At 44.0% G+C, this 72,089-nt stretch overlaps 1 protein-coding gene and 1 pseudogene across 1 annotated transcript; one reads left to right on the forward strand and one right to left on the reverse strand.

The window, feature by feature from the left end:
• Positions 1 to 4,722: 4,722 nt before the first annotated feature.
• LOC115115821 (voltage-dependent L-type calcium channel subunit beta-4-like) lies at positions 4,723 to 31,620 on the forward strand. Its single transcript, XM_065023154.1, has 14 exons — positions 4,723 to 4,869; positions 7,577 to 7,660; positions 17,107 to 17,289; positions 17,651 to 17,773; positions 20,049 to 20,176; positions 20,766 to 20,842; positions 21,635 to 21,654; positions 22,430 to 22,510; positions 24,342 to 24,400; positions 24,825 to 24,934; positions 25,420 to 25,571; positions 26,025 to 26,120; positions 27,870 to 28,055; positions 28,260 to 31,620. Exons 1-14 carry the CDS (start codon positions 4,804 to 4,806, stop codon positions 28,533 to 28,535), a joined length of 1,641 nt encoding a protein of 546 aa, XP_064879226.1. The 5' UTR covers positions 4,723 to 4,803; the 3' UTR covers positions 28,536 to 31,620.
• Positions 31,621 to 33,351: 1,731 nt separating this feature from the next.
• On the reverse strand, positions 33,352 to 46,552 carry LOC115126289 (ETS translocation variant 5-like; annotated as a pseudogene).
• Positions 46,553 to 72,089: the final 25,537 nt, after the last annotated feature.

The raw sequence follows: 72,089 nt of genomic DNA on the forward strand, positions 1-72,089 counted from the left end.
CCTAACACAACTTTATAGCCTACACATAACAACACAACTTTATAGCCTATACATAACAACACAACTTTATAGCCTACACATAACAACACAACTTTATAGCCTATACATAACAACACAACTTTATAGCCTACACATAACAACACAACTTTATAGCCTACACCTAACACAACTTTATAGCCTACACATAACAACACAACCTTATAGCCTATACATAACAACACAACTTTATAGCCTACACATAACAACACAACTTTATAGCCTATACATAACAACACAACTTTATAGCCTACACATAACAACACAACTTTATAGCCTACACATAACAACACAACTTTATAGCCTACACATAACAACACAACTTTATAGCCTACACATAACAACACAACTTTATAGCCTACACATAACAACACAACTTTATAGCCTACACCTAACACAACTTTATAGCCTACACATAACAACACAACCTTATAGCCTATACATAACAACACAACTTTATAGCCTACACATAACAACACAACTTTATAGCCTATACATAACAACACAACCTTATAGCCTACACATAACAACACAACTTTATAGCCTACACATAACAACACAACTTTATAGTCTACACATAACTCAATCCTCTTCCAATTCCGCTTTCTTTGACTATTTTCAACTGTCCCAGACAGTGAGAGCAGAATCAAACGTAGCTTCTTCTCAGAATTCATGTGAATAATACTGTCAAGACAAAAATGGCCCCTCTGAAACAAGCAGGAATTTTATAATAAAGTCAGTCTTTGTTGGGCCTTTTAGAGTAAGAGAGTCACTCTATGGAGTGCAGACATTGCACCAGCAGTCCATAGTGAAACCCCTCTCCCCAGTCAGTGAAAGGCAGACCAAGTTCAGCTACCGTCCCCCTCTGACAAACACCCAACTGTGTGAATATAAATACACACCCAGTCACCATCACACTAAATAAGACATGGACTAGACCTGTCATCTCTACTCACCCTGACACACTCTGTTAAAGGAACAATCTATGAATGCTACATCCATTTTTAGACTTGTAAATTATTTATATATTAGCCATGATTCTTCAGGAATATAACCTATAAACAAATTAGCTTTGTTCAACTGTCTAACCCCCCCAGAACCAAAAATATAAACATGTTTTACTCCTTTGTTTGTAAATAATTTAATTGTAAACAAGCACTGTATTTTTTTTTTTTACTATAACTTTGATATTATGGAGTCAGTCCTTGCATTCATAGCTCAAATCAAATCAAATGTATTGGTCACATACACATGGTTAGCAGATGTTAATGCGAGTGTAGCGAAATGCTTGTGCTTCTAGTTCCGACAATGCAGTAATAACCAACGAGTAATCTAACCTAACAATTCCACAAGTACTACCTTATACACACAAGTGTAAAGGGATAAAGAATATGTACATAAAGATATATGAATGAGTGATGGTAGGCAAGATGCAGTAGATGGTATTGAGTACAGTATATACATATGAGATGAGTAATGTAGGGTATATAAACATAAAGTGGCATAGTTTAAAGTGGCTAGTGATACATGTATTACATAAAGATGGCAAGATGCAGTAGATGATATAGAGTACAGTATATACATATACATATGAGATGAGTAATGTAGGGTATGTAAATATTATATTAAGTAGCTCTGTCTATGAATTTGAGAGTGGTTACATTTATCCAGCTCCATCCCTATGCTTTTTTCCCCCAAAATAGTGGCAGGGTGACGCTTTGTTATTGTTTGAATTGGAGATTGCCCCTTTGAAGGGACAATCAGATTCTCTAGCCCATCGCTCATCTTACCAAGCAAAGGGGTGGGGTAAGGCTGTTGAAATTGAAGATCTTGGTTATCACACCTCCTCTGATAAATGATTTAATTGTGTTCTTCTACAGAGAAAGAAAAGAGTCACCCTGTCAAAGGGGAGTGCATTGATCCTATTTCTATGGTGGCAGACTTAAGCCATAGGCTGGAAGTTCAGCCAGTCATATTACACTGTGATACATTGGCCTACTTTGCCAGCTTACCTGACAAAAGTTAATTCATCTCAAATCAAATCAAATGTTATTGGTCACATACATGTGTTTAGTAGATGTTATTGCGGGTATAGCAAAATGCTTGTATTTCTAGCTCCGACAGTGCAGTAATATCTAGCAAGTAATATCTTACCATTTCACAATAATACACACAATACGCACAAATCTAAAGTAAAGGAATGGAATTAAGAATATATAAATATTTAGACGAGCAATGTCAGAGCGGCATAGACTAAGATACAGTAGAATAGAATACAGTATATACATATGAGATGAGTAATGCAAAATATGTAAACATTAAGTGACTAGTGTTGCATTATTAAAGTGGCCAGTGAGTTCAAATCTATGTATATAGGGCAGCAGCCTCTAATGTGCTAGTGATGGCTATTTAACAGTCTGATGGCCTTCAGATAGAATATATTTTTCAGTCTCTCGGCCCTAGCTTTGATGCACCTGTACTGACCTCACCTTCTGGATGATAGCGGGGTGAACAGGCAGTGGCTCGGGTGGTGACGATGTACCTGTACTGACCTCACCTTCTGGATGATAGCGGGGTGAACAGGCAGTAGCTCGGGTAGTTGTTGTCCTTCATACATTTTTTGGCCTTACTGTGACATTGAGTGCTGTAGGTGTCCTGGAGGGCAGGTAGTTTGCCCCCCCGGTGATGCGTTGGACAGACCGCACCACCCTCTGGAGAGCCCTGCGGTGGCGGCAGTGCAGTTTCCGTACCAGGCTGTGTCGGGCTGACAGGATGCTCTCAATTGTGCATCTGTCAAAGTTCGTGAGGGTTTTAGGTGTCAAGCCAAAATGAGGTTGAAGAGGCTGAGCCTCCTGAGGTTGAAGAGGTGCTGTTGCGCTTTCTTCCCCACACTGTTTGTGTGGGTGGACCATTTCAGTTTGTCAGTGATGTGTACGCAGAGGAACTTGAAGCTTTCCACCTTCTCCACTGCTGCCCCGTCGATGTGGATACAGGGGTGCTCCCTCTGCTGTTTCCTGAAGTCCACCATCAGCTCCTTTGTTTTGTTGACGTCGGGTGAGAGGTTATTTTCCTGGCACCACACTTCCAGGGCACTCACCTTCTCCCTGTAGGCTGTTACATCAACTGCAAAGTTGCCTAGGAACTAAAATCACGGCTGCCCTACTTGTCGGCTCAATATTACTCCATCTTACTCCACCACTCCATTAATTACTCCATTACTGGCCAAAACAAAGATAAACCCATTTTCCTCAGATCTTAGTGTTTATAACAAACAGTCATTTTCAGCCTTGCAATAAACCAAGAGCATTATTAGATACTCTACTGCCATCTACTGAGTATGGTTCCCATTGTAACAGTCGTCAAACAATACATTTAGCATGTCATTTAATAGCTTTTGTAATACTGCCCTCTTCTGGCAAAAAGGTTTGGCCTAAATCGCCAATATTGGGGGAAAATTGAAGAAAGAAAACCTTCTCTCCAAACCTTCACAGCAACTGCCAAATAAGAAATAAGCTAACAGACTAAAAAAGGAAATCTCCCAGGGCAACGTCTCCCAGGGCAACGTCTCCCAGGGCAATGTCTCCCAGGGCAATGTCTCCCAGGGCAACATCTCCCAGGGCAATGTCTCCCAGGGCAACATCTCCCAGGGCAACGTCTCCCAGGGCAACATCTCCCAGGGCAACATCTCCCAGGGCAATGTCTCCCAGGGCAACATCTCCCAGGGCAATGTCTCCCAGGGCAAAGTCTCCCAGGGCAAACACCAGACTAGGCCCTGATCCAGTGCTCTGAGTCAATAGATGGATCAACATAGGAGTGAAATACATTGGATTCAAGGATATGATTTTGTAACAGGAAAAATAATTCAGGCATTACATTTCTACAATACCATTATAGACCTACATTTAACAAAAATATATGTTTAATAAATGCACAATCTGAACGATGTTCTATTGATATTGACATTGATTAAGAATTACATGGCTAATGATCTTAGTACAAGTAAGCTAAGGAGGCCTGCACCTACACTATCATAAACTATATATAAAATGTTATTATGAGTCTTTATGCCTATTGTTTGTTTGTCATCCTCAGACATTTGTAAACAATGTCTACTCAGGTTAATCTCGTTAACACTCCCATCTATAGATGCGCAATTAGCCAGGGGAACAGTTTAGGCTACTGATAGCCTATGTTTAAAACCATCATGTTGATCTCATGGATGGATGGACTGTCAGTCCTTGTATCCATACAACCTGTCTATGACTTTGAGCATGGTTAGGTTACAATTCCACAGCTCAATCTCTCAGCTTTATAGCAAGTGGCAGGGCCGCTTTGGGGCTGAAACAGACAAGGGATTGTCAATTGTTTAGGAAGATGCCTTCGGCAAACCGATAATAATTAGCCTAGTGACAAAATGTACAACTTTTTTCACAAGAATAAACCCACTGACGCGCACAATGGGATTAAATCCCAAAAGACGCTGCTAGCCATATTTTCTCCAGTGAAGATGTAAAGAAAAGTCATCTCCTCTCACTTCCGCTGTAGAGGCTCGAGCGAGTTGCAGTGGCGCGAAGCAGCAGCTGCAGCCAGTGCGCGCGCGCCGTGAGCACCTGTCACAAGGTGAAGAGCAGGACGAGTTGTTCGACTAGTACAATAGGATATTGCAGGGTCTTGAAGCTGGAGCAAGTACACCACACTCCACCACACTTCCACTGGGCTGGGCCAGAGAGGCAGCAACCACCCATTTGGACCGATGTTCTGGCCGAAATGCAGTCTCGACACATCTACATTCGGAATAAGATCGGCGAGGGCATCCAAGCGACCAGCTTTCAGGTAGGTCACACCAACGGGAGAAGACAGACAGTTACTATTCTCCTCAAACAGTTTTGTTTTCAAGCAAAACAACTTTGGCACTTTTTGAATTCCTTGTTTTACTACACACCGTGCCTCATGCTGTTTTGGAATGTTTGATCATATTTAGTGTCTAGGCTACTGAATGTTGTTTTAAATCAAAGAAGAGTATCCAAAATATCCTAGCTTCACCTAGTAATTACTAGACTAAGTAATACATGTGCTCGAAGTCACATTTGGTAAGATGTTGAACAGACAACATGCCCTATTTTATTTTCTGGTGTTATGAAACATGTAACGTGTTATTTCCTCCCCTAGCCTGTGTGATTTCTAACCAAGTGTTTCCACCTAATTATGGCCACACCGCAGCAAGATGCAATACAAGACAAAGGGACACCCAGTGACTAACGTGACCCAGTTAAGATGGCCCTATTTGGTGTAGATTCATGGGAAAAGTAGGTTCTGATATTTTTATAGTGACATTGCAACTAACTCTGGAGACTTAGCCATAAGTGGAGCAAATCACTGCTAGATAATTAACCTGCCCCTTAGAGGTTCAGGATGGGCCTATATTTGGCCCTTTTAGAGACTTGCTAATGAAAGTCGGAAACAGTGAAAGTCTTCATTATAGATCGGGTTGAACATTTCCCAAAATCTTCCCAAAATCCTCAGGGTTTTTGGATTTCTTGCATTTTCCCTCCTGATTCCAGGAATGTACCAACCAGGATTTTGGGGAAGTTGCCAGAATTTTGCAACCCTTATAGATCATTACGTTTCCTTGAATTTCAATGTTATCGTGGACATATTGCTAGCCTACATAACATTACTAGTACTACTACAGATCTACAGTAAATTACATCTCTCCTATGTTGGGATGACATTGGCTGGCTAGAGACAGAGTGGGGGGTTGTGATTGGGGAGTTGTGATTGGCCTGTAGGTGTCATGTTGCCGCCAGTGTCATGTCTGCCCTATGGGGGGCGATGTCACCGGGCTGCTCTGATAGTTCTCACACTGAGACTCCCCTGCCTCATGTGCACACACACACACACACACACACACACACACACACACAGTCTTCCATAGCCTGACAGGATCACAGAGGACAAATGCGACAGGAATCTCCTGACATCAATATATAGAATAGGTAGACTAATTGATACTCCCAGTTGGTATTAAATAGAACGTTGCGGCCCCGCCCACCAGTGGGGAAAACAACCCATGGTTACCTTGGTTACCCCATTGGTTCACAGGAAAAACTAGACTTATTCAAACACAATTATCTTGTTGTCTGCTTGTTTTAAACAATTACAAAACTACATTTAAAAAAAGTACAACATGTCTAATGATAACTTTTCAACATTGCCTGCTCCGAAGCATTCTCACTACTTAGAAAAACCTAATATTGTAGAACTTCCCTCATCAATCAATCAAATGTATTTATAAAGCCCTTTTTACGTCAGCAGATACATACAGAAACCCAGCCTAAAACCCCAAACAGCAAGCAATGCAGATGTAGAAGCAGGGTGGCTAGGAAAAACTCCCTAGAAAGGCAGGAACCTAGGAAGAAACCTAGAGAGGAACCAGGCTCTGAGGGGTGGCCAGTCCTCTTCTGGTTGTGCCGGGTAGCGATTATAACAGTACATGACCATTAAGGCAAGATTGTTCTCCAAGATGTTCAAACGTTCATAGATGACTAGCAGGGTCAAATAATAATCACAGTGGTTGTAGAGGGTGCAACAGGTCAGTAAATCAGGAGTAAATGTCACTTGGCTTTTCATAGCCGGGCATTCAGAGGTTGAAACAGCAGGTGCGGTAGAGCGAGAGAGTTGAAAACAGCAGGTCTGGGACAATGTAGCACGTTCGGTGAACAGGTCAGGGTTTCATAGCCACAGGCAGAACAGTTGCAGCAGCACGACCAGGTGGACTGGGGACAGCATGGAGTCATCAGGCCAGATAGTCCTGAGGCATCGTCCTATGTCGCTAACGTTAGCCATGTGACTGAGTGCCAGCTAGCTACCAACCAGAACATTAAGCTATCCAAGACCAACAACACAAAGAAATGGACTATAAATCTACAAATAGTGAGTGTAGATAAAAACGGACTACTAAACAAGTTAAATGTCTTACCTGTGATGAAATGTTATCCACACACACGTGTCGTCTACATGGACACTGGGTCTCCACAATTTCCCACTCTTCCACAGTGAATAGCCTGAAGCCACAGAGGTCTTCTCGCAGGCTTGTTTTCCATACATGGGAGCATTGCAAACCATAGGTCATGATTTTTGACCTGGTTACTTGTACATTGAACAACACAGCAGCTCTTCAGATTGTTTTGTTATTTCTGTATAACAAAAAAATGATGACTAAGTTGACTCTTTTACATTGGGGGTCAATGGGAAATAATGTTTTCACCAATTTGTGGTCATGTTTGAGGGGAGTTCATTCTTATGACATGAATACCGATTCGGAGTACACATACCAAGTTATAGAATAGAACAGAATATAATAAAATAGAACTATGGAATATAGGTAAGATGTAACACGGAAAGCAATTCCATCAGCAACTGCTGTCTACTGTACCATTATGTATTGCTGTTTATTTCTGTTCATGTCTGTGTTGTTCTTTAGCTTGATTCCCCTTGAGAAGGACTTGGTTGGTTGTGCTGTTTGTCTGATCCCACACAGGTGAACCGAGGGACCTACTCCAGGCGAAGCCGATTGAAGAGGTCTGATGGCAGCACCACCTCCACAAGCTTCATCCTCAGACAGGTAGGGCCCCTGGGGTTTCCCCTAGGTACAGATCTAGGATCCCCTCCCCCAATCCTAACCTTAACCATTAGTGGGGGAAATGGAAAACTGACTGAAGATCAGCGTAAAGGGGCAACTTCACCCTATACCACAGGTAGGCTGGGATGGGTTCAATTCCAGAAATATGATCCCTTCCCAATGTCCTCGACCTCTACCTCTTCACAGATCTGATAGGACTGGATAGGTGAAACTAGCTGGAGCTGTTGCTAGCTTACACCTAGCCATGTCTTCTCGGATCTGTAATGGGGAGTGACCAAGGGCATAGGGGAGTGGACAACGTTCTGGGATGAGAACCCACACTGACAAGAGAGACAGATTCAGTCACAAACAAACACACTCACACAAGGACACACTTCTTGGAAGCATCTGAGTAGTGCTTTTACATAGCCCAGTTGAATTGAACCATGAATTAGTCCTTGAGACATACTACAGCAGGCAGTTAACATCCAACCAGGATGACGGGACAGCCAGAGAACAGTCACTGGAAAACCAGTCAACCGTTCAGTCATCAATATGTTGCTGACCTGGGGAAACCAACCAAATCGTCTTCATTGTGCAGCCCCAGGATAGATCCTTCTAGAGCAGGGGTGGAAAACTCCAGTCCTCCAGGGCCTGATTGGTGTCACCCCTTTTCTCCTTCCCTATTAAACACAGCTGATTAATCAAATGAAGATCATGTTTAGGTGATTATTAGAGTCAGGTGTGTTAGCTGGGGCAAAACTGTGACACCAATCAGGCCCCCGAGGACTGGAGTTGCCCACCCCTGTTCTAGAGAGATAGAGAGCAACAGAGTATGCAGGTTGTTTCTCCAACGCCACTCTAACACAGCTGATTCAGCTAATCAAGGAGCTGATGAGCTGCTGATTAGTACATGTATGATGTTTCATCAAGGCTGGAGTAAAAGCTTACTGTACCTATCTCTCTAGGAGGAGGGTTGGCCAGCACTCATCATTTTGTTATTATTTCATGAACTTATTATGCAGATACACTTGCATATATTTTTATAATATAAATATTGTGCAAAATATATCTACAGGCCAATGTCTTTATTTCAACTATTTCTACTAGTGTGTCTTTCCAGAAGAAGGTCCAGTAGATTTATGAACCTGCTATTTTCTTATTTGTCTTTTGCCCCTTGTTTATTTTAGAAACGGATACACTTAAATAAGCATCAAAATGATAATGTGACTATCAGAATGAAAGCTTACAATTATAACATGCAATACATTGTGGTACAGCAAACCATTTTGGACTAAGTCAATTATATTCTGGTTATCCACTATACTCTATACAGCTCCTTTTGTTTTATATTCTGGTTATATCTGTGGTGCTTAGCCTATACACTGGAAGAGAGAGGGAGAGAGATGGATAGAAAGAAAGAAGGGAGAGAGAGAGATAAATGGATAGAGAGGAAGGGATAGAGATAGATGGATAGAGAGAAAGAGGGGAGAGAGAGAAAGATGAGGGGAGAGAGAAAGATGGATGATAGAGAGAAAGAGGGGAGAGAGGAAGATGGATGATAGAGAGAAAGAGGGGAGAGAGAGAAAGATGGATGATAGAGAGAAGAGGGGAGAGAGAGAAAGATGAGGGGAGAGAGAAGGGGAGAGAGATAGATAGATGGACAGAGAGAGAAAGAGAAGGGGACAGAGAGAAGAGGGGAGAAAGAGAGAGATCAAATCAAATTTATTTATATAGCCCTTCGTACATCAGCTGATATCTCAAAGTGCTGTACAGAAACCCAGCCTAAAACCCCAAACAGCAAGCAATGCAGGTGTAGAAGCAGGGTGGCTAGGAAAAACTCCCTAGAAAGGCCAAAACCTAGGAAGAAACCTAGAGAGGAACCAGGCTATGTGGGGTGGCCAGTCCTCTTCTGGCTGTGCCGGGTGGAGATTATAACAGAACATGGCCAAGATGTTCAAATGTTCATAAATGACCAGCATGGTCGAATAATAATAAGGCAGAACAGTTGAAACTGGAGCAGCAGCACAGTCAGGTGGACTGGGGACAGCAAGGAGTCATCATGTCAGTTAGTCCTGGGGCACGGTCCTAGGGCTCAGGTCCTCCGAGAGAGAGAAAGAAAGAGAGAATTAGAGAGAGCATATGTGGGGTGGCCAGTCCTCTTCTGGCTGTGCCGGGTGGAGATTATAACAGAACATGGCCAAGATGTTCAAATGTTCATAAATGACCAGCATGGTCGAATAATAGTAAGGCAGAACAGTTGAAACTGGAGCAGCAGCATGGCCAGGTGGACTGGGGACAGCAAGGAGTCATCATGTCAGGTAGTCCTGGGGCATGGTCCTAGGGCTCAGGTCAGTTGAAACTGGAACAGCAGCATGGCCAGGTGGACTGGGGACAGCAAGGAGTCATCATGTCAGGTAGTCCTGGGGCATGGTCCTAGGGCTCAGGTCCTCCGAGAGAGAGAAAGAAAGAGAGAATGAGAGAACGCACACTTAGATTCACACAGGACACCGAATAGGACAGGAGAAGTACTCCAGATATAACAAACTGACCCCAGCCCCCCGACACATAAACTACTGCAGCATAAATACTGGAGGCTGAGACAGGAGGGGTCAGGAGACACTGTGGCCCCATCCGAGGACACCCCCGGACAGGGCCAAACAGGAAGGATATAACCCCACCCACTTTGCCAAAGCACAGCCCCCACACCACTAGAGGGATATCTTCATGAGGGGAGAGAGAGAAAGATGGATGATAGAGAGAAAGAGGGGAGAGAGAAAGATAGATGGACAGAGAGAGAAAGAGAAGGGGACAGAGAGAGATGGATGGATAGAGAGGGAGAAATAGATGGATAGAGAGAAAGAGAGGAGGGGACAGAGAGATGGACAGAATGAAATAGATGGATAGAGAGAAAGAGGGGAGGGAGATAGAGAGAGAATGATGCTGCTGTCATCCCCCTCATCCTACACTCCCTCAGTCAAGGAGAGAGTGTGTGTGCGTCCAAGCTGAGTGGAGGGGAGCACAGCCAATCGGCTTGCTGCACAGCCAATCGACTTGCTGCACATTGGCTTTGTCATCGGGTGCTGATATTGAGGAAGGATTCTCTATGCTGCTCCGTTCGGTGTGTTTGGAAGGGCTGATGAAATGCCAGGATTGGGCTGCCTCTAGGGAGAGCCTCTCTGCTTTATAATGTGAGCCAGTAGCATCCAGGCTCGGGCTAACGCACAACCATCGACCAAGCAGGCCTAGGGGAAACCAAACAGGCCTAGGGGAAACCAAACAGGCTGGCTCTGCTACTGCTATTACCTCTTCTCCTCTTCCAGCCGAAAAAGGAGGGATTTATTTTTTACCGTCATCCCCCCATCCATCCTGTGTTCTGTGGTGGATCCCTCCTCCTGTTCCCCCTCCTCCACTACAGCCTCCTCCTCCGCTCTCTCATTTTTTTCCCCCTCTTCCTTTTATTCTTCTAGAGGTGCTTTTGGAAATAGCAGACCTCCATGTATGACAATTTGTACCTGCATGGATTTGAAGACTCGGAGGCGGTGAGTGGTGGGGGGGTTTAGCTTCAGATCGTGTGTGTTTGAGCGTGTGTGTTTGTCGATGGAGGTGGCTCAGCTGTGGTGCACACACAAACACAGGGCTTACTGTAGGTAAGCTGGCGGTCTCATGCTGTAGATGGAAGGATCGCGGTCTCCGCTGGGGGGGTGACTGGGGGTTCAATGTAAGGAGAAGACAGAGTCAGACGTGTGTGTGTGTGCGCGCACACAGTCGTGAGAGTGTAATTAGTGATGATGTGTATAAGAATAAGTAGCAATATGTGTCTGTCAGCATCAGCCCAATGCATCTGAATAGCTGCATCATATCATCAGCACATTTCAATGGCTGATGATAGCTATACAATGTACACTGTAGCCATCCATTTAATGCACAGCACACGTAGGAGCACAAAGATGGAGATAGCATTATATAGCGAGAGAAGAGCAGTGTGTAAATGCTATATCCTATCCCCCAGAGGGCCGTTTCGCTCCCTGCGTGAGGTTATGATTGTATAATGTATCCTCATATCACAGCCTCTCCAAATGTAGGGTATAGCCCTGCTGCATTTACTGCCTTTGTTTAAAGGGCCAAAGCTTCTATTTTTACACCCGGCAACAGCAGTGTGTTGTATTTCTGCTGCTGAGGACAGAGAGGACAGAGAGGAGCGTGCGTTGTGATGTCATATACTGGAGTCAGATAGACATGAGTCACGTCAGTGCTCCGTTGGAAGCCCGGCAGTCATACAATATGGCCGTGAAGAGATTCTGTACCCCAAAATGCACCCATCTAACTACCCATATACCCCGTTATCCATTTTGTATATATCGGCTGATCAGCAACCGGCTATAATTATTTATTAAGATATATAATGAATATATATAAAGGAACATAGTATTTGTTGAGGGGGGCGTGAGAATAAATGTTTACAAAAACACTAGAAGAGCTGGGTGGTAGTATGTGTGTGTGTGTGGTGTGTGTGTGTGTGTGTGTATGGTGTGTGTGTATGGTGTGTGTGTGTGTGTATGGTGTGTGGGTGTGTGTGGGGGGGGGGGGTTGTTCTAACAGGGTGTTCTTATAATATACTGTATGTCAGTTGGGTGCTTGTGAGTGCTTCACAAATAGCACACCGTTATAAGACAGAGTGTGAAAACAGGGAGCTTTTACTATTACTAACAGAAATACTTTGAACGAGCCGTGCAGGTTGATTTGTGTCGTGTGTTTGTGCCATAAAGGTTACACCCGGTAAAAAACATTTAAAGATTGTGATTAATTAATAATTAGGCTCATAGTACTTTTATCACAGAACCTTAATGTGATTATGAATTTATATCAACATCTGTTTCTTAATAGCGTTCACTCAAGATTTTTTTTTCCTTTTTTCAGAGCAATCACTTATTTTTCTAAATAAGCAAACCTCCTCGTTTTTTGTTTCCCAGACCTGGCATTTAGTGATTGGCCCACACAATTCAATAGAGCCCATGCTGAAGTAAGCCCAAGAAATAGCTTGTCTGTTGTAAAAAGTGCTATACTATGACTAGCGTCTGTGGATTTTAGCAGACTGCGAGACTTTCTACGTTCCTAAAGCGATATTGACACACATACACAGGCACTCAGGTACACACACACACACACACACTTGAGTTAATGTTGTTCCCCAATTGGATTATCTTTAGTAGATTCACTCTCTGTTCTTCTAAGGCCAAGGCTTGGGTCAATACTTTAACTCACGCTCTAGTCACAGCCAACCTTCGGGGACAGTTTGCCTTGTGGTTAGAACGTTGGGCCAGTAACCGAAAGGTTGCTGGATCGAATCCCAGAGCTGACAAGGTACAAATCTGTCGTTCTGCCCTTGAACAAGGCAGTTAACCCACTGTTCCCTTGGCGCCGAAAGATGTGGCTGTCGATTATGGCAGCCCCCCGCACCTCTCTGATTCAGAGGGGTTGGGTTAAATGCAGAACACACATTTGAATGCATTCAGTAGAACAACTGACTCCCCCTTTCCCTTCCTGGTCAGTCCGGCTACCTATGGGCCACTGCTCACATATGAGCGTAACCGGTGGTAATGTGTAACCAACCGGTGGTCATGTGTAACCAGTGGTAATGTGTAACCAACCAGTGGTCATGTGTAACCAGTGGTCATGTGTAACCAGTGGTCATGTGTAACCAACCGGAGGTAATGTGTAACCAGTGGCCATGTGTAACCAACCAGTGGTCATGTGTAACCAACCGGTGGTAATGTGTAACCAGTGGCCATGTGTAACCAGTGGTCATGTGTAACCAACCGGTGGTCTTGTGTAACCAACCAGTGGTAATGTGTAACCAGTGGCCATGTGTAACCAGTGGTCATGTGTAACCAACCGGTGGTCATGTGTAACCAACCAGTGGTCATGTGTAACCAACCGGTGGTCATGTGTAACCAACCGGTGGTCATGTGTAACCAACCGGTGGTCATGTGTAACCAGTGGTCATGTGTAACCAACCAGTGGTCATGTGTAACCAACTGGTGGTCATGTGTAACCAGTGGTAATGTGTAACCAACCGGTGGTCATGTGTAACCAGTGGTCATGTGTAACCAGTGGTCATGTGTAACCAACCAGTGGTCATGTGTAACCGACTGGTGGTCATGTGTAACCAGTGGTCATGTGTAACCAACCGGTGGTCATGTGTAACCAACCAGTGGTCATGTGTAACCAGTGGTCATGTGTAACCGGTGGTCATGTGTAACCAGTGGTCATGTGTAACCAGTGGTCATGTGTAACCAACCGGTGGTCATGTGTAACCAACCAGTGGTAATGTGTAACCGGTGGTCATGTGTAACCGGTGGTCATGTGTAACCAGTGGCCATGTGTAACCAGTGGTCATGTGTAACCAACCGGTGGTCATGTGTAACCAACCAGTGGTAATGTGTAACTAGTGGTAATGTGTAACTAGTGGTCATGTGTAACCAACCAGTGGTCATGTGTAACCAACCGGTGGTCATGTGTAACCAACCGGTGGTCATGTGTAACCAACCGGTGGTCATGTGTAACCAACCAGTGGTAATGTGTAACCAACCAGTGGTAATGTGTAACCAGTGGTCATGTGTAACCAACCAGTGGTCATGTGTAACCAGTGGTCATGTGTAACCAACCGGTGGTAATGTGTAACCAGTGGTCATGCTCCTTTGCACCCCATTATTTTTATTTCTACTTTGCACATTCTTCCATTGCAAAACTACCATTCCAGTGTTTTACTTGCTATATTGTATTTACTTTGCCACCATGGCCTTTTTTGCCTTTACCTCCCTTCTCACCTAATTTGCTCACATTGTATATAGACTTGTTTATACTGTATTATTGACTGTATGTTTGTTTTACTCCATGTGTAACTCTGTGTCGTTGTATGTGTCGAACTGCTTTGCTTTATCTTGGCCAGGTCGCAATTGTAAATGAGAACTTGTTCTCAACTTGCCTACCTGGTTAAATAAAGGTGAAATAAAATAAATAAAATAAAAATGTGTAACTGGTGGTAATCAAGCATCTGGGCAATCAAGTCTCAGGCAGTGCTAGCTCATCACGAGACATTTTTTTAAATTAATTTTTATTTTTTTATTTCACCTTTATTTAACCAGGTAGGCTAGTTGAGAACAAGTTCTCATTTGCAACTGCGACCTGGCCAAGATAAAGCATAGCAGTGTGAACAGACAACACAGAGTTACACATGGAGTAAACAATTAACAAGTCAATAACACAGTAGAAAAAAAAAATGGGCAGTCTATATACAATGTGTGCAAAAGGCATGAGGAGGTAGGCGAATAATACAATTTTGCAGATTAACACTGGGGTGATAAATGATCAGATGGTCATGTACAGGTAGAGATATTGGTGTGCAAAAGAGCAGAAAAGTAAATAAATAAAAACAGTATGGGGATGAGGTAGGTGAAAATGGGTGGGCTATTTACCAATAGAGCGAGTTGTCAAACGCGGTCTGTCACTCTAACAGACAGTTGGACGTCGAGAGCTACCTTACTGTAACGGCACATTTCATTACAGCAGAGTTGGAGATAAAAAGCCATGTCCTTCAAACACGTCCCCTTCAGAGTAGTGATAAGTGTAAACTTATAGGATAGGATAAAGTAATCCTTCTCACCCCCCCCTTAAAAGATTTAGATGCACTATTGTAAAGTGGCTGTTCCACTGGATGTCTTAAGGTGAACGCACCAATTTGTAAGTCGCTCTGGATAAGAGCGTCTGCTAAATGACTTAAATGTAAATGTAAATGTAAACTATGTACAGCTGCAGCGATCGGTTAGCTGCTCGGATAGCTGATGTTTGAAGTTGGTGAGGGAGATAAAAGTCTCCAACTTCAGCGATTTTTGCAGTTCGTTCCAGTCACAGGCAGCAGAGTACTGGAACGAAAGGCGGCAAATGAGGTGTTGGCTTTAGGGATGATCAGTGAGATACACCTGCTGGAGCGTGTGCTAGCGGATGGGTTTTGCCATCGTGACCAGTGAACTGAGATAAGGCGGAGCTTTACCTAGCATGGACTTGTAGATGACCTGGAGCCAGTGGGTCTGGCGACGAATATGCCTAGAAGAGGGCCAGCCGACTAGAGCATACAAGTCGCAGTGGTGGGTGGTATAAGGTGCTTTGGTGACAAAACGGATGGCACTATGATAGACTGCATCCAGTTTGCTGAGTAGCGTGTTGGAAGCCATTTGTAGATGACATCGCCGAAATCGAGGATCGGTAGGATAGTCAGTTTTACTAGGGTAAGCTTGGCGGCGTGAGTGAAGGAGGCTTTGTTGCGGAATAGAAAGCCGACTCTTGATTTGATTTTCGATTGGAGATGTTTGATGTGAGTCTGGAAGGAGAGTTTGCAGTCTAGCCAGACACCTAGGTACTTATAGATGTCCACATATTCAAGGTCGGAACCATCCAGGGTGGTGATGCTAGTCGGGCATGCGGGTGCAGGCAGCGATCGGTTGAAAAGCATGCATTTGGTTTTACTCGCGTTTAAGAGCAGTTGGAGGCCACGGAAGGAGTGCTGTATGGCATTGAAGCTCGTTTGGAGGTTAGATAGCACAGTGTCCAATGACGGGCCGAAAGTATATAGAATGGTGTCGTCTGCGTAGAGGTGGATCAGGGAATCGCCCGCAGCAAGAGCAACATCATTGATATATACAGAGAAAAGAGTCGGCCCGAGAATTGAACCCTGTGGCACCCCCATAGAGACTGCCAGAGGACCGGACAGCATGCTCCGGTACAATAGTGCCCCCAAGATAATTAAAAATAAACTGCGGTCATCTCAGAATATATTAGTCAGGATTATTCTGAAACTTCCAGCACGTATTTATCTTGACCATTCCCACTTTGAAGGCCTCCGATAGGTCAAAGTGGAGGAGAGAGTCTCTCAGATTAAAGTGAGTCTCGTACATCAGCTTGTCCACAGACCCAACAGTATTGTCCCCAGATACCTATTTAACTACTTTAACTGAGTCTGGGATAACCGTAACTATTCTACTAGAAGGAGTGAAACTGACGCTGTTCTTTTTAGATGTAATAGTGGTATTAAATAGTGGTATTAAATAGTGGTATTTGTACTCAGTTGCCATTCTTTGAAATAGTCTTCCAAATCATTTGAATCTATAACCTCCATGGGCAGTTTCAAGTTCTCACTGAAAAAAGTCTCAAAAGTGACCTTTAGTACGTGGGTGAGAAGAGTAGAAAATGCCCCCCCCCCCTCAATTCCAAATCACCTCACCTCTGTTTAGTAAGATAAACCGGATACAGTTACAGAGCATTATGGGTACTGTAGAACGTCATGCTACAACCTCCTCCACCTGGTGACGTGCTGGTGACGGTGACGCTGGCTGTGTGATCATAGTGACAGCTGCTGTCTTCCTGTCTGTCCCTGTCCTGTTGTATTGCAGGGCTCAGCTGATTCCTACACAAGCAGACCATCGGACTCAGATGTCTCTCTGGAGGAGGAGCGGGAGGTGCCGGGGCAGGTCCAGGGCCAGAGCCCGAGCCAAGGGGGCCCGGGGACCCAGGCCCCGGCCCAGACCCGAGAGCAGAAGGAGCAGCAGGCCACCGTGCAGCTGGAGAGAGCCAAGGTGAGACCCAGAGAGAGAGATACCTCACTAGGTTGTGTTCAGTAAGGATAAAACATTTTTTTAAAGTTTTAAGTGAAATATGAGGGTAGTACCTGGACTTGTGCAGCAAGAAGACTGTACTATGTAAAGGATGGTAGAAGGGTTATGCCACAATTGGCAAAGAAGCAGATGTAAGGATATGTTATAGCACCCTTATATTGTATGACATTTGCTTATAAATGATTTGTGAAGCATCCATGTAGGCATTATAAAGAGTTTATGAAGGCTTTATTAAGCCTTGTAAGCCACAGTTCATTCATGTGAACTGAAGTTCATACTTTGCGGCTCTCTGACTGACCCTTGTCCCTCTCTCTCTCCCAAGGCTAAAGCCGTGGCCTTTGCTGTGAAGACCAACGTCAGCTACTGTGGAGCATTGGACGAGGACGTGCCGGTGCCAGCAACCGCCATCTCATTCGATGCTAAGGACTTCCTTCACATAAAGGAGGTAATGTTTTTTGTCACAGAGGCAAGTTGAACTGTGGCACACAATCAACCAGATTTTGATAAAATATATTTGTGAAGTACTTTTCAATGTCAAATGATGTAGGTCAGAGTGTGCAGTTTTCGGACTATACCATTGTACCAGACAAACTAGATTAAGCATAGCAATCAGAATCAGCGGAGGCTGCTGAGGGGAGGACGGCTCATAATAATTGCCGGAATGAAGCAAATGGAATGGCATAAAACACCTGGAAACCATGTGATTGATGTATTTGATACCATACCTCTCATTTCACTCCAGCCATTATCACGAGCCTGTCCTCCCCAATTAAGGTGCCACCAACCTCCTGAATTTGATATGTATTTGACCCAGGGCCGTTATCAACCACTATTACAACAGTGTCGTGACTTGACTTTAACATTAATCTGAAGACATTTATCTAATTACCTAACTATGTTTAATTGTTATCCGATGAAATTAGTCATGTAACAATTAACTCATTAGGATCTGGGGCACCACGAGAGCGGTTCTTTAAAGAGTTACCATCTCCCGAATTAAACACTGAAGGTCTTTACCTATCACATCTATAAACAGTCAACTTATTAATCATAACCTCGTATCATATCATCATTCTGAACAGTCGTAACCTCCATGCATCTGCAAAAACCCCAGCCTAACTTATGATTCAGTACTACACAAATTGGTTTAATTATTTATTTACTAGCTAATTAAATGAGAACACAGGATAAACACACACACTTTGCATCGGTTATTGACTGGAAACCTAATACGCTCAAAACAGGTCCTTAGCGGAATGACAACAACGTGGCTGCTTGTTCCAAAAGAGATGGAGGGAGAGGGGGGGACAGAGACACTTAACATTGGTACTTTCGGAAACTACTCTCACTTACAGTAACCATATACTTTGCACATGACCCGCCGTCCTCTTGGTTTGCCAGATCTCTCGGTGGACATGGTCGACTTGAAAAAGGAGTTGGGCCTTTTTGTGACGTGCTTTTAAGGCTCTGATTTTCCAAAAGGGTTCCAACAAGTCTTCTACTGTTGTTCTTCTTTGTAGTTGTCTGGTATCCGGTGACTTGTCGTGCAGTCCTGCACAGAACTACACAGTTTATTTTCCTTACATTCGATATTGAAGATGCTTCTTTGAAGATAGGCTAGCCAGCCATGTCGATGGTTCCCATTGGGGTGATGAGAGTAGCATAATATGATGGTTTGAGCAGAGTAGTAGAATGGTCCTACTTAAATTTGCTTTCCAAGACACTTTACTTAGGACAGCTAATCAACCGTACCAGTGATTGTCCAGGAGGTGACTATCGTCTCTACCTTGCGTTGATAGTCACAGTTCAAACCACTTTAAACGTAAAGCTGCAGCTTGACGCTTTTCTGGTCTATTATGTTCATTTATATAGTTTGTTGCGAAAGGGGTGGTTCCGTCATGCTGACCCGCTCTCTGACCTCACTCGGGGGCATTACTTGTCATTTGTACAAAGTTGTGTAAAACAATGATCTCATATAGCTTCTCGAATCACATCCCTCTCTTAACAAAAACCCGTATCGTTTTTTATATTACATGCACAACGCATATTATGGAAACTTCATACATGTCGTGGGTTTACTTTCCAAGTTACAGTATTTCCTTTCCAACATTTTTAATGACGTCACAAAATAACAAACAAAATGACATTAGTGTTCTATATATCACCTCTGACCATTCCCCACGTTCTATGTTAGAAATATTGTTCCAGTAGTTGCTTTTGAACATGTTAGAGTTTCAGCGGGAAAAAGGTCTGTTGAGACAAAGCACAACCCTATGGTGAATTTGGAGAGGGGGACCTAAATCTTTACAACAGGACTTGAGTTGTTAATCCCGTCTAGTTCTTTCCTCCCGCCCACTGCGGATGAGAGGGGGTCTGACCTATTTGGCTTCTCGTGGACAGTCATGACAACAGCAAGGCATATACACTGAATTTAGTACCTGTGTTCTGAAACACACTCACTCTCTGTTCAAACTAGATAAAACTGCTTATTTCCTTATGTTCATGTCATTTTGGCTGCGTTTAGATAGGCAGCCCAATTCTGATCTTTTCTTCCACTAATTGGTCTTTTGACCAATCACATCAGATCTTTCACATCAGATCTTTTTCAGAACTGATCGGATTGGTCAAAAGACAAATTAGTGGGGGAAAAAAATCAGAATTGGACTGCCTGTTTAAACGTACTGAAACTGATTTTTCAACCACACCCCCAACCCATCCAGAAGTTCAACAACGACTGGTGGATCGGCCGGCTGGTCAAGGAGGGCTGTGAGATCGGCTTCATCCCCAGTCCCCTAAAGCTAGAGAACATCCGCATCCAGCAGGAACAGAAGAGAGGGCGAGTCCAAGGGTAAGGCAGCCCATCACCAGTCCTCTCTCGCTCAGTCAGAGACCTTGTTACCCAGGGAAGGGGGTTAGGAAGGGGCCAGCAGTGCTATGTTTAGTTTAGTAAAACTGATTCGGTTATGTCAAATTAGTCAAATTAGTACAACTCATTTGGTTATAAATGTGCTTATGATGTGTTATAAAGAGGGTATTCATAGGAAGTGTTACAGATCATTTAGAATAATTACATTTCTCTCCATCCATATCCAGAATAGAACAAGCTAAATATTTATAAGGTCTCTGACCTTAATAATCAGTAATGCTTTGGTTCTTCTAGCGACCTAGCTGCTCTGTCTGTTTAATCGCTCTGGACGCTCCCGTCACCAGTGGTTTGTCTCGTGTACTAGCCTTCAGAGCCATTCGCGGCACTAGGCCTGTTCAGTTTTAACACTAATTCGGCGTAATGAGAGGACTTGGGATGAGTTGAGAGGCTCACCTCGAGTCCTTCATTCACCCTATAAGGCCTGGATTCTGCATTTAGAACCCCGTCGCCATTCGCCACATTAATTCTGTGATTCTTGTGTTTCTTTTTATCTCCCTCTTGTCTTTTCCAGTAAGTCTGGAGGCAATTCTTCCTCAAGTGTAGAGGATGAGGTGTCCGCCTCGATCAGACCCCTTATCTCCTCTGCAGGTGAGAGCCTCTTAGACATGATGGGGGGACGTTGTCCGCCACTACTGGCCCTCCGCTAGGTTAGAGAAGAACTAGACAACTTTGTCAAGGCAACATGAGACGTAGAGCAAGGATTGCTTAGTGTTTAAGCCTTCCCATGTCTCTCCATAGAACCTAAGATAAATGATTCCCAGCGGGCAAACTGGTTGCAACGTCATTGTGACATCTTTTTGTGACATCATGGTCATGTTGTATTATGGTTGTAAAAGGACGTTTTTTTAGCAATCAGAGAAAGACGTCTTTAACTGGTTGTAATCTGAACAGATACAAACCAAAGTATGAAAGTTTACAGAAATCCAGTTATCAGAAAACCAGTTTACAACCAGAATATGATGCCATTATAACATCCCATACCAACTTTTGCCTGCTGGGTTGTGGATCCATAGAGTGTATATATATAGTGTATTCTCCCATCCTCTTCCTCCAGTTGAGGACTGCAGGCGCTCTGAGACTTGGCTTACCACAGGGTGAACCCATCGACAAGACTTTGACCCCCCCTGAACTTCAGTCATGTGACTTTGTGAATATGCCTCATAGGATATTAGGATCATGTTTATATGTTTGATGATGAATCTAAAGGGTATATGTTTATTTCGTGTGTCAGTTATAATCCTCGGTTGAAAATGTATTTCCTGTAAATCACATTCTGATCATCACAGGATCATCAGGTCTCTGACCTGACAAGTTAAGGTGACTTATGATACAGTACAATACTACAAGACATTGACAATTCTGTTTTGTTTTACTTCACAGGAAAGCAGAAACAAAAAGTGGTAAGTGGGTGATGGTAAAACCAAACTGTCTCCATCAACTATAGCTGTCTACATTACAATAGCACAGTGCACATCCTACATCCCATCTATCATCCCTTCTAACATCCCTGCTAACATCCCGTCTAACATCCAAACTGACACCCCATCTAACATCCCTTCCCATCTAACATCCCATCTAACATCCCTTCTAACATCCCATCTAACATCCCTTTTAACATCCCTTTTAACGTCCCTTTTAACATCCCTTCTAACATCCCATCTAACATCCCTTCTAACATCCCATCTAACATCCCTTCCCATCTAACATCCCTTCCCATCTAACATCCCTTCCCATCTAACATCCCATCTAACATCCCTTTTAACGTCCCTTTTAACATCCCTTCTAACATCCCATCTAACATCCCATCTAACATCCCATCTAACATCCCTTCTAACATCCCATCTAACATCCCTTCCCATCTAACATCCCACTCACTGACTTGCCTAGTTAAATAAAGGTAAAGAAAACAACAACATTTGAAATAGATTTTAGTCAGATTGCGCTGTCCCAATGATCCATACATCCCATACTGTGGTGTGCATCGATCCCATTTTATTACTGTGGGAAAATCTCAATTGCATTTCCTTGACTCCTTGTCCTCTCTCCTCATCTCATTCTCAAAACCCATTGGATGAGAAGGTAAAAGGTCCCTCCCCTCTGACTTCTCATCCAATGGGTTTTGAGTAGAGGCCCCCTCCCCCCTGCTCCACTGATTCCTTTGTTACTTTGTTACAGACTGAACACGTCCCCCCTTACGACGTGGTGCCATCCATGAGGCCTGTGGTGCTGGTGGGGCCCTCCCTCAAGGGCTATGAGGTAAGCAGCAGCAGCGGCGGCCATCGAGTCACATGATCATCCTCTGACTCCTCCCACGGGGCCCATCCTAGAGCTCCCATTGGTGGAATGACATTAACAGTGCATCATGTTAAATGATTGTTGTTGTGGCTGTCATGATCACATCTCATTGAGAGAAGAGCTCCTCATGGCTGGATGATGTTTCTATTGACTTCATGTTTATAATCATTCATGTTTATATGCAGGCAATGTTTTTCTAATGCTGTGTTGACACAGGCCTGTTAGAGCTCTACTAGAGTCTATATTTAGACTGCTGAGTGAGGTGCTTTGTTGATGTTTTTTCTAGTCATTCTCAGAACACCATAGTACAGGGAGTTTCTTTCCTCTCGCTCTTTCTCTCCCTCTCTCTTTCTCTCCCTCCTTGCATGGAGGGTACACAATCAGTCGCCTCATCCCACAGTGTGCTCTGTTGCCACGGTAACAACCTTCTGGGTGCAAACGCTCAGCATCAGAAGTAGAGTAACGTTTGAAATTAGAAAGAGAGGAGAAGAGAGAGAAGAAGAGAGAGGAGGGATAGAGTAGAGAAAGGAAAGAAGGGAGAGAAGAGAGATGCGAGAGAAGAGAGAGGAGATAAGAGAGAGGAGAGAGGAAAGATAGAGAAGAGAGATAGAGGAGAGAGAGGAAAGAGAAGAGAGAGTAGAGAGGAGAACCCCTGGAAGCAGCATCACTGTGTGTCTAGACTAGACTGCTGTTAAACCAGCCACTAAAGGATCTTTGTATAGGCCACCATCCTTACTGGCAGGCCTCTGACCAGTTCCATGATACCATCTAACTTCAGCCATTTCAGGAGATCCATTTTAGACTGAAATTAGTCTATTGTTGACTATGAGGATTTTCCATTGCATTTCAGTAACATAATATGAATCTATCTAGTGAGTTGACTGATAGTGACTTGCCTAGTTAAATAAAACATTTAATATCATGGAATTGACCCCAAATCCTGCTTCACTATTGCACTCATCCAGTAGAAGTTGTAGTTGTTTAGTATCAGGGTAGAACTCTATTAAATGAAATAGCATGTTTGATATGATTTTCAGTACCCCCCTGTCAAATTACTGAATATCAGAACTACTACAATAGAATTGTTAGAATGATAAATGGTCCGTTGCACGTAGGCTGTCGTCATGGGACATCTTAGCACCATGTGCTCTGGCCGTGAGGAACACCCAGTTGATAAATTATTTCCCAGGAAGTTTGCTTGATGTCATGGCTGTTAGAGTTAAATGTTATCTTTTTTAACCATACTCTCTTTCTCTCTCTGTCTGTCTGTCTCTCTGTCTCTTTCTCCCTCTCTTTCTCTCTCTGTCTCTCTTTGTCTCCCTCTCTCTCTGTCTCTCTTTGTCTCCCTCTCTCTCTCTCGTTCTCCCTCTCTCTCTGTCTCTCTTTGTCTCCCTCTCTCTCTCTCGTTCTCTCTGTCTCTCTTTGTCTCCCTCTCTCTCTCTCGTTCTCCCTCTCTCTCTGTCTCTCTTTGTCTCCCTCTCTCTCTCTCTCTCTTTGTCTCCCTCTCTCTCTGTCTCTCTCTCTTTCTCCCTCTCTCTCTTTCTCTCTCTGTCTCTCTCTCTCTCTTTGTCTCCCTCTCTCTCTCTCTCTCTTTGTCTCCCTCTCTCTCTGTCTCTCTCTCTTTCTCCCTCTCTCTCTTTCTCTCTCTGTCTCTTTCTCCCTCTGTCTCTCTTTGTCTCCCTCTTTCTCTGTCTCTCTCACTCTCTCTCTGTCTCTCTTTCTCACTCTCGTTCTCACTCTCTCCAATCTCTCTCTCACTATTTCTCCTCTTTTGGCTTCTCTTTCTCCACAGGTGACGGATATGATGCAGAAAGCACTCTTTGACTTCCTCAAGCATAGATTTGACGGCAGGTAAAATGAAATCGTGCTCTTCCTTTATTTTTAATATTTTTCTTTTGTCTGTTTATTTTTAAACTCGGTTCCACTCAAATGACATTGACTTATGAAGCCCTTGGAGATAGATTGGCCTCGAAATTCACATGGAATAGAGCTTCAGTAAAGGAGTGTCTGTCTGCAAAATAAGGTTTACAGTATTTATCCACTGAATGCGGCAGGGTAGCCTAGTGGTTAGAGCGTTGGACTAGTAACCGAAAGGTTGCAAGTTCGAATCCCTGAGCTGACAAGGTACATGTCTGTCGTTCTGCCCCTGAACAGGCAGTTAACCCACTGTTCCTAGGCTGTCATTGAAAATAAGAATTTGTTCTTAACTGACTTGCCTAGTTAAATAAATACAAAATTAAATGCCTAAATTGGTGTCTTTGTTTGACCATTTCAGGATATCTATCACACGAGTCACAGCAGATATATCATTAGCCAAGAGGTCTGTTCTGAATAACCCCAGCAAGCGGGCCATCATCGAGAGATCAAACACCAGGTCCAGTTTAGGTATGTACCTCCATAATGTATCTATTTTACTGTAGGAGTCTTTTGAGTTTTCCTTGTGTATCGAAGACGGTTGCCTACTCTTCTCTGTAGCTAGCATCTCTATGAGACTCGGCTAAAGAAGAATGATTTAGCTTGATTGAGCTTACCTCCCACAATGAAATCAATGGAATAGTCCCAAAAGTGCAAACTCCGCCCATCTGGCTCTCCAGACAGGCTCAATCAAATGCTCAACGTATTCATTGGCTTACGTTCCAGTGTCCATACTAGACATACTAGACACCACTTGAATGAATCAATGTATTGGGAATGCAATGAAGGAATGGGAGTCGGTGTGTACCGTTTATTTACGTATATATAGTGTACTAGGCTGACTGTTTTCAGTGTGTAGGATTCTTGTACGGTGATGCCAAAGTAAAATGTCCATCCTGAATGGACAATAAAGTTGTATTCTGAAGTCTTGTGTTGTTTCCATCCTGTTCCCCAAGCGGAGGTGCAGAGTGAGATAGAGAGGATCTTTGAGCTGGCCCGGTCCCTACAGCTGGTGATCCTGGACGCAGACACCATCAATCACCCAGCCCAGCTGCTCAAGACCTCGTTGGCTCCCATCATCGTCCATGTCAAGGTCTCCTCGCCCAAGGTAGGGACTGGAGGGTCATGTGATTTGAAACACATCCATGTCTACTATAGGTAATGATACTATTATATGACCAGGAAGCAGAGAACATAATCTAAAACAACTCACAGAACCGTCAACATTGTCAATTATACAGTACGCTATGACCTACTGAGCCACTGGGACCTTTTGAAAATGAATGTCAACATGCTTAGACTCTGATTGGTTTATCAGTGGAGGGCTTTTAGAGTTATACATGTGTATTGTTATCAGACAAATACACTTTAATCTATCTAACGGATTATTAATTTATTTTAAATTATTCTATTTGACCGGTTTGCCTGGTTAAAGATGTGAAAAGCAGTGTTCCCGTAAAAAACGTGTGTAGATATAACATTACGTTAGAAAAGAGCAGGACCATTTGAACAGAGGTCTGACACTATCTAACACATATGTAAATGTCTTCCCACCGTCTAGGTTCTGCAGAGGCTGGTCAAGTCCAGAGGGAAGTCCCAGAGCAAGCATCTGAACGTACAGCTGGTGGCAGCTGACAAACTGGCCCAGTGTCCTCCGGTGAGTGACTCTCTAACAGCATGTTGTCTCTTTAATCTACACCACCCAGCATACTGTCTCTTTAGTCTACACCACCCAGCATTACTGTCTCTTTAATCTACACCACTCAGCATACTGTCTCTTTAATCTACACCACCCAGCATATTGTATCTTTAATCTACACCACCCAGCATATTGTCTCTTTAATCTACACCACCCAGCATATTGTCTCTTTAATCTACACCACCCAGCATATTGTCTCTTTAATCTACACCACCCAGCATATTGTATCTTTAATCTACACCACCCAGCATACTGTCTCTTTAATCTACACCACCCAGCATACTGTCTCTTTAATCTACACCACCCAGCATATTGTCTCTTTAATCTACACCACCCAGCATATTGTCTCTTTAATCTACACCACCCAGCATATTGTCTCTTTAATCTACACCACCCAGCATACTGTCTCTTTAATCTACACCACCCAGCATGTTGTATCTTTAATCTACACCACCCAGCATACTGTATTTTTGATCTACACCACCCAGCATACTGTCTCTTTAATCTACACCACCCAGCATATTGTCTCTTTAATCTACACCACCCAGCATACTGTCTCTTTAATCTACACCACCCAGCATACTGTCTCTTTAATCTACACCACCCAGCATATTGTATTTTTAATCTACACCACCCAGCATACTGTCTCTTTTAATCTACACCACCCAGCATGTTGTATCTTTAATCTACACCACCCAGCATACTGTCTCTTTAGTCTACACCACCCAGCATACTGTCTCTTTAATCTACACCACCCAGCATACTGTCTCTTTAATCTACACCACCCAGCATATTGTCTCTTTAATCTACACCACCCAGCATATTGTATCTTTAATCTACACCACCCAGCATATTGTATCTTTAATCTACACCACCCAGCATACTGTCTCTTTTAATCTACACCACCCAGCATACTGTCTCTTTAGTCTACACCACCCAGCATATTGTATCTTTAATCTACACCACCCAGCATACTGTCTCTTTAATCTACACCACCCAGCATATTGTCTCTTTAATCTACACCACCCAGCATACTGTCTCTTTAGTCTACACCACCCAGCATACTGTCTCTTTAGTCTACACCACCCAGCATATTGTATCTTTAATCTACACCACCCAGCATACTGTCTCTTTAATCTACACCAACCATTGCTCCTTTTCAAGGTGTCTTCTTTCTACATGAACCTCCAACAATGTCTCCCTGGGATTGCTTGAGGTTGATTCAAGACAGGGCCATTGAAAAGATCTATTAACAATCAAGTGACAAAATGACAATATTCAGTTTGTGTGACTGACCGGGGTTTGAACCCAGGTTTTCTGTGAAGTACAAAACAGCCTAGGCATTAGTTTAGGGAGTTAACAAGTCAGCTCAGCTCTAATGCCACGTTACTCATCATGCGAGCCTGTTTCACCAAACCCTCTCTCTCTCTCACTCCATCTTTCACTCCCTCTCTCACTCCCTCTCTCACTCCCTCTCCATCTCCCACTCTCACTCCCTCTCCCCCCTCACTCTCTCCAAATCCCTCTCCCTCTCTCACTCCATCTCCCTCTCTCACTCCCTCTCCATCTCCCACTCTCACTCCCTCTCCCACCTCACTCCCTGTCCATCTCCCTCTTTCACTCCCTCTCTCCCATCTCTCTCTCTGTCCCTCTCTCTCACTCACTCGCCCTCTCTCACTCTCTCCCTCTCTTCACCCCCTCTAACAGGAGATGTTTGACATCATCCTGGATGAGAACCAGTTGGAGGATGCGTGTGAACACTTGGCTGAGTATCTGGAGGCCTACTGGAAGGCCACACACACCTCCATGGCCACGCCGCTCAACCCCCTGCTGGGACGCAACCTGGGCCCCACCGCCCTCACTCCTTACCCCACCACCATCTCTGGACTGCAGGTTGGTCATCAACAGATAGCTACAGCGCTATGGGGTTAAAGCGACATTACACTCCAAAATCAAAGTTTGTCCAAAAATGTTGAGTTTGGAGTGTGATGACCCTTTAAGGGGAGACAGTTAATTGTCCTCAGTTAGATGAGTTGATTAGTGCCCAGTGTAACATACAGAAATGTAACAAAAAGGGGTTGTTTGTGTGTGTATGAGGTGAACCAGCAGACTCAAAGAATAAGACAACACAGCAACCACACGGGAGACCACTCCACGCCCAACGAGCGTCGCAACCTAATGACCGCCGACGAGAACTACCACAACGAGCGGGCGCACAAGGGACGCAACCGCATGTCGTCGGGCTCACAGCACAGCCGAGACCAAGACCCGTACCACCAGGACTACCAGGACCCCTACCAAGACTCCTACAAGCCCCACCGCAACCGCTCCTCTCCAGGCAGCTACAGCCACGACTCCCGGCACAGGCTTTGAGCCCGAATGACGTCCCAGCTTCACAACCCTTATAGGCCTCAAGTCAACTCTCTGGTGGCAACAGAGTCAAAATGGTTCCCGTTCAAAATATTGTGTGCAATTCTGTTGTTTTCGATTATTTGTTTTACTTCATTCGTTAGATGAGGAGTGGTCCCGCCCTCCTGAACAAAACCTCCAATCACCTCTCATTCCCATTCTGTCTCTCAGTCTTGCCTTGGCACTGGCAGGGACCCCTGTTAAGCAATGTAGTCAGGATGAGGAAGAAGGACATGATGCTAATGCTACATAACTGAGTTAATACAACACATATGACTGAGTTGCTTTTCCTCACAACGGGACTTTCCTACTTCCTGTGTTCCCCACACAAAGAGATGGGTGGAATAGGAAAGCAGTATGAGATTAAGATTTGGACTTTGCTAAGCTAACAACAAGCTAAGCTATTTTAGCTAGCGTGGTTAGATTGTGGGTATATATGTACCCACAACCCCCCTCCCATGAGTCGCCATAGCAAGTGGTGGAGTCACTGCTGAAAGCTGGTGGTCTTACCAAGAGTCCCCAGACCGTTCAGTTGTTTGCATGCTGACTGAGAGAGTTTCGCTAGTATCGTCAATATATTCACTTACAGTACATGTCTGTTGTCATGGGGAGTTGTATACGTAGACCTGCCCTACCATGACTGGCAGTGGTATTTTTCCAGACCTTTACTGATTCCTGAGAGGAGCATGTGGAGTATTTGGTTGTTTTGTTAACAAGTGCTTTCACATGTCAGATACTGTATGTGCCATTTGAACACCTGTCTAGCTTGGCCTTTCTTCGGCAACAGTCGATACTTTGCATATCTCAGTATTTTTCGCTACTCTGATTCGGTTGTGTCAGAGACTCAGAGGTATTATAACAAGAAGCAGGGGTGTCAAACAATCAGAGTTCGCCTCATCTCTGGCCAGCCTCGTGATTGGTTGACCGTCCATGCTGCTTCCTGTGTTTCTCTCTGGCCAGCCTCGTGATTGGTTGACTGTCCATGCTACTTCCTGTGTTTCTCTCTGGCCCGCCTCATGATTGGATGACCGTCCATGCTGCGCCACTAACGTTGGATTGTGTCTTCCCAGGGTCCTTTGCATCATGATCATTGATTCTCTGTGTAGCTGGCATGTTTTCCCTGACTTGAAAAAGTAATGCTCCCTTTGGTAGTAATATCCCTGTGTAAAATAGAGGGTGTGTAAGGAGGGAGAGCACACATTGGTGCAAAATAGGTGCAGTCTAATTACTTGAGAGTGGGTTATCTGAACTTTTTGGGGGTATTTAAATACATGAACATGGAAATGGAAGAAATTAATTTGGTCATTTATTTCTAGCAACAATTTTTCTTCAGTAATTGTGGGTTTTTGGAGTTTTTGTTGAGATGAGAAGCATGCAGTTGTACCCAAGGGGGTTCGGTGACTAGTTGCATTGGCTCGCCGATCCAATGCCTAGGCTTTAGTTTAGTGGGCAAATAGACACTTCTGGCGTGCAGGAGGCCCGTGTTCAGTCACAGAGACAAAACCACCCTCCAGGACCAGGGTTTTCCCTGCGGTGGATAGGTCATCTAAACTGGAGCTTTGACCATGATGGAGATGGTGGTCCCTCCCTGTGCATCCTGGGAGAGTGAGTTCTTGGGGCAGCGTGTTCTGAGACATTGTTAGAGAAATGTGCAGAGTTAACTTGTCATAGCTGTCTTTTAGTGTAATTCCCTCCAATAGAGTCGAAGTACTGTAGTGACATTTGTAGCACCCGCAGCAGGTGGTGCCTTAACATTCTAGAGCCAGTTGATTTCCTTGCTCATATCTATGTCTCTTATGCTAGTTTGTTCACTGACTGAAAACAATAGACTGCAAAAGGAAAAAGGAAAAAAAGAATACAAGTACATCTGCTGTTGTTTATGAGCATGCTTCTCTGTCATATTGTGATTCAGGCCAAAGTGAATGTTGGCTGATTGAATGGGGAGTTACTCACTGTTCATTAAAAACCAGAACCAAGAACCAGAACTAAGATTCAGCTCTGTTGCTTGAGACAATCAGAGGGATTTTGTATCCCATTGACCTCTGTCCCACCAGAGTCCCAGACCAGTCTGTGAGGGTTTGGTAACTTAAGGTTGGGTTACTGCTACTGGGTGTAGCATGTCTTAGCCCTTTTTGAAACATTGGGGGATTTCCTTTTCTATTAACAATTAATTAACTGAATTCCAATAGATTTTCTGAATTGACTGGAAATGAAAATTTACCTCTCTCTTTTTCCTATGAATGCCCTGGAAAGAAAACATTTGTTCTTTGAATGGTGTAGATATAATTTCTAAAGGTCTCTGTTACTGATCTGAAAAAAAAGCACGTGTCCTGTACTCTTCTTTTGTCTTCTTGTAAGAAATTAAGAGGCTACATTTTTGCCTCTAAATTAAGTTGAATTACAATTCTCATTATTTGATTAAATAACATGGGTTTAAACTCAACCAGACCATTTAAAACAGTTAAATGTTTTTTTCTTTGGTAAAAATGTACAAAAAATAAGAAAAAATCAAAAATGTATCTCAATATAGGAAAAAGTAAAAGATACATCTTTGCTGGTGATTATTTTTATAATAAATACATACATGTACATAATGTCTTTGAGAGATGCTATTTGCTGTATACTTGCATTCTCATTAAAAAACTACGATCCTCGACGGGACAACTTGAAACAACAAACGTTTCAGTATACAAAAATGTCAGTATACTAAAGTTTCAGTAATGTGCAATACAAAAAGCATGCTGTTTTAAAATGAGGAAATTCCATGTACTATGCAACCGCAACCATGTACATCGCTTCATGCTGTGACTAATTCTCCAACTGTCCTTTTCCAAGCAGCTTCATCAGAACTCTTTAAGGACATTTTGTGTTGATACTTTTTGTGGAAGACGAACAACTCAACGGCTAATGCGGTATTGCATGCATAATGTACCATTTTAATTTATTAAAACGAATGAAAATAAAATAATGTGAAACGCGAGATGATTGTGTCAAAGGCGAAGCTAGAAGTAACTTTAAAAGTTTTCTTTTACAAAATAAAAGAGTCGTTCTACAACAACTGTCTCAGGTATAACTTTTTTATCATGTATTATCTATATAGGCTTTTATTATTTTTTATCAATATTTTACGTAGCAACATGTACCTACCAAATAGAATCTCATTCTGGTTCTGTGGTACCTACAATGAGGAATGCCACAATTAAAAGGCCCCTGTTGTTTATGATAATGTTGTGCAGTACACAAATCAACCACACAGTGGCACTGTCTAGTAACAAGAGAGTATATCAAGTCTCATTTCAGTCTCTTGCCCTGGGATAGCCTGGTGGAAACAGACCGATCGCTGCACTCACCATTCTCATTCACTTCACGTATTATCACTAATTAAAAGATGATTGATATATGACGTGAAATAGAAAGGTGAACAGCGTGATCAGGGGGGTTCCACCAGGCCCTGTCATAGGCTACCACTCCAGTAAATCCATGTGTTATCTTCACAGAGGAAAAGGTCTGATCCAGAGCTGATCCAACTCAAGATCCAGTAAATATAGTACAGGACAACATTAATCAGATTTTAATCTGATTTATTTTGGACTGAGCTGTCAATGATATCCAGAGATCTGAGCTGCCAATGATATCCAGAGATCTGAGCTGTCAGTGATATCCAGAGATCTGAGCTGTCAATGATATCCAGAGACTGAGCTGTCAATGATATCCAGAGATCTGAGCTGTCATTGATATCCAGAGATCTGAGCTGTCAATGATATCCAGAGATCTGAGCTGTCAATGATATCCAGAGATCTGCTGTGCTTGTGAGTTTGACAGACGAAGAGGGAGTCATGCAGAAAGGATCCTTACAGAGAGGAACATCATGTTGAACTATGGGGGTTTGTCTTTGGATGCATCCATTTATTGCCCACCTACTTGTCTGTGTGTGTGTATGTGTCTGTCTGTGTGTGTCTGTCTATGTCAGTGAGCATGTGAAACCCTGTACAGTTTTCTATAACAGTCCCTTTCAGAGTATGTGCAGAACTCGTTAGCTGCCTGAAGCAGGTTGATTATGGAACTGGAAAGGAGGATGAGAGACGGCCGTATACGCGCATCTAAAAGGCGTGTAGTAGTGGTCAAGTGTGGAATTTCCGCGAGTAGGACAGTCAATGTGTTGGTAATAATTCTGGAGCACGAACCTCAAATTACCTTTGTTAATCAACACATTGACTGTCCTACTGTTAATTAATGTCCCTTGCAACAATGAATTCTGCCTCCGAGTATGTGGTCTCCAGTTTGTACAGGGTCCAATGAAAATATTTGAGAGCATTTTTGGTGTCGGCTTGGGGTGGGATGTACACAGCCATGGCTATAATTGACTACTGGTACCCAGTGTATATAGCCAAGCTATCATTGTCTCGGTACTGGGACCCCGTGTATATAACCAAACTATAGTACGTAAGCATTTCACTGTTATTCTACACCTGCTGTTTACGAAGCATGTGACAATTCAAATTTGATTTATACATTTTAAGTTTGTTCACAGACTATATCTAACACCAAGGAAACATTTTATGATTAAATTGGTCCCAACTCCAAAGTGTTCACCATTTCCTCTAAATCAAGTAGGCGCATTTGTGATACTGTGTACTGAAATCAGGAATGTGTCAGATGTTGTTATACATTCATAAGAAGTGGAATTCAATAAAAAAGAGCCAACTCAACTTGAACCACAGTAATACGTCACTGAAAGCTAGATTGGTTGGTCAGAATAGGAAGAGACTCAATACAACAGTTTGAAGCAGAAAGTATAGTTTATTGTATCCAGTATAGAAAATCAACCAAAAGCAGTGGAAGGCACACATTGTTTTTGTGGGGAAGGGGTGGGGGGTTGTCACTTGTATAAGTGCCAGCTAACTTCAACGTCATGGACAAGACACCCCGCAACCCACATATAGACAGAATCATATCAAAATATACTGTTACACACGTGTGACACCGACACAGCCCACCACACAGTCAACAAGGAGGTCTTTCTAGGCTCCAACCCACTGCCTTAATACGGTGTCCATATTAGGACAGCCTCAGTCTTTGCAGGACTTGACAGACAACTCCTGCAGAGACTGGGGATGTGTCCTAATATGGACGCCGTAACTTCATGACAAGAATTAAAGGATGTAAACCCGTTACCAGGCCAAACATTCCAGCGTGTACAATGTCAAAACATATGACTGCAAAAATATATTCATATATACATTTACATTTTAGATGTTTGTTTCATATACTCCCCGATAAACTATACGAAAAGCAGAAAACTGGAATGGTACAGCAATAGGTTGGTGCAGCTTTCTGTGAGAAAATGCGAAGAGTAGAGTCCCCCCTGTTTAGCTTACTATTGGCAGTTATAGTTTTTGGAGAAGTCACTGCTTGACAGTTGCAGTACTTTTGTCATTGTCATAGTACATAAATATGTATTTTTCAATACACACTTCTTAATAGGAAGTCAACACTTCTTAATAGGAAGTCAACACTTCTTAATAGGAAGTCAACACTTCTTAATATGGAAGTCAACACTTCTTAATAGGAAGTCAACACTTCTTAATAGGAAGTCAACACTTCTTAATAGGAAGTCAACACTTCTTAATATGGAAGTCAACACTTCTTAATAGGAAGTCAACACTTCTTAATAGGAAGTCAACACTTCTTAATAGGAAGTCAACACTTCTTAATATGGAAGTCAACACTTCTTAATAGGAAGTCAACACTTCTTAATAGGAAGTCAACACTTCTTAATAGGAAGTCAACACTTCTTAATAGGAAGTCAACACTTCAGGAAAAATACTGTTTTGTATGCGTGTCCCTTTTACATGTTACGACAAAATGAGTCAAATGAAAGAGCTAAAAAAAACGTCTTGGAAAAATACATCTGGTAGGACACGCCCACATCAGGAGTAAAACAGCACCGGGAACGTTTTACATTTTGGGGTGAGAAAAAAAAAACAATTCCCCCGAGTCTGAAGAGAATGCTGAGCTAGCGAGTCCGGAGTCCACCTCTCCCATTTCAGATTGGATTTCAGTGTGTTGTTGTTTTTAATGATTGGCCAAAGCAACTTGCTCAGGGGTACTCGTGTCCCAGCTTCTTTATAGTCGTACGATGTATTATGGATTAATAAGAACAGTCGGTTGCCTGTGTGTTTGGCCCATTCATTGCATACAGAGCTACATTACATCACCACCTGCGGTACTAAGGTTCATTGGAGTCGTAGATTCTCTCCAAGGTGAAGCCCCTGTGCGCGTGTCAAGTGTACTACTCTTTTTGTTTGGGATCAAGCCATAAAACAATTGCTTTATCAAAAGGGCAATGTTTTATATCCTCGCCATTATTTGTCATACTCGTACTGAGCAGATTGTGGAAACTGCATGGCTATTGGCTACAATCCTGGCACACTCGTGCCCATTACTTGAGTCCCATTATAATCACGTGAACAGTGTCCTCGCTCAACCCCCGTAAGGGAGATCACTCAGTTCACTTTATGTTGATGAGGACCGCACACCTTTTGCCACAATTCAGTTTGATAACAGAGGGCAAAGAATAAGCAAGATGGCCGTCTCAGGTTTGACTGTTTTTTCCTTGGGACTTGGGGAGGGTAATCTCAAGACTGGCAAGAGGAGCTGAGTTTGGGATAGGAGTAGGGGAGGGGGGTTACAGAGCTCCAAATCCGCTCAGCAGTTTGGGCTCTGGGTGTGTAGTTAGGGGACTAGCGTTTGGGCTCTGGGTGTGTAGTTAGGGGACTAGCGTTTGGGCTCTGGGTGTGTAGTTAGGGGACTAGCGTTTGGGCTCTGGGTGTGTAGTTAGGGGACTAGCGTTTGGGCTCTGGGTGTGTAGTTAGGGGACTAGCGTTTGGGCTCTGGGTGTGTAGTTAGGGGACTAGCGTTTGGGCTCTGGGTGTGTAGTTAGGGGACTAGGGTTTGGGCTCTGGGTGTGTAGTTATGGGATGTGGGGTAGGGTAGTGGTGTGTAGTTATGGGATGTGGGGTAGGGTAGGAGTGTACAGTTAGGGGACAAGGGGTAGGGTAGGAGTGTACAGTTAGGGGACAAGGGGTAGGGTGGTGGTGTGTAGCTAGGGTACCAGAGTTTGGGGTAGGGTAGGGGTGTGGCAGGGTACCAGAGTTTGGGGTAGGGTAGGGGGTGTGGCAGGGTACCAGAGTTTGGGGTAGGGTAGTGGTGTGTAGCTAGGGTACCAGAGTTTGGGGTAGGGTAGGGGGTGTGGCAGGTTACCAGAGTTTGGGGTAGGGTAGGGGGTGTGGCAGGGTACCAGAGTTTGGGGTAGGGTAGGGGGTGTGGCAGGGTACCAGATGACAGCGGTCTTTATTCCGTCATTGGTCAGAACATTCAGAATGAATAGTTATCGGGGAAGCCCAGTAACGAGACGCACCGCTCCCCTCCGTCGGCCAGGTAGGGGCCACAGCCATCCTCGTAGTGGGCCAGGGGCACGGTGGTGTCGTCCTCCCCCGCAGACGGCGGCAGGCAGTCCGGGTCCTGCTTCAGGCTGGGCCTCTGGTTGTCAGGGAAGGCCATGGAGAAGAGCGCCTCGGGGTCACACGTAAACTTGTACACGTACCTCTCTCCAGCGACCTGACCCCACCCGAAGAGGAAGAGGGAGTTAAACAGTCGTTCAGCGCACAACCGCTAGTAGTTTGAAAATAACGTTAGACTTTATACCCAACCTTCTGAAACTCTCAATGCATCGGACCTGCCTTATATACAATACAACCAATGTACTATCTATTGGTGCAATGTAGCCCTCCATTGTACTGTGATGTTTTCCATCAATTCACAAAGCCGCCATTGAATTTGACCCAAAACAGAAAATTGCAAATTGACTTGAATGAAATTAAAATTTACCTTTACCTTCTGCATGATGCCCTTCTCGTAGTAGTAGCGTAGAGAGCGGCTCAGCTTGTCGTAGTTCATGGCAGGCCGGTTCTTCTGGAGGCCCCAGCGCCGAGCCACCTGCCAGAGGAGAGAGAAACGGTTCAAATCAACCTGTAGATACACACACCAAGCTCTTCTGATCAACCTGTAGATACACACACCAAGCTCTTCTGATCAACCTGTAGATACACACACCAAGCTCTTCTGATCAACCTGTAGATACACACACCAAGCTCTTCTGATCAACCTGTAGATACACACACCAAGCTCTTCTGATCAACCTGTAGATCTCTTCTGATCAACCTGTAGATACACACACCAAGCTCTTCTGATCAACCTGTAGATACACACACCAAGCTCTTCTGATCAACCTGTAGATACACACACCAAGCTCTTCTGATCAACCTGTAGATACACACACCAAGCTCTTCTGATCAACCTGTAGATACACACACCAAGCTCTTCTGATCAACCTGTAGATACACACACCAAGCTTTCTGATCAACCTGTAGATACACACACCAAGCTCTTCTGATCAACCTGTAGATACACACACCAAGCTCTTCTGATCAACCTGTAGATACACACCAAGCTCTTCTGATCACACCAAGCTCTTCTGATCAACCTGTAGATACACACACCAAGCTCTTCTGATCAACCTGTAGATACACACACCAAGCTCTTCTGATCAACCTGTAGATACACACACCAAGCTCTTCTGATCAACCTGTAGATACACACACCAAGCTCTTCTGATCAACCTGTAGATACACACACCAAGCTCTTCTGATCAACCTGTAGATACACACACCAAGCTCTTCTGATCAACCTGTAGATACACACACCAAGCTCTTCTGATCAACCTGTAGATACACACACCAAGCTCTTCTTCAACCTGATCAACCTGTAGATACACACACCAAGCTCTTCTGATCAACCTGTAGATACACACACCAAACCTGTAGATACTCTTCTGATCAACCTGTAGATACACACACCAAACCTGTAGCTCTTCTGATCAACCTGTAGATACACACACCAAGCTCTTCTGATCAACCTGTAGATACACACACCAAGCTCTTCTGATCAACCTGTAGATACACACACCAAGCTCTTCTGATCAACCTGTAGATACACACACCAAGCTCTTCTGATCAACCTGTAGATACACACACCAAGCTCTTCTGATCAACCTGTAGATACACTCTTCTGACAACCAAGCTCTTCTGATCAACCTGTAGATACACACACCAAGCTCTTCTGATCAACCTGTAGATACACACACCAAGCTCTTCAACCTGATCAACCTGCTAGATACACACACCAAGCTCTTCTGATCAACCTGTAGATACACACACCAAGCTCTTCTGATCAACCTGTAGATACACACACCAAGCTCTTCTGATCAACCTGTAGATACACACACCAAGCTCTTCTGATCAACCTGTAGATACACACACCAAGCTCTTCTGATCAACCTGTAGATACACACACCAAGCTCTTCTGATCAACCTGTAGATACACACACCAAGCTCTTCTGATCAACCTGTAGATACACACACCAAGCTCTTCTGATCAACCTGTAGATACACACACCAAGCTCTTCTGATCAACCTGTAGATACACACACCAAGCTCTTCTGATCAACCTGTAGATACACACACCAAGCTCTTCTGATCAACCTGTAGATACAGGTTTCTGGTGTGCCACTTCTAGTGGCGTAGTAATACTGTGTGGTTATTCCTAGAAGCACAGCGTAACAACTATTATCATGACTTGTTGAAACACTCTTCTACTTTAAACTCAGATACATAATGATGAAAAACTCCAAGAAGCCCTCAAGTCTCTAAACTCACTAGGACCACAGCTCTGCCTGCTGACCAACTGACCTCTTCGGGCTCGATGAGTTTGAACTCCATGCCGCGGCCGGTCCAGGAGATGAAGTGACCATTGGCCGGGTCGTCCAGCAGAGTGACCAGGAACTGCCAGAGCTGCAGGGAACCTCGGCGCTGGTAGGGCGGTCCGTCACGGAACACTCCGGCCTCCTGCTTGATCTTGCCTGGATGGACAGAAGGAGAGGGAAAGAGGGAGTGAGTGTGTAAATGAAGGAGTGCCGTGGTCACAGTCAGGTGAAAGACTCCAGTGATTGGCAGTCTGAGCGTGGGGATACAATAAGAGGCTCTGCTCATGTCACACAGGCTCTCTGTCCAAGGCCCTGTGGGTCTACTCTGGCATCCACACTGCCATGACATAACGAGGAGATGTCAGATACCACGATTCACTACCTGTTGCCATTTACACCTAAAGCCCTGTGTCAAACCAGTCAGAGGTTCAAATAGTATCTGTGTCTTTTTAAATACTTTCAGTGTTCAATTCTGTATGGATGGGGTTTGCGCTTTTGGGACAATTCCAGGGGTTCCATTGTGCCGGGCAAGCCCTTGTTTTTCATAGCAATTTATGGAAGAATGTCTCACCTTCTAGTCTCTCTGGAACCACGCATGTGTCGTCGTTGTACAGATGAGGCTCTCCGTCGTAGATCAACCCATCATTGTTTTGGTAGAAGTTACCGGATTTCCTGAAAGAAGACTGGCAGTTCTGCATTTCTGTAAGACACAAGGGAAAAGAGAAAATATTAGACATATTTTTCCTTAACATGCTCTTCAAACCAGAAAGATACAAAAACTAATAGGTGTTTCTTTTGAATAGATTCTTACTACTAACTTAATTTCCCAACCGTATATTTTTAAAGTCGCCATTAGCCTAATGACATAATACCCAGTAGAAGACGGACATACATTCTCACACAGCCAGCGGTCTCTTAACAATCCCCTGGGGTTTTCTTAGCTGGGACTTTATTAAGAGGATTTGACTGTTACATCACTGACAGAAAGTGGCCCAGACATGGAGAGTGAAATGAGGTCATCTTAGCTTAGTAGAGTCTTAGAATGCTACACTGCTACATACCCAACCACTACTGCTAATACTAGTGTCCACATCAGTCTGAAACATGCTTACTGTTTTATCCCCATCGCTGTACTATTAGCCGTGTACAGTAGACTCTCAAAGGAACTTGGACTACCTCCAAACCCTTAGGGCCTTCCTGTCTGGACTCAGTCTAGGCATGGAAGGAGAAGCACTTCCTATTGACATTCTCCATTGAACATGTGTTTTTTAACTCCAGGACTGGATCTAATCTAGGAGTGTGAAACTGAGCCTCAAAGACCGTTGCCATCCAGCGATTCCCCAGGGCTCACCATGGTCAAAGCAGAAATCCTGGGGCTCCTGCTTTATAGAGAGGCCCTGGAACGGGGTGCGGGGAGGGCCCATGGTGGGGACCCCCTGCTCGGTGTAACGGAGGTCCACCAGCTCCTGCTTGAAGCCCTGAGCAGGGAGGAGGACCAAGGGCTCTGACAGGTGCCGCTGGTAGATGGGGCGGCCGTCCCGGGACAGGGGGCCCGGTGGGGGTGATGGGGGTAAGGGGTACAGGCGGCACCGTCAGGCGGAGGGAAAGGCAGACATGGCTCAGAGAGCTGCCGCTGGAACCTGCAGAGGGGGAACGAGACAGAGACAAAATAAGGACAAATTTGTCAATTAGGATCTTAAACCAGAGAATCATACAACAATGGGATTTCAACTGTAGCACTGAACATGCATGCTGAGTCCCAGCCTACAGTAGTTCCAATCATGGCTTTACAACCAAGATATACAAGCTATGGGGTCAAACAGTGCATGGTGTCAACACATGGTGCCAACCTGAGCCAACACATGGTGCCAACTCACCTGTGTTCTGAGCTGTAGGAGGCATCGGAGTGATTGACAGGTAGGCGGGGCACGGCGAAAGGCTGGCTTTGGCTCGGGTGTGGCGGGATTGTCCGGTGGTGGGAGGGGCTGTGCCCGTGAGTTGGACGACTGTGGCCGGGGTGTGTTGCCTGGACAGGGGACGTGATCTGCCTCTGTAGGGGGTGTGTCCCCGGGGTGGGGGCGGGGCTGCAGGGTGAGGCGGGTGTGGAGGGTGGGGTTAAAGTATTGATGCCAAGTGGCTTCCTGTTGTAGGCACTGTGGAGGGAGAAGGGGGATAGAAGGGGTTAACTTGGGCCTGTAGAGCATGGCTGTACACCTGTTGTATTCGGCGCATGTGACAAATAAAATTAGATTTATAATATCAATAAGGCACCTTGGGGGTTTGTGGTGTATGGCCAATATACCACAGCTAAGGGCTGTAATCCAGGCACTCGTAAGAACAGCCCTTAGCTGTGGTATATGGGCCATATGACACACCCCTCAGGCCTTATCAACTTGATACCTAATTAAGCAACGTCCTAGTAGAGAACTTTATTATTATTATGCCTTTACCCTCTTTTATGATCTTTTATTGGTTTTAACTGAAAATACCTCTTGCTACTGAGAGTACAATTTGTGTGGGGTGTCAAAACCTGGTCCGTCTCAGTGGGTACTGTAACGTACCTGTAGCTGTAAAGGCACTTGTCTGTGTAGAGTCTCTGTTGTTCCTGACTGCAGGGGGACAGATCTCTGGAGGCGCTGGACTCTCGCTTCACTTTATTGGCTGGAGGTCCATGGAACATTACTTTGAAGAAAGGAGAAAACATTTAAAAAACTGAAATATATAATATGCCATTTCAAAGATTCACAAAATAATCACTACGTTGAATATATTTACTCAGTATTCTTGTTTTGTGTGCTTCAGTAAGGAATAAGAAGCTAAATAGTTTTCTATCAAAGGATCAAATGTGTCTCCTATGCTGGGATTTGTCTTTAATTCCAACTTCCCAAATGTTTGTTGTTTAGTGAATTGGAGAGGTTGTAAATCTGTCCTTCCATTTGGGAGGGAAAACTAGAAACCCAGCACTGAAAGACAAACAGTGTACTTTCACTATTTTTTTTGTATTGTTTCCAAGGCAACAATCAGACCAGTAACAAAGATGCCTTTGTATTACATTACACAGACCAGAACAGTCTGCTCCGACTTCCACCACCAGTTAGTAACTTAGGCAACCATTGTGTGTCTGTACATACAGTAGGACTTTAACTGGGTGCTGTGTTGGCATCAGAGGCTGGGTCTGTCAGAGGCCGGGTCTGTCCAGAGGCCGGGTCTGTCAGAGGCCGGGTCTATCAGAGCCTGAGGCTGTCAGAGCCTGAGGCTGTCAGAGGCCGGGTCTGTCCAGAGGCCGGGTCTGTCCAGAGGCCGGGTCTGTCAGAGGCCGGGTCTGTCAGAGGCCGGGTCTGTCCAGAGGCCGGGTCTGTCAGAGGCCGGGTCTGTCAGAGGCCGGGTCTGTCAGAGGCCGGGTCTGTCAGAGGCTGGGTCTATGCCTACATCAACTCTCCATTTCCTGTTGTGCCACAGAACGGCCATCATTCAGCTTCCGCAGCCACGGGCCAGCAGTCAACACACATTCACGTTATGTGGTTAGGCCTCTCAGTGTCCATAGTGACCTCCATTATAAGATTAAGTTTTGAACACCTAGCATCTATGAATGAAACACAGTGCAACTCTCAAGCGCGGCCAGAAGACATTTAAATCTCAGGTTTCAAATCATTTGCAATGGCAAATCTTGCAACGTTTCTTTAAATCACTAACTGGTAGTTAATAAGAGTGTGTTCTCACTTCTCAGCCAAGTTCATTGCTAAATTAAGGAGTAAGGAGATGATGGCATAATGCCATTTGATCGCTATGGACACTGCCCCTTTGCCCAGCTGCAGAGTCCACGCACGCACACACACACACACACACACACACACACACGAGAGAGGAGGACTGCTGAATGAAGGGTCTGTGAGACCAACTGGCAGCGTGCCAAACTAGGGAGCGTCATGCCAACCCCGTCGCCGCACACACACACTCAGACTCTTCAGCAAACACAACAATCGCCCGGCTGTGCCACGGCACAATTCACTCAGTGTACACACTGCATTAAACATGTCACTAGCTGCATCCACGACAATGAAATACAACGTTACAGGGAAACAAGGCGATACCGGGCCTCTAGAAACACTCTTTCTTCCTCCACAGGATCATTCACATCTTGAAACCCAGGCCTGCAACTACACCAGGCCTACAGCTCCGCCTGGAGCCCAATCAAAGGCTTCCATTCAAACCTCATGCATATATTATTCTAGACAGAGAAAGGAGATGAGTATAAAGCAAACAGCATGAGGGTTCTGTGGGCTTGGATTGGAACGTAGCCCATCCTAGCAGCCAAGAGCTGTGGTTAGTAGGTTGGGACTCCATGGAAGGCCATCCCAGGCTGCTATGGTGCACCTGGGTCATGTTAAGTGAGGCCCACCGTAGCAAAACTCTAATGCAACAGAAAATCTCCCCGTTTCAAACCGTTCCCTCTTTATTTCCTCTTAATGTGGTGGATTTGGGCAGAGATCAGAGAATAGGAATGTTCTCATCCGGGTTGACGATCAAAGAGGAGAGCTGAGGGATTTCTGGTATAAAACCACAAGATTCTTGATTTTCACCAAGTGAGTAACGTCTTATTCTGAGGTGGCCCCATTATTCCTGCGCCTTTGTTGGAACACAAATCCCTACAATCCAATAATCAAATCAAATTGTATTCGTCACATGCGCCGAATACAACAGCTGTAGACCTTATAGTGAAATGCTTATTTACAAGTCCTTAACCAACAATGCAGTTTTTTTAAAATACACACTTCTTTTTTTAAGTAACAAAAAAGCAAGGTGTCCATTAAGGACACTGATTGGCAACAGGGCAGAAGTAGGGCCACTGCAGGGTGAGTGGAGGTTAAATCAGGGCTCAATGACATCAATTGGATTTCTGCTTTCGACGAGGCAAATCTGTCGATAATGTTAGTCCTCAGCCTACATAGGCAACCCGAAAGCCCCAACCACGTACCCATAAAAACACACTCACTGTGACGCACTGAGTTAATATGCCAACTGGATAAGACTGTTATTGGAAAACCAGTACATCTCCTTGTTGTGCTTGTATGTTGTGTCAAAGACCATGTCTGGGAATTAAAGGATACATTAGGAAATGAGCAACTATGCAGGAGCAGACGCTGTCGATTCCCCTTTGTAACACACATACACGTACGTAAATATTTCATTGGTTGGTACTTACGGTTATCCGACTGGAAATCTGGGACAAACTGTTCGTCATCAGGCACCTGAGCTGAAAGAGGGGACAGAGAGTTAAATGACTAACTTATGGAAGGCAATGCCACGTGGCTGAGTCACTTTAATATGCTTCATAGAACAAATATAATGCACTTGATACAGTACAGTCAAAAATACAGTAAATATTTATGATGCAGTACAGTCAAAAATACAGTAAAAATGTATGATGCAGTACAGTCAAAAACACAGTAAATATTTATGACACAGTACAGTCAAAAACACAGTAAATATTTGTGCTGCAGTACAGTAAAAAATACAGTAAATATTTATGATGCAGTACAGTAAAAAATACAGTAAATATTTATGATGCAGTACAGTAAAAAATACAGTAAATATTTATGATGCAGTACAGTAAAAAATACAGTAAATGTTTATGATACAGTACAGTAAAAAATACAGTAAATATTTATGATGCAGTACAGTAAAAAATACAGTAAATATTTATGATACACTTGTTAAAAAGAGGAATTTGTATAAAGATCTAAATAACAACCTATTTTCCAGTTTTTCCTGATTCAATAGCCTCGGGTAAACCACTGATGTTACTAAAAACAATGAGTATGATGCAAGATTGAAAACCTTCTGAAATACAAGAGCAGAACTCACCTTCTGCAATCCATGTCTCTTGAAGTTGCATGAGGTCCTGAAAGAGATCTTCTGTGTCCTGGGCGAGCTCAGTGTCAACAAACTTTCTCTTCCGGTCGTTAAATGGCGTGTTCGCTGGTTCTTCCACGTGACAATTCTGCTAGAACAATGTTTAAAACACCTACAACATTAGTGATTGCATTGGTGTGAACAATGATTAGCCTAAACATGATTGGTATCAAAAATCCCTAAGCATTCATGTATGCTAAAAAGTCATTGTTATCTTAATCCACTATGAAAAGTTTCAGATTAGTGCTTTGATCCAAATCCTATGTTGAAAAACTATCAGAGAAAACATCCAGAGAGTCATCCAAACACTCACCCTGGAGGGGGCCATGAAAGGGACTTGCTGGTCATAAAATCCATCCATGTTGCCTGAATATCTTCACCCCCTCGGGACTGAAGTTGGTGTTGGAGGGGTGGAGGGGGAGGAGGGGCTGACGGTAGCAGCAGGAGACGCTCGTTCGTCTGTCTGTTCTTTCTGGGGAGAGCAGAGAAAAGTGTGCCCCCTGGTCAGTAGCTTATACCCAAATCACCTGTCATATAACGTCAACACACACATAGGATGTTTCCCAAATGGCAACCTAACCTATTCCCTGTATAGTGCACTATATCCTATGGGTCCTGGTCTAAAGTAGTGCACTATGGGTCCTGGTCTAAAGTAGTGTCCTATGGGTCCTGGTTTAAAGTAGTGCACTATGGGTCCTGGTTTAAAGTAGTGCACTATGGGTCCTGGTCTAAAGTAGTGCACTATGGGTCCTGGTCTAAAGTAGTGCACTATGGGTCCTGGTTTAAAGTAGTGCACTATGGGTCCTGGTTTAAAGTAGTGCACTATGGGTCCTGGTTTAAAGTAGTGCACTATGGGTCCAGGTTTAAAGTAGTGTCCTATGGGTCCTGGTCTAAAGTAGTGCACTATGGGTCCTGGTCTAAAGTAGTGTCCTATGGGTCCTGGTTTAAAGTAGTGCACTATGGGTCCTGGTCTAAAGTAGTGCACTATGGGTCCTGGTTTAAAGTAGTGCACTATGGGTCCTGGTTTAAAGTAGTGCACTATGGGTCCTGGTCTAAAGTAGTGCCCTATATTTCCTGGTCTAATGTAGTGCACTATGGGTCCTGGTCTAAAGTAGTGCCCTATATTTCCTGGTCTAATGTAGTCACTAGGGCATAGTGCCAGCCTGCCTTCAGGATAAGACAGTTGTTCCTTTCCTCTGTCTTGGGTGTTTGTTTTGTGTTGTTTGTTTGCGTAATCCTCCCTGCATCGTAGTGCTGGCGGGCTGTACACTATGCCAGTGAGCATGTACTCAATACGCTGGGGACTAAGTTCTTACATAAGCAAGGCAGCAAGGCACAGTAAGCTATTTGGAGATGAGACTGTTGACATTACAATAAGTAGAAGGACTAGGAGGGAACTGTTTTGAATAAGTGTTCAAAAATAGGATGCAAATCAGGGTATTGAGTTAAGTAGTCCTTGATATCTAAACATTGGATAAACTATCTTCATAATAGAACATATAAAACGTATACATGCAATAATCTGAATAAAACATTTAGAGATCAAATTTCAGCATTATTTGACAAGTATTGGATAAAGTTATTTATCCAGGGCAGCAGAGGGTTAATCTCAGCAAAGAAAATCTGAGCCAGTTCAAGAAGTAGCTAAACCCCCCCCCCCCAGACCCCCCTCCCTCTACCGTTTCCTATTCCCCCTCTCATGGCCCCAGCTTGTTTTTCTCAATGAAGTGAAATTTGATCCCTGAACTAAGGGGGGTCGAACCTTCCATTCATAAATGTTAGAACCGTCTATGAAGATGCTGCATGCGCCGTAGCGAGTCAAAATACTGCAACATAAACATTCTCACGTCAAAGTACTGTAAAAACATTTGACTACAAATAAGAAAATGGTTCCCAAATTAAGATACATATAAAATGGCGTTCACATTTCTACCCCCCCTCACCAGACAGCTAGAAAATGCTTGGCAGAGAGCTCGCATTCTACGGATACTAGTCGGTCAAAGTAAATGCATTATTACAGGCGCTAGAAATAAACTAACGCAAACACCGTATACGCATCTTTTTTGTTGCGGTTGATAGTTTGATGTTAAACTCACATTTGCGAAGATTTAATTCCTTTGCAATGTTGAAAATAAGTTCTGTTTCACTCCACGCTGTTGCAAACGTTCTTTCAGGGTTGTCGTCTATGCTCTTCTCACACAAAGCTTGACTGTGGATTTCTGAATGGAATCGTCTGGTTTTCCCTGAAGCCAAAATAGAGGACTCCATAATACACGCCAATTGGTTATTACACAATGTCATTCAAGTGACTGGCCAATTGACGTTCAGAGAGCTCTTTGGACCCCAGTGACCAATGGTAAGCGAGCTTGTCTTGTTTTTATGAATGACTGCTTTTCATTCACGTCTGACGGCCAGACACGGGGTGGAAACGAAAAATGTACAGTAGAAACAGATACTGACATCTTGAAACTTATAACTCGAGTACATTCATACAACAACCAGATACAATGTTTTGCTACAAAGTTGTTACATAGTTATTATAGCATCTTGCTACATTGCTATTACAATATCTTGCTACATATTTTCCATTTTCAGTTTAGAAAAGCTGCCTTGTGTAGGAAAACAGCAGGATATGCAGTTTCCATTTTCACATGTTTTTTTAGTTTTTTCTTCTGGCATTGATTAACTGCTTGGAGTTGGGTAAGTTGTTGTGATATTCTCAGGACAGAGCTGGCTGTAGGGAGTCTGGACACAAGTCATCACACAAACACACACGCATGTACTGTATGTATGCACACACAGACAGACACACATGCACGCTACACGCACGTAAGCTCACACACACGCACGCAGACACGCCACACACACACACTATTCTGCCCAGGGTTGAACTGCAGTCAGATAAGAAAAGGCTAAAATTGTTACAGTCGATTAAATGCCAAACATGATCTGACTTGCAGGGTAATTATAGCTCCCATAATGACCTCATACTACCTTGTTATGGTGGTACAGAGGAATGCTCCATTGTCTGCACAGACTCTATCATATTAAAGAGATGGAACTATGGTATTACAGAGAAATACACTGAGTATACCAAACATTAGGAAACACCTTCCTTTAAAAAACATGTTTTACCCCTTTTTCTCCCCAATTTCATGGTATCCAATTGTTTAGTAGCTACTATCTTGTCTCATCGCTACAACTGCCGTACGGGCTCGGGAGAGACCTAATATTGAGTTGAACACAGGAGAAACTTTTGAGCGTGAAAAACCCAGTAGTGTTGCAGTTCTTGGCACAAACAGATGAACCTGGCGCCTACAGTGCACTCGGAAAGTATTAAGACCCCTTGACTTTTTCCACATTTTGTTACATTACAGCCTTATTCTAAAATGGATTAAATCATTTTAAGTACATTTTTACACATAATAATTCTAATACTCCATAATGACAAAGCGAAAACAGGTTTTTAGAATTTTTTGCTAATTTATAAAAAAATGCAAAACTATACCTTATTTTAAAAAGCATTCACACACCTGTCTATATAAGGTCCCACAGTTGACCGTGCATGTCAGATCAAAAACCAAGCCATGAGGTCGAACGAATTGTCCGTAGAGCTCTGAGACAGGATTGTGTCGAGGCACAAATCTGAGGAAGGGTACCAAAACATTTATGCAGTATTGAAGGTCCCCAAGAACACAGTGGCCTCCATCATTCTTAAATGGAAGAAGTTTGGAACCACCTAGACTCTTCCTAGAGCTGGCCGCCCAGCCAAATTGAGCAATCGGTGGAGAAGGGCCTTGGTCAGGGAGGTGACCAAGGACCCGATGGTCTCTCCGACAGAGCTCCAGAGTTCCTCTGTGAAGATGGGAGAACCTTCCAGAAGGACAACCATCTCTGCAGCACTCCACCAATCAGACCTTTACGGTAGAGTGGCCAGACGGAAGCCACTCCTCAGTAAAAAGCATATGATTTGCCAAAGACACCTAAAGGACTCAGACTATGAGAAACAAGATTCTCTGGTCTAATGAAACCAAGATTGAACTCTTTGGCCTGAATGCCAAGCTTCATGTCTGGCACTATCCCTACAGTGAAGCACGGTGTGGCAGCATCATGCTGTGGGGGTGTTTTTCAGTGGCAGCACACAGCTAAGACAATGCAATAGTGGCTTTGGGACAAGTCTCTGAATGTCCTTGAGTGGCCCAGCCAGAGCCCGGACTTGAACCCGATCTAACATCTCTGGAGAGACCTGAAAATAGCTGTGCAGCAACACTCCCCATCCAACCTGACAGAGCTTGAGAAGATCTGCAGAGAAGAATGGGAGAAACTCCCCAAATATAGTAGGTGTGCCAAGCTTGCAGCATCATACCCAAGAAGACTCAAGGCTGTAATCGCTGCCAAAGGTGCTTCAACAAAATACTGAGTAAAGTGTCTGAAAATGTGATATTTCAGTTTTTTATTTAAAATAAATGAGCAAAAATGTCTAAAACCTATTTTTGCTTTGTCATTATGGGAGTATTGTGTGTAGATCGATGAGGGGAAAAAAGATTTAATCAATTTTTAGAATAAGGCTGTAACGTAATAAAATGTGGAAAAAGTCAAAGGGTCTGAATACTTTCCGAATGCACTGCACTACCATACCCCGTTCAAAGGCACTTCAATATTTTGTCTTGCCCCTTCACCCCTCTGAATGGCACATAAACAATCCATGTCTCAATTGTCTCAAGGCTTAAACATCCTTATTTTACCCTTCTCTTCCCCTTCATCTACACTGATTGAAGTGGATTTAACTAATGACATCAATAAGGGATCCTAGCTTTCACCTGGTCAGTCTATATCATGGAAAGAGCAGGTGTCCTTAATGTTTTGTACAGTCAGTGTAACTCTACGGTGTAACAGATCCTATCTTTCACATCGGTTCTATTCACCTCGGAACGTGTATTTGCTGTTTATATATGGGCAGGTCTTTTTGAATGTATTTTATGGTTGTGGATGTTTCATACTTTACACTTTATGAAGGAATTGCAAACAGGACAGGTATCTAAAAATGAATTTGATCGATGAAAGTGTTAGCCAGTGGAGGCTGCTGAGAGGAGGACGGCTCATAATAATGGCTGGAACGGAGCGAATGGAATGGTATCAAGCACATAGAAACCATGTGTTTGATGTATTTCATACCATTCCACTGATTCCACTCCAGTCATTACTACGAGCCCGTCCTCCCCAATTACGGTGCCACCAGCCTCCTGTGGTGTTATCCACTTGCTTGGCAAACCAAGGCCTTATTGACCAATCACCACACTTTACACTGTCATTATTGACAAATCACCACATTTTACCCTGTCGTTATTGACCAATCACCACAATTTACACTGTCGTTGTTGACCAATGACCACAATTTACACTGTCGTTGTTGACCAATCACCACAATTTACACTGTCGTTGTTGACCAATCACCACATTAGGAGCATTGCAGTTCCCTTTGTGTTGGCTTTCTCCATGCTTACCCCTTCCATAATACATTGTCTCTCTGTTCCATCTCTGCTGTGTGGATTGCAGTAGGACTGGATCAGAGGCCTGGTGTTAGTGGTGTCTCTCTGTTCGTAGGACTGGATCAGAGGCCTGGTGTTAGTGGTGTCTCTGTTCGTAGGACTGGATCAGAGGCCTGGTGTTAGTGGTGTCTCTGTTCGTAGGACTGGATCAGAGGCCTGGTGTTAGTGGTGTCTCTCTGTTCGTAGGACTGGATCAGAGGCCTGGTGTTAGTGGTGTCTCTCTGTTCGTAGGACTGGATCAGAGGCCTGGTGTTAGTGGTGTCTCTGTTCGTAGGACTGGATCAGAGGCCTGGTGTTAGTGGTGTCTCTCTGTTCGTAGGACTGGATCAGATGACCTGGTGTTAGTGGTGTCGTCTGTTGACTGGATCAGAGGCCTGGTGTTACTCTGTTCGTATGGATCAGAGGCCTGGTGTTAGTGGTGTCTCTCTGTTCGTAGGACTGGATCAGAGGCCTGGTGTTAGTGGTGTCTCTCTGTTCGTAGGACTGGATCAGAGGCCTGGTGTTAGTGGTGTCTCTCTGTTCGTAGGACTGGATCAGAGGCCTGGTGTTAGTGGTGTCTCTCTGTTCCTGGATCAGAGGCCTGGTGTTAGTGGTGTCTCTGTTCGTAGGACTGGATCAGAGGCCTGGTGTTAGTGGTGTCTCTCTGTTCGTAGGACTGGATCAGAGGCCTGGTGTTAGTGGTGTCTCTCTGTTCGTAGGACTGGATCAGAGGCCTGGTGTTAGTGGTGTCTCTGTTCGTAGGACTGGATCAGAGGCCTGGTGTTAGTGGTGTTAGTGACCCACCCTGTGCGGTCTATCTTTGGAGTATTTGTACCCAACCCACTGGCCTACTGACCCCTTCTCACCCTACGTTGGTACCCTTGGTACAGGTATGCACCAACACCAGCCCAGAGTGCACATTCACAAGACCCCCAAATTCACACAGTCCTGTGATCGAATACAGCTCCCTTTGTCCTCATTGGCTGTGTTCCCAGATCCCCCTCCAGGTCTCCTAGCCTCCTCCCTCTGAAGCCTGCAGACATCTGTACAGGTTGCGTCTGAAATGGCACCCTATTCCTTACGCAGTGCACTACTTTTGATCAGAGCCCTGTCAAAAGTAGTGCACTACATAGGGAATAGGGTACCATTTGGCACACTCACACAGTTTGGTAACAGTTCTCGTGGCTCTTTGATAGTATTTACCATGCAGTATCATGACTGTATGCTTCAAAGACTCTTCATCTCTCCCCCCTCCCGTCTCCCACATTTCAAGCCGTATGTCTGTCCAGCTAGGAGCAGCAGATTCCTCTCTAATTCCCCTTTGAACTAATTCTAGTTCATTACCCTTCCCATTGTTCCAAAGCAGAGGGATCTAGACCATGAAGCTCACCGCTCTCTCACCCACCATTATCATAGCTCACCTCTCTCACCCACCATTATCATAGCTCACCTCTCTCACCCACCATTATCATAGCCCACCTCTCTCACCCACCATCATCATATTATCATAGCCCACCTCTCTCACCCACCATTATCATAGCTCACCTCTCTAATCCACCAGTATCATAGCCCACCTCTCTCACCCACCATTATCATAGCCCACCTCTCTCACCCACCATTATCATAGCTCACCTCTCTAATCCACCATTATCATAGCCCACCCCTCTCACCCACCATTATCATAGCTCACCTCTCTCACCCACCATTATCATAGCTCGTCTCTCTCACCCACCATTATCATAGCTTGCCGCTCTCTCACTCACCATTATCATGCCACCTCTCTCACCCACCATTATCATAGCCCAGCTCTCTCACCCACCATTATCATAGCCCACCTCTCTCACCCACCATTATCCTAGCTCACCTCTCTCACCCACCATTATCATAGCTCACCTCTCTCACCCACCATTATCATAGCTCACCTCTCTCACCCACCATTATCATAGCTCACCTCTCTCACCCACCATTATCATAGCTCACCTCTCTCACCCACCATTATCATAGCTCACCTCTCTCACCCACCATTATCATAGCTCACCTCTCTCACCCACCATTATCATAGTGCAACGCCTCTCTTTCTGTCTCTCTGAACTACTAGGCTTTGTGGTGGGATTATGCTGCCACTTCCTGCAGGGTGAAGTACAGTATATTAATGTTATTGGTTATGTATGCCCTATAACTCCTGGTTAAAACATGAGGAAATGGACTGCTCACTACTGTACTGCAGTGGTTCCCAAACTGTGCCCCCTCCCAAACAAAAAAAGAAATATATTTATTATTATATATATATATATTATTATTTTTTAGAGGAACTCAGTCCGGCTTTAAACTTACTCTTGAAAGTTGTAATAGTAGAATGCACAAGGTGTCATTTCTATAGTAGGTATTGCATCATCAGTTCCTCTTGTCATGTCAGTCATTGCAGACCTTAGAGAGCTATTTATAACTTGTCAGAAATGTCCACATCAACTAGCCCATGTCAGATAATGTTTTTTTATTTAGGTTTATTAGCCCATAGATATTGTTGTATTTTTTTTGCCACTTAAATATCACATGAATACACATTAAACATGGCAAAATGTATAGAATTGCAAAAAAAAGTGCTTTAAAACGGCAATGCTTTCTTTACACCCCATGACAAAATGTGTAGAATTACAGAAAATGAGCTTTAAACCTGCAACATTCTCTCCACCAACAAGAAGGGTGTGAACAGTTGATGTCATGAACAATGCTTGTGCCCATGGAAATACATGTGGCGTGAGATGTTCCCCAATGCTGGCAGGGGGGCCCTGCTGTACTGCACAGTATCACTAGTGCTCTACTCTACTGTATCACTAATGCTCTAATCTACTGTATCACTACTGCTCTACTCTATTGTATCACTAGTGCTCTACTCTACTGTATCACTACTGCTCTACTCTACTGTATCACTAGTGCTCTACTCTACTGTATCACCACTGCTCTACTCTACTGTATCACTAATGCTCTAATCTACTGTATCACTAGTGCTCTACTCTATTGTATCACTAGTGCTCTACTCTACTGTATCACTACTGCTCTACTCTATTGTATCACTAGTGCTCTACTCTACTGTATCACTACTGCTCTACTCTACTGTATCACTAGTGCTCTACTCTACTGTATCACTAGTGCTCTAATCTACTCTACTGTATCACTAGTGCTCTACTCTACTGTATCACTAGTGATCTACTGTATCACTAGTTCTCTGATATACTCTACTGTGTCACTACTACTCTACTCTACTCTACTCTACTCTACTCTACTCTACTGTATCACTAGTGCTCTACTCTACTGTATCACTAGTGATCTACTCTACTGTATCAGTAGTTCTCTCCTCTACTCTGCTGTATCACTAGTGATCTACTCTGCTCTGCTGTATCACTAGTGATCTACTCTGCTCTACTGTATCAATAGTTCTCTCCTCTACTCTGCTGTATCACTAGTGATCTACTCTGCTCTGCTGTATCACTAGTGATCTACTCTGCTCTGCTGTATCACTAGTGATCTACTCTGCTCTGCTGTATCAGTAGTTCTCTCCTCTACTCTACTGTATCACTAGTGCTCTGCTGTATCACTAGTGATCTACTCTGCTCTGCTGTATCACTAGTGATCTACTCTGCTCTGCTGTATCACTAGTGATCTACTCTGCTCTGCTGTATCACTAGTGATCTACTCTGCTCTGCTGTATCAGTAGTTCTCTCCTCTACTCTGCTGTATCACTAGTGCTCTGCTGTATCACTAGTGATCTGCTCTACTCCACTCTACTTGAAAATGCACAAATTAGCCCACTTGTTTACCCTCTTATAGTAATACACATGGAATACACATATCTGAATATCTTATTAAGTTGTCTTTATAATCCCAACCACCCAACCATTGTAAACATGTATTATGGGGTCTCTATCATCTTCCTGACCCCTTCATGTTGCACCATGTGCTATAGGCCTAGATTTTTCCTCCAACTAACAAGCAAAGCAGCCAATTTGAAAGGGCCATTCCATCCCTATACCTAAGCATTTTAACCATCCACCTAATTATATTCACCACAGAGCCTGCTAGTTGTTCAGAGAGAAGGGTTTCACTGGTTTGATCTTTGCCACACGTTTCTTTCTCAGGGAGGCTATACCTAAAATCATCTCCAAATGGCCTCTTACATTAGACTGCTCAGTGCTTCAAGAGAGATTCCTGTTGCTGCTGATGCTGATGCTGGTCATCTCTCTCCCTTTCTCTCCAGCTCTCTCTCTCTCTCTCTCTCTCTCTCTCTCTCTCTTGTTCTCTCTCTTTCTCTTGTTCTCTTGTTCTCTCTCTCTCTCTCTCTCTCTCTCCCTCTCTCTCTCTCTCACTCTCTCTTGTTCTCTCTTGTTCTCTTGTTCTCTCTCTCTCTCTCTCTCTCTCTCTCTCACTCTCTCTTGTTCTCTCTCTTTCTCTGGTTCTCTCTCTCTCACCCACACCTTCTCTTGTTCTCTTTCTCTCGCTTTCTCTTGTTCTCTTTCTCTTGTTCTCTCTCTCTCTCCTGCTCTCACACACAAGACAAATTATGTCTCGCTATTTGCTGTAGTGAGGGAGGATGGCTGCCACACAGATCATGTCCAGGCTTGCTCCCCTTTTAAATGCACCGCATCAGGTAAGATAGGATGACTGAGAAAGAAAGAGTTTTAAATGAGTTAAACCAATCATAAGTCAAATAGGAAGAGCCCTGGGTGGTTGGATGTTGTCCTGCATAATGACAGGGGGTCATTTTTTTATTAGAGGATCTGAAACACAGTATGGAGTTCTTGGCTTTGTAGTGGGTTCCACGTCACCATCGTCGGAAGCATCATCCTCCATTCAGCCAGGCTCTGGAAAGTATCCCTGAGGACACGTATTCCACTGCTGCTATATTTATGTGTGTGAGTGCTGCTTTTTGCATACAAATGTACTCTCTCACTGCAGGACTGTTTCTTCAAGTTATACTGTAGAAGTCATTGCATGATAAATGACCCACCAGTGTGTGGATAGCTGCTTGGGCTTGCACTGCTTCTTTTGTGTGTTGAGGAAAGCAGGAAAACAGGGTGTAATGATTTAGCTAATGTGGAAATACAAGAGGCTGTGACATAATTAAAGAGAATAGAGGATTGTGGGAAGGGAAACTACTATATCGGTTTTATTTAACTCTAATTTTATCAGGTAAATTGACTGAAAGCAAATTCTCATTTACAGCAACGACTTGGGGAATAGTTATAGACTGGGGAGATTAGATTAGATCAGGGTTTCTTAAACTATGGGTCGGGACCCAAAGTGGGCCCTGGGCTTGTGAGAGGTGGGTTGCACGTTTTGAGAATACATCTATTATAGTACAGTATTTCTTCACATTTGGGTTGTTGTAGGACGATTTGGGTCACGGGAGGACGGTCAATTTCTCATTTGGGTCTCGAGCTGAAAAAGTTGAAAACCCCAGGATTAGATGGTACTTTATTGTTGGTTTTCACAGAAGTTTGTATTACGTTCAGAAATTGCACTGCACGTATAAACCTATCAGGGACACATCACATTCACTTATAAATCTATCAGGGACACATCCACTTATTAACCTATCAGGGACACATCCACTTATAAACCTATCAGGGACACATCCACTTATTAACCTATCAGGGACACATCCACTTATTAACCTATCAGGGACACATCACATCCACTTATTAACCTATCAGGGACACATCACATCCACTTATTAACCTATCAGGGACACATCACATCCACTTATAAACCTATCAGGGACACATCCACTTATAAACCTATCAGGGACACATCACACCCACTTATAAACCTATCAGGGACACATCACATCCACTTATAAACCTATCAGGGACACATCCACTTATAAACCTATCAGGGACACATCCACTTATAAACCTATCAGGGACACATCACATCCACTTATTAACCTATCAGGGACACATCACGCCCACTTAGAAACCTATCAGGGACACATCACACCCACGTATAAACCTATCAGGGACACATCCACTTATAAATCTATCAGGGACACATCACATCCACTTATTAACCTATCAGGGACACATCCACTTATTAACCTATCAGGGACACATCCACTTATTAACCTATCAGGGACACATCACATCCACTTATTAACCTATCAGGGACACATCACATCCATCAGGGACACATCCACTTATTAACCTATCAGGGACACATCACATCCACTTATTAACCTATCAGGGACACATCACATCCACTTATAAACCTATCAGGGATAATGTCCTGTGTTGTCCTACTTTATCCTCTATCCATTGTATTCATCCAGCCTCTTATATCCTATATCCATTGTGACACAGGGATTGCATCAACTCATACACAGCATCACTTCATCTTGTCATTGTAATGTAAACAACAACAGTGAAGAAAGGCAAGCAGCCTGTGTGTGGATGGAGTTACTGATCACATGTGGGTTTACTGTCATGTTTAAGGTAGCTTTGTATATTCAGGTATGTTTTCAATTGTGGGTATATTTTGGTATGACAAATGGCTGGCTGAATGGCTGACTGGCTGACTGACTGACTGATTGACAGATTGAATGACTGGCTGGCTGAATGACTGAGTATCTGACTGAATGACTGACTGACTGACTGACTGACTTGCTGACTGGCCGAATGACTGACTGACTGACTGACTGACTGGCTGACTTGCTGACTGGCTGACTGATATTGTAGCTGTAGCGACAGACAGAACTGTCCATTAGAGAGTAAGGGAAAGGAAGACGTATGATTGTGCCGATTAGAATGAATCCATTCCTAAGTGATGAAATTGGGTTACTGATTAGGTTATAGCAGCAACGTCAATGACCCACTTCTCTCTACATTATGTTCATTTAACAAAACAAAAAAAATGTTGTTTCAGCAAAAGGCAAAATGAGATGTTTCTTGGGTACAATAGCTGTTGATTAGTGTTGATCATCATGAATCAAATCTATAAGATCTCTTCTCTATGCAAAGGAGTGCAACTGCTGCCATACGTATACAGTTAGTGCTAGAACCCATGTGACAACCTGTCAGTTGAACCAATCAGCTGAAGACCATTATTACCTGGACCAGTGAATATTTTGAGGCTGGCTGTTGGGATAATCACTAACCATCATAAGACAAATTAAAGAAAACTAATGCCAAATTAAGGTAAACAAGAAATATCCAACAAGATAGGAAAGACAGTCTGAAAAAGGATATTTTTCTATCCATGAGGAGATATTCTCTATTGTTTAAAACATACCCAGAACCAAACCAAATGTTTCCTACTTTAGTAATACCACAACTGCCCCCCCAGACATAGGCTTTTTCCTTTTGACATAACAGAGGATCATGCACTATGCTTGAAGAACACTGTGAGTTGAGCCGTTTACATTGTTGTAATGATGTATGATATTCAAGAGCAGTGTGCAGCAGGGTCATATTCGTTAGTGCAAAACGAAGCAAAAAGGTTTTGCAACGGAAAACAAAAACAATAGTTTCTTATTGGACAAGTTCAGCTAGTCCCTCCCCTGCTGAGGGATTACAACCCATGTTTCTGAGTCAGATTCACTGTACATTCTCCATATGCACAGCACCATGTCTGATTTGCTCTTATATAAAACATGAAGCTGCAGGCATGGAGCCAAAATAACCCACTGCAGCCTTAGCTACCTATCTGTGTTCAGCTCTCTTCTGCAGCTGGTGTTGGATTCTCTTGGTTGTCTCCCGTTTCCCCTTGGTATTTGTTAGGACAACACCGAGATGTTTCCTCACAGACGCATCCCCTTTATGTAAAAGCTACTCTCCTATTAGTTCCGTTGTTGTATTGGGGCAGAAACAAGTATGACAATCCTTTTTTAGGAAGAAACGGAGCTGAGCACTGTGCCTTGGGGGATCCCAAACAAATGAAATACTGTTGCAACAGACGGATAAGGGAGAGAGATGTAGAAAGAGAGGAGGGTGAAGGAGGAGGAACGCACAAACAAACAAAGAAACCCTGGTGACTCAGGTAAAGTAAATGAAAGCTTCAACAACAGGCCATTGACGTTCATTCGCTCCTCAGAGAGAAATTCTCCCAGTCTGGAATCTCTGAGGACTAACAATGTATGACTCACCTTACAGTAAAAATTAAAGCCTGTACTCTGTGAGCATGTCTTCAGGTCATATAATGAAAGCCTGAACTCTGTGAGCATGTCGCCAAGATGGCATAGCAGTTCAGACGTCTTTTGTCCTCGTCTTGTCGTGTCGTGTATATATATATATTTACAACTTTTTTTTCACATACATTTTATTTTTATTTTCCATCAACTCATCTTCAATACACTCTCCTGCAACCTGCCTCACCAATTGATATGTATAAATACGTATTATTTACCTCAAATCTGCAATCAAATCTGCAATCCTCCAAGAAGCTAGCCAGAAGCTAGCCAGAAACTCCAAGAAGCTAGCCAGAAGCTAATCAGAAGCTAGTTAGCTTCTTTACTGGCAACTCGTTCGTATTCAGCTAACCACGGTTTGTGGTCATTAGCTATCCTTTAACTCGAAAATCTATCGCCAGTTTTGTACGGCGCAGCGCGGCTCGGAACGGAACATACCGGACCGATTTTTTCTCTCCATGTCCCTGGATTTCAACTGCTCTCTGGACATTCACTCCCGGATCTCACAGCTAGCTGGCTGCTATCCGTGTGTCTATCTGCTTTCGTCGATTCCGGAGCAAACATCAATTACTCCGGAGCTAGCGAGCTCCGTCAACCACTCCTGAGCTCCGTCAATCACTCCTGGGCTGCAGTCACCTATCCGGACCCGTTTTACTGCCTACACGGAGCCCCTCCGGGCCTTCACAACTGGACTGCCGACGTTATCTACCCGAAGGAGATCCGGCTGGCTCCTCCGTCGCGACGTTACCTGAATGCCCATCTGCGGCCTGCTAACCGTTAGCTGTCTTACCGGATGCTCTCAGAATAGACAATCGGACAATTTATTTATTTTTATTATTAACATGTTTCTTCTTGGGCCTCTATAACTATATCTATTGTTTTTATTTTTTTGTTGTTGTGTGATTTGGACTAATCCCCTCTACAACACGGAACTCCACTAATCTACTGACGGAACGCAAGAGGTGGCTAACAACAGACCTCCATCCTATGCTAGCTTGCTACCGATGTCCTGGCTAGCTGTCTAAATCGCCGTGACCCCCAAACCAACCTCTCCACTCCCTGGACCCTTTTGATCACTCGACTAAGGATGCCTCTCCTTAATGTCAATATGTCTTGTCCATTGCTGTTCTGGTTAGTGTTTATTGGCTTATTTCACTGTAGAGCCTCTAGTCCTGCTCACTATACCTTATCCAACTTATTAGTTCCACCACCCACACATGCAATGACATCTCCTGGTTTCAATGATGTTTCTAGAGACAATATCTCTCTCTTCATCACTCAATACCTAGGTTTACCTCCACTGTACTCACATCCTACCATACCTTTGTCTGTACATTATACCTTGATGCTATTTTATCGCCCCCAGAAACCTCCTTTTACTCTCTGTTCCAGACGTTCTAGACGACCAATTCTTATTGCTTTTAGCCGTACCCTTATTCTTCTCCTCCTATGTTCCTCTGGCGATGTAGAGGTGAATCCAGGCCCTGCAGTGCCTAGCTCCACTCCTATTCCCCAGGCGCTCTCTTTTGATGACTTCTGTAACCGTAATAGCCTTGGTTTCATGCATGTTAACATTAGAAGCCTCCTCCCTAAGTTTGTTCTTTTCACTGCTTTAGCACACTCTGCCAACCCGGATGTTCTAGCTGTGTCTGAATCCTGGCTTAGGAAGACCACCAAAAATTCAGAAATTTTAATTCCAAACTACAACATTTTCAGACAAGATAGAACTGCTAAAGGGGGCGGTGTTGCAATCTACTGCAAAGATAGCCTGCAGAGTTCTGTCCTACTATCCAGGTCTGTACCCAAACAATTTGAACTTCTACTTTTAAAAATCCACCTCTCTAAAAACAAGTCTCTCACCGTTGCCGCCTGCTATAGACCACCCTCTGCTCCCAGCTGTGCTCTGGACACCATATGTGAACTGATTGCCCCCATCTATCTTCAGAGCTCGTGCTGCTAGGCGACCTAAACTGGAACATGCTTAACACCCCAGCCATCCTACAATCTAAACTTGATGCCCTCAATCTCACACAAATTATCAATGAACCTACCAGGTACCCCCAAAGCCTTAAACACGGGCACCCTCATAGATATCATCCTAACCAACTTCCCCTCTAAATACACCTCTGCTGTCTTCAACCAAGATCTCAGCGATCACTGCCTCATTGCCTGCATCCGTAATGGGTCAGCGGTCAAACGACCTCCACTCATCACTGTAAAACGCTCCCTGAAACACTTCAGCGAGCAGGCCTTTCTAATCGACCTGGCCGGGGTGTCCTGGAAGGATATTGATCTCATCCCGTCAGTAGAGGATGCCTGGATATTTTTAAAAATGCCTTCCTAACAATGTTAAATAAACATGCCCCATTCAAGAAAATTAGAACCAGGAACAGATATAGCCCTTGGTTCTCCCCAGACCTGACTGCCCTACACAAAAACATCCTATGGCGTTCTGCATTAGCATCGAACAGCCCCCGTGATATGCAGCTGTTCAGGGAAGCTAGAAACCGTTATACACAGGCAGTTAGAAAAGCCAAGGCTAGCTTTTTCAAGCAGAAATTTGCTTCCTGCAACACTAACTCTAAAAAGTTCTGGGACACTGTAAAGTCCATGGAGAATAAGAACACCTCCTCCCAGCTGCCCACTGCACTGAAGATAGGAAACACTGTCACCACTGATAAATCCACCATAATTGAGAATTTCAATAAGCATTTTTCTACGGCTGGCCATGCTTTCCACCTGGCAACTCCTACCCCGGTCAACAGCACTGCACCCCCGACAGCAACTCGCCCAAGCCTTCCCCATTTCTCCTTCTCCCAAATCCATTCAGCTGAAGTTCTGAAAGAGCTGAAAAATCTGGACCCCTACAAATCAGCCGGGCTAGACAATCTGGACCCTTTCTTTCTAAAATTATCTGCCGAAATTGTTGCCACCCCTATTACTAGCCTGTTCAACCTCTCTTTCGTGTCATCTGAGATTCCCAAAGATTGGAAAGCAGCTGCGGTCATCCCCCTCTTCAAAGGGGGGACACTCTTGACCCAAACTGCTACAGACCTATATCTATCCTACCATGCCTTTCTAAGGTCTTCGAAAGCCAAGTCAACAAACAGATTACCGACCATTTCGAATCTCACCATACCTTCTCTGCTATGCAATCTGGTTTCAGAGCTGGTCATGGGTGCACCTCAGCCACGCTCAAGGTCCTAAACGATATCTTAACCGCCATCGATAAGAAACATTACTGTGCAGCCGTATTCATTGATCTGGCCAAGGCTTTCGACTCTGTCAACCACCACATCCTCATCGGCAGACTCGACAGCCTTGGTTTCTCAAATGATTGCCTCGCCTGGTTCACCAACTACTTCTCTGATAGAATTCAGTGTGTCAAATCGGAGGGTCTGCTGTCCGGACCTCTGGCAGTCTCTATGGGGTGCCACAGGGTTCAATTCTTGGACCGACTCTCTTCTCTGTATACATCAATGAGGTCGCTCTTGCTGCTGGTGAGTCTCTGATCCACCTCTACGCAGACGACACCATTCTGTATACTTCCGGCCCTTCTTTGGACACTGTGTTAACAACCCTCCAGGCAAGCTTCAATGCCATACAACTCTCCTTCCGTGGCCTCCAATTGCTCTTAAATACAAGTAAAACTAAATGCATGCTCTTCAACCGATCGCTACCTGCACCTACCCGCCTGTCCAACATCACTACTCTGGACGGCTCTGACTTAGAATACGTGGACAACTACAAATACTTAGGTGTCTGGTTAGACTGTAAACTCTCCTTCCAGACCCATATCAAACATCTCCAATCCAAAGTTAAATCTAGAATTGGCTTCCTATTTCGCAACAAAGCATCCTTCACTCATGCTGCCAAACATACCCTTGTAAAATTGACCATCCTACCAATCCTCGACTTTGGCGATGTCATTTACAAAATAGCCTCCAATACCCTACTCAACAAATTGGATGCAGTCTATCACAGTGCTATCCGTTTTGTCACCAAAGCCCCATATACTACCCACCATTGCGACCTGTACGCTCTCGTTGGCTGGCCCTCGCTTCATACTCGTCGCCAAACCCACTGGCTCCATGTCATCTACAAGACCCTGCTAGGTAAAGTCCCCCTTATCTCAGCTCGCTGGTCACCATAGCATCTCCCACCTGTAGCACACGCTCCAGCAGGTATATCTCTCTAGTCACCCCCAAAACCAATTCTTTCTTTGGCCGCCTCTCCTTCCAGTTCTCTGCTGCCAATGACTGGAACGAACTACAAAAATCTCTTAAATTGGAAACACTTATCTCCCTCACTAGCTTTAAGCACCAACTGTCAGAGCATCTTACAGATTACTGCACCTGTACATAGCCCACCTATAATTTAGCCCAAACAACTACCTCTTTCCCAACTGTATTTAATTAATTAATTTATTTTGCTCCTTTGCACCCCATTATTTTTATTTCTACTTTGCACATTCTTCCATTGCAATACTACCATTCCAGTGTTTTACTTGCTATATTGTATTTACTTTGCCACCATGGCCTTTTTTGCCTTTACCTCCCTTCTCACCTAATTTGCTCACATTGTATATAGACTTGTTTTTTTTTTTTTTTTTTACTGTATTATTGACTGTATGTTTGTTTTACTCCATGTGTAACTCTGTGTCGTTGTATGTGTCGAACTGCTTTGCTTTATCTTGGCCAGGTCGCAATTGTAAATGAGAACTTGTTCTCAACTTGCTTACCTGGTTAAATAAAGGTGAAATAAATAAATAAATAAATAAAAAATGTCTTCAGGTCATATAATGAAAGCCTGAACTCTGTGAGCATGTCTTCAGGTCATATAATGAAAGCCTGAACTCTGTGAGCATGTCTTCAGGTCATATAATGAAAACCTGAACTCTGTGAGCATGTCTTCAGGTCATATAATGAAAGCCTGAACTCTGTGAGCATGTCTTCAGGTCATATAATGAAAGCCTGAACTCTGTGAGCATGTCTTCAGGTCATATAATGAAAGCCTGAATTCTGTGAGCATGTCTTCAGGTCATATAATGAAAACCTGAACTCTGTGAGCATGTCTTCAGGTCATATAATGAAAGCCTGAACTCTGTGAGCATGTCTTCAGGTCATATAATGAAAGCCTGAACTCTGTGAGCATGTCTTCAGGTCATATAATGAAAGCCTGAATTCTGTGAGCATGTCTTCAGGTCATATAATGAAAACCTGAACTCTGTGAGCATGTCTTCAGGTCATATAATGAAAGCCTGAACTCTGTGAGCATGTCTTCAGGTCATATAATGAAAACCTGAACTCTGTGAGCATGTCTTCAGGTCATATAATGAAAGCCTGAACTCTGTGAGCATGTCTTCAGGTCATATAATGAAAGCGTTACAGGACCGTGCACTGTGTTTCAGCCTGACTCACACTCTGACTGATCTTCCTCAGTTGGAGTCAGGGATAAAACTGTACTCAATTAGCGTCCCTGTATTTATAGGCCGTCAGGCTTCTAGGCTTATCGTTTTCTGCTCGCAGTTCACAGTTGTACATATTTCTATTTTCAGTCATAGCTGCTGAGCCGCCGAGTTAGACAGGTTAGTACATGTAGTACTCATAAGAATGTGTGTGTGTGTGTGTGTGTGTGTGTAGACTATAGCGACCCTGTCACATGCCCATGCCTATTGTGTGTGTGTGTGTGTGTGTGTGTGTGTGTGTAGACTATAGCGACCCTGTCACATGCCCATGCCTATTGTGTGTGTGTGTGTGTGTGTGTGTGTGTGTGTGTGTGCGTGTAGGCACTCCTTTGATGACCTACTTGGACTCTATACAGTACGTACGTTCCATGTGAGAACGTTCTAAAAGCTAAGGCACATGTTTTCAACAGTAATTTCAGCAAAAGGCAACAACTATGCATAATAGTAAGATCTCACTGTCCTCTTTGCAAAGAGAGGAGGTTGCTGCCACTTGTAGTTCTAGAACCTGGACAAGATTCTAGAAGAGCTAGAAGGCTCAAAAAGTGGGGCCTGGGCAAACTATTGAGAGCTTCACTCTTCTGTGATGATCCACGTAATGGACTGGAATATGGGCTATGGTATGCTACCCACTCTCAGAATCTCACGTCACAATCAGATGGTCATCCATGTTTCTTTAACGTCAAATTTCTAAGTTGTTCCAATCATCAAATGTCGAAGTGTTTAAGATTAAGTTCAGGCATTAACTCTGAATGGTTAAGGTTAGGTATTAACTCTGAATGATTAATGTTAGGCATTAACTCTGAATGGTGAAGGTTAGACATTAACTCTGAATGGTTAAGGTAAGTCATTAACTCTGAATGGTTAAGGTAAGTCATTAACTCTGAATGGTTAAGGTAAGGCATTAACTCTGAATGGTGAAGGTTAGACATTAACTCTGAATGGTTAAGGTTAGGCATTAACTCTGAATGGTTAAGGTTAGGCATTAACTCTGAATGGTTAAGGTTAGGCATTAACTCTGAATGATTAAGGTTAGACATTAACTCTGAATGGTTAAGGTCAGGCATTAACTCTGAATGGTTAAGGTTAGACATTAACTCTGAATGGTTAAGGTAAGCCATTAACTCTGAATGGTTAGGGTAAGCCATTAACTCTGAATGGTTAAGGTTAGACATTAACTCTGAATGGTTAAGGTAAGCCATTAACTCTGAATGGTTAGGGTAAGCCATTAACTCTGAATGGTTAAGGTTAGACATTAACTCTGAATGGTTAAGGTAAGGCATTAACTCTGAATGGTTAAGGTTAGGCATTAACTCTGAATGGTTAAGTTTAGACATTAACTCTGAATGGTTAAGGTTAGACATTAACTCTGAATGGTTAAGGTATGGCATTAACTCTGAATGGTTAAGGTTAGACATTAACTCTGAATGGTTAAGGTTAGGCATTAACTCTGAATGGTGAAGGTTAGACATTAACTCTGAATGGTGAAGGTTAGACATTAACTCTGAATGGTTAAGGTTAGACATTAACTCTGAATGGTTAAGGTTAGACATTAACTCTGAATGGTTAAGGTAATGGTTAAGGTCTGGGATAGGCTTAAAACCAAAATATCAAAAATAACTTTCTATCGCTGGATTCAAACTTGCAACCTTTGGAAATAGAGTCAGATGCTTACACCCATCCCCGTCCACATGCCCTGGCAAAACCAATATCTACTTCAAAGTAACAGGCTCACTGTTGCCCCTAGTGGCCGGTTTCCACATCATCTCCTGACGTCCTCAGACATGGATGGACGTCCAATACTGACTTGTATCACAGGTGACCTGGCTGATAGTATGAGAAACATATCTAACTCTGGATCTACTGTGGATTGGATCTACTCGAGATTGGATCTACTCGAGATTGGATCTACTCAGGAGTGGATCTACTCAGGAGTGGATCTACTCTTTAGTGGATCTACTCTTTAGTGGATCTACTCTGGAGTGGATCTACTCTTTAGTGGATCTACTCTTTAGTGGATCTACTCTTTAGTGGATCTACTCAGGAGTGGATCTACTCAGGAGTGGATCTACTCTTTAGTGGATCTACTCAGGAGTGGATCTACTCTTTAGTGGATCTACTCTTTAGTGGATCTACTCAGGAGTGGATCTACTCTGGAGTGGACCAACTTTGGAGTGTTTTCACTTTAAGAATGTGTCCTACTACTGATACAACTACTACTACTGATACAACTACTACTACTGATACAACTACTAACTATTAGCTAACTGTTCCGGACATGTTTTTGTGGTGGTATCTGGGATTCGCACCCCGGCTCCCGTGTTCAGTGTCCCAGCCTTAACGCTGGTCGATGGGGCGAGACGCTGCTCTTAAAATAGGCCAGCTGCCAGAGAGATGTGCCCAGCGATCACTCTTCCCGCATGCATGGTGAGAGTGGCGCTAACGGGCGTGATGGTGCCCACTGTACAGAGCTCAACTCCCTCCTCTCCCCTGCACTTGTCTCCTATCCCTCCCGCAACACAGTGAAGAAATCAACGGAGATTCAAATAGATTAGATCAGAAAATCTTTCAAGTTCTCGATGAGGCCATTCATTTCACTGCATACATAATACTCATACACACCACTACACATACAGCAGGCCTGTTTTAGAGGATGGATGGGCCAGTAGAGAAAAACCACTGTGGATAATGACCTTAATAATACATTTATTTGAAATGGATTACTTTGGATATCTACAGTTTAGCTCAAGGGGTTGCTTTGTACTCTGTATGATGGCTTCATGACCCTTTGCATAACTTTTGACCTGTGAAATGTGACTCTTGTCGCAGACCCCATTGTAGCTGCAAAGATAAGGCACTGACATTGCAACAGAGCAACCTTGTCTCTGAGCATTTCATATTATTCTGTACGTAAATCAGAGCCTCTCCATTTAGAATGATATGTTACGTTTGGTACGGTTACATACACTGTAAGACAGATGGCTACTTAATGAAAAACAAAAGGGAGGTGGATGGGTGGGTATATAACACAAATGTCTAGCAACCCAAAGGTTGCGAATTCGAATCTAATCACAGACAACTTTAGCATTTGAGTTAATTTGCAACTTTTCAAGTACTTACTACTTTTTAGTTACTTTGCAAATGCTTAGCATGTTAGCTAACTCTTCCCCTAACCTTAACACTTTTAGCTAACCCTACCCTTAATCCTTTTAGCTAACCCTTCCCTTACCCTAACCTTAACCCTTTAAATTTAACCCTAACCCCCAGCCTAGCTAACATTAGCGAGCTAGCTAATGTTAGCCACCTAGCTAGAATTCGTAACATATCGTACATTTTGAAAAACGTAACATATTGTACATTTTTTCAAATGCGTAACATGTTATACGATTAGCAAATGTTTTACATATCACACATTGTAATTCATAACATATCATAAGAAATGGACATCCACAAATGAATACATACCATACGAAACGTAACATATCATACTAAAAGGAGTGTTTCGGATTTATGTGCAGAATAATACAAAATGCTCTGAGACTAGGTTGAAGAGAGAAGAACTTTATAGAAGAGTTTGTCACCACCACTCAAAAAGCCTTTTTCCTCCTCTTTGGCCCTCTCACTCAGGTTCACCTGGTGGGGAGGTAACATTTGGAGGTAAATTGTTTATTTCTCTCGCACGTGTTAAAAGTTCCAATGAGTACAACAACTCCATCATAGAGGGGGGAAAGAAGGTATTTGCAAATGTGATCCACTCGCAGTTCTATGCAACGATTTTGTTATAAATATGTTAACTGGAAAATGTCAAAAAAGTTTTTCTTTTTCCTTTTTCTTTTGTATGACTGAACCCATTCTCCTCTTCTTCCTACAGAAGTTAGACACCACCAATGGAGAGTGCACTGTAACGACGGGAGAACATCACAACCAAACTCGTAATGCATTAGGACCCATCTGTGAATGGCGGTTGATTGCAGACCTCTTTTAGAACTGTTGTGTCACACTGAAAGCAGCGTTCAGGTGGAGTTTGTGTATCGAATAACTAATAAACAGACTCATATTTCAGTCATACAGTACTTCATGTAAATGACCACAAACTGTATAAAGCCACGTTTTCTATGTTATTTTCTAATGTTCTGTCGATAAGACTATCCAGGTGTGAGTCACTATAGTGACCTTTGGCGTGCGTCAGACTTTCCTATTCATTCCAATGAAACCTGGGCTCAAGCAGTGCTGCTCGGTGAGAGTCTGTCGCTGCTCAACTTAAAATTGCGACTCACACCCAAGAACACTTCATAAAGTGTCTCGCAACTGGATCATGCAGGCAAAAGTTACTCATCCACTGTAACAGCTAAAATCTACTGTTTTCTCCACTCCCCATTGTAACAGCTAAAAACCTACTGTTTTCTCCACTCCCCACTGTAACAGCTAAAAACCTTCTGTTTTCTCCACGCCCCATTGTAACAGCTACTGTTTTCTCCACTCCCCATTGTACCAGCTAAAAACCTTTGGTTTTCTCCACGCCCCACTGTAACAGCTACTGTTTTCTCCACTCCCCATTGTAACAGCTAAAAACCTTTGGTTTTCTCCATGCCCCACTGTAACAGCTACTGTTTTCTCCACGCCCCATTGTAACAGCTACTGTTTTCTCCACGCCCCATTGTAACAGCTACTGTTTTCTCCACGCCCCATTGTAACAGCTACTGTTTTCTCCACTCCCCATTGTAACAGCTACTGTGTTCTCCACGCCCCAGTGTAACAGCTACTGTGTTCTCCACGCCCCAGTGTAACAGCTACTGTTTTCTCCACGCCCCATTGTAACAGCTACTGTTTTCTCCACGCCCCAGTGTAACAGCTACTGTGTTCTCCACGCCCCAGTGTAACAGCTACTGTTTTCTCCACGCCCCACTGTAACAGCTAAAACCTTCTGTTTCTCCACGCCCCAGTGTAACAGCTACTGTTTTCTCCACGCCCCATTGTAACAGCTACTGTGTTCTCCACGCCCCAGTGTAACAGCTAATGTTTTCTCCACGCCCCATTGTAACAGCTACTGTGTTCTCCACGCCCCAGTGTAACAGCTACTGTTTTCTCCACGCCCCATTGTAACAGCTACTGTTTTCTCCACGCCCCAATTGTAACAGCTACTGTGTTCTCCACGCCCCAGTGTAACAGCTACTGTGTTCTCCACGCCCCAGTGTAACAGCTACTGTGTTCTCTACGCCCCATTGTAACAGCTACTGGGTTCTCCACGCCCCAGTGTAACAGCTACTGTTTTCTCCACGCCCCACTGTAACAGCTAAAAACCTTCTGTTTTCTCCACTCCCCATTGTAACAGCTACTGTGTTCTCCACGCCCCAGTGTAACAGCTACTGTGTTCTCCACGCCCCAGTGTAACAGCTACTGTTTTCTCCACTCCCCATTGTAACAGCTACTGTGTTCTCCACGCCCCAGTGTAACAGCTACTGTTTTCTCCACGTCCCAGTGTAACAGCTACTGTGTTCTCCACGCCCCATTGTAACAGCTACTGTTTTCTCCACGCCCCATTGTAACAGCTACTGTTTTCTCCACTCCCCATTGTACCAGCTAAAAACCTTTGGTTTTCTCCACGCCCCACTGTAACAGCTACTGTTTTCTCCACTCCCCATTGTAACAGCTAAAAACCTTTGGTTTTCTCCATGCCCCACTGTAACAGCTACTGTTTTCTCCACGCCCCATTGTAACAGCTACTGTTTTCTCCACGCCCCATTGTAACAGCTAACATTGTAACAGCTACTGTTTTCTCCACTCCCCATTGTAACAGCTACTGTGTTCTCCACGCCCCAGTGTAACAGCTACTGTGTTCTCCACGCCCCAGTGTAACAGCTACTGTTTTCTCCACGCCCCATTGTAACAGCTACTGTTTTCTCCACGCCCCAGTGTAACAGCTACTGTGTTCTCCACGCCCCAGTGTAACAGCTACTGTTTTCTCCACGCCCCACTGTAACAGCTAAAAACCTTCTGTGTTCTCCACGCCCCAGTGTAACAGCTACTGTTTTCTCCACGCCCCATTGTAACAGCTACTGTGTTCTCCACGCCCCAGTGTAACAGCTAATGTTTTCTCCACGCCCCATTGTAACAGCTACTGTGTTCTCCACGCCCCAGTGTAACAGCTACTGTTTTCTCCACGCCCCATTGTAACAGCTACTGTTTTCTCCACGCCCCAATTGTAACAGCTACTGTGTTCTCCACGCCCCAGTGTAACAGCTACTGTGTTCTCCACGCCCCAGTGTAACAGCTACTGTGTTCTCTACGCCCCATTGTAACAGCTACTGGGTTCTCCACGCCCCAGTGTAACAGCTACTGTTTTCTCCACGCCCCACTGTAACAGCTAAAAACCTTCTGTTTTCTCCACTCCCCATTGTAACAGCTACTGTGTTCTCCACGCCCCAGTGTAACAGCTACTGTGTTCTCCACGCCCCAGTGTAACAGCTACTGTTTTCTCCACTCCCCATTGTAACAGCTACTGTGTTCTCCACGCCCCAGTGTAACAGCTACTGTTTTCTCCACGTCCCAGTGTAACAGCTACTGTGTTCTCCACGCCCCATTGTAACAGCTACTGTTTTCTCCACGCCCCATTGTAACAGCTACTGTTTTCTCCCTCCCCATTGTACCAGCTAAAAACCTTTGGTTTTCTCCACGCCCCACTGTAACAGCTACTGTTTTCTCCACTCCCCATTGTAACAGCTAAAAACCTTTGGTTTTCTCCATGCCCCACTGTAACAGCTACTGTTTTCTCCACGCCCCATTGTAACAGCTACTGTTTTCTCCAGTAACAGCTACTGTTTTCTCCACGCCCCATTGTAACAGCTACTGTTTTCTCCACTCCCCATTGTAACAGCTACTGTGTTCTCCACGCCCCAGTGTAACAGCTACTGTGTTCTCCACGCCCCAGTGTAACAGCTACTGTTTTCTCCACGCCCCATTGTAACAGCTACTGTTTTCTCCACTCCCCATTGTAACAGCTAAAAACCTTTGGTTTTCTCCATGCCCCACTGTAACAGCTACTGTTTTCTCCACGCCCCATTGTAACAGCTACTGTTTTCTCCACGCCCCATTGTAACAGCTACTGTTTTCTCCACGCCCCACTGTAACAGCTAAAAACCTTCTGTTTTCTCCACGCCCCAGTGTAACAGCTACTGTTTTCTCCACGCCCCAGTGTAACAGCTACTGTTTTCTCCACTCCCCATTGTAACAGCTACTGTGTTCTCCACGCCCCAGTGTAACAGCTACTGTGTTCTCCACGCCCCAGTGTAACAGCTACTGTTTTCTCCACGCCCCATTGTAACAGCTACTGTTTTCTCCACTCCCCATTGTAACAGCTACTGTGTTCTCCACGCCCCAGTGTAACAGCTACTGTGTTCTCCACGCCCCAGTGTAACAGCTACTGTTTTCTCCACGCCCCACTGTAACAGCTAAAAACCTTCTGTGTTCTCCACGCCCCAGTGTAACAGCTACTGTTTTCTCCACGCCCCATTGTAACAGCTACTGTGTTCTCCACGCCCCAGTGTAACAGCTACTGTTTTCTCCACGCCCCATTGTAACAGCTACTGTGTTCTCCACGCCCCAGTGTAACAGCTACTGTTTTCTCCACGCCCCATTGTAACAGCTACTGTTTTCTCCACGCCCCAATTGTAACAGCTACTGTGTTCTCCACGCCCCATTGTAACAGCTACTGTGTTCTCCACGCCCCAGTGTAACAGCTACTGTTTTCTCCACGCCCCATTGTAACAGCTACTGTGTTCTCCACGCCCCAGTGTAACAGCTACTGTTTTCTCCACGCCCCATGTAACAGCTACTGTTTTCTCCACGCCCCATTGTAACAGCTACTGTGTTCTCCACGCCCCAGTGTAACAGCTACTGTGTTCTCCACGCCCCAGTGTAACAGCTACTGTGTTCTCCACGCCCCAGTGTAACAGCTACTGTTTTCTCCACGCCCCATTGTAACAGCTACTGTTTTCTCCACTCCCCATTGCAGCTAAAAACCTTTGGTTTTCTCCATGCCCCACTGTAACAGCTACTGTTTTCTCCACGCCCCATTGTAACAGCTACTGTTTTCTCCAATTGTAACAGCTACTGTTTTCTCCACGCCCCACTGTAACAGCTAAAAACCTTCTGTTTTCTCCACGCCCCAGTGTAACAGCTACTGTTTTCTCCACGCCCCAGTGTAACAGCTACTGTTTTCTCCACTCCCCATTGTAACAGCTACTGTGTTCTCCACGCCCCAGTGTAACAGCTACTGTGTTCTCCACGCCCCAGTGTAACAGCTACTGTTTTCTCCACGCCCCATTGTAACAGCTACTGTTTTCTCCACTCCCCATTGTAACAGCTACTGTGTTCTCCACGCCCCAGTGTAACAGCTACTGTGTTCTCCACGCCCCAGTGTAACAGCTACTGTTTTCTCCACGCCCCACTGTAACAGCTAAAAACCTTCTGTGTTCTCCACGCCCCAGTGTAACAGCTACTGTTTTCTCCACGCCCCATTGTAACAGCTACTGTGTTCTCCACGCCCCAGTGTAACAGCTACTGTTTTCTCCACGCCCCATTGTAACAGCTACTGTGTTCTCCACGCCCCAGT

Source organism: Oncorhynchus nerka, linkage group LG2 (genome assembly GCF_034236695.1).
Source record: "Oncorhynchus nerka isolate Pitt River linkage group LG2, Oner_Uvic_2.0, whole genome shotgun sequence".
In the NCBI taxonomy this organism is placed as follows: Eukaryota; Metazoa; Chordata; class Actinopteri; order Salmoniformes; family Salmonidae; genus Oncorhynchus; species Oncorhynchus nerka.

What these genes read in the sequence shown, in the direction of transcription:
- LOC115115821 (XM_065023154.1), top strand. Translation starts at nt 4,804, where the DNA reads ATGCAGTCTCGACACATCTACATTCGGAATAAGATCGGCGAGGGCATC. An exon ending in CCTCCCTCAAGGGCTATGAG is followed by an intron (nt 22,511 to 24,341) that starts GTAAGCAGCAGC and finishes CTTTCTCCACAG; the next exon opens with GTGACGGATATGATGCAGAA. An exon ending in AAACACCAGGTCCAGTTTAG is followed by an intron (nt 24,935 to 25,419) that starts GTATGTACCTCC and finishes CTGTTCCCCAAG; the next exon opens with CGGAGGTGCAGAGTGAGATA.